Source organism: Belonocnema kinseyi, chromosome 2, assembly GCF_010883055.1.
Source record: "Belonocnema kinseyi isolate 2016_QV_RU_SX_M_011 chromosome 2, B_treatae_v1, whole genome shotgun sequence".
Taxonomy (NCBI): Eukaryota; Metazoa; Arthropoda; class Insecta; order Hymenoptera; family Cynipidae; genus Belonocnema; species Belonocnema kinseyi.
In genome coordinates, this window is record NC_046658.1 from 161,376,894 (window position 1) to 161,428,916 (window position 52,023).

General features: G+C 29.7%; 1 protein-coding gene across 5 annotated transcripts; it reads left to right on the plus strand.

Annotated features, from left to right (window-relative positions):
- Nucleotides 1-7,969: 7,969 nt before the first annotated feature.
- On the plus strand, nt 7,970-50,493 carry LOC117167791. 5 transcript variants are annotated; one of them, XM_033352979.1, is made up of 12 exons: nt 7,996-8,027; nt 17,449-17,774; nt 17,869-18,369; nt 21,708-23,857; nt 26,325-26,584; nt 26,666-26,843; nt 30,991-31,106; nt 31,197-31,405; nt 36,550-36,661; nt 36,732-36,914; nt 46,426-46,668; nt 50,292-50,410. In XM_033352979.1, the coding sequence occupies exons 3-12, from the start codon at nt 17,909-17,911 to the stop codon at nt 50,370-50,372; spliced, it is 3,993 nt and encodes a 1,330-aa protein (XP_033208870.1). In that variant the 5' UTR covers nt 7,996-8,027; nt 17,449-17,774; nt 17,869-17,908; the 3' UTR covers nt 50,373-50,410. The 5 variants fall into 5 exon arrangements, with proteins under 5 accessions (XP_033208868.1, XP_033208872.1, XP_033208870.1 ...); XM_033352978.1 differs by having other exon boundaries at nt 17,449-17,770; XM_033352977.1 differs by having other exon boundaries at nt 7,970-8,027; nt 17,542-18,369.
- Nucleotides 50,494-52,023: the final 1,530 nt, after the last annotated feature.

Sequence of the window (52,023 nt, forward strand, 5' to 3'; positions counted from 1 at the left end):
TCACTTTCAATAAGGTCACGAACTGCACCAATGTTATCACCAGAGACACTTGATCTTGGACGTCGATTATGACTCACATTTTCCACACTTTCTCGTCCACTCCTAAACTTTTTGGCCCAATCAGACACTTGAGTTTTAGACAGAGTATCATCCCCATACTGATCCTTCAATCGATTCCAAATTTCGCACGGTTTAACGCCTTCTTTAGTTAAAAACTTTATTATAACCCGTTGTGCAACGGACGCTGGAACCTGTTGCTCACTCATAGCTGTACTGACGAATTGACTGAGTCAAACAGCTCACCAAGCGTTTTACCCACTCCTAATACACTACATTACAAGAACCTATACTGTGAGAGTGCTTGCGATTGGCTAAGAAAAGTATTTGTAAAATTCCGGTTTATATTTGATCCACCCTCGTATTTTCGGAGAAGATATTGGAAAAATACGCGGTATTTAGGCAAAATACCATTAAACGAGAGTCTTAGGCCAGTTTTCTTTAAAGCTCGAAAAGTAGCTTAGGCTTAGACACCTAAAATTGATCAATAATTGGAATTGTTAGTTAAAGATGGTGCTATCAGGAAAGTTGATAATTCAGATTGGGTTACGCCCACTGGCCCTGTTGTGAAACTGAATTGTAGAATAAGAACTTGCGACGATTTTAAATTGACGCTAAATCCTCAGTTACTTGTGGACGAGCATCCGCTGCTCACAATTGATGAATTATTTGCACTGATGCAGGATAAACGTTTTACAAAACTAGATTTAAGTCAGGCATTTTTGCAATTAGAGGTACGTCTGGAAGACCGGCATTTACTAACGTTAAATACAAACCGATGCTTCTATAAATGTCAGCGCCTTTTGTATCGTCTTGCCATCGCGCCAGCGCGTCGTGTGTTATTGAAAATCTCCCTAATCAGAAAAAGATTCAAGTCTTCTAGAAACAAGTATATAGAGGTACTTATCAACTAAATGAAGACGCTTCATATATCTCACTTTTTCTTAACTTTTGGCAGAGGCAGTGGTTGCAACGTCCAGAGAAGGATTTTTTACTAATTACTGCTGAAGCAGTAAAGAATTTTGCAGCTAGAACTAAGAACTTTACATCGACAGTGGTTAGTGAAAGGACGCTTGGTACTGATCCCTAAGACCGGAGTTTTATCAAGTCCAAAGAACTAACGCCCCATAGCTTGTTGAAATGCCATGCACAAGCTATTCACATGCATTATCAAAGAGAAGATATTAACATCTATGGAGTAAGTATGGAGTGCAATAGTGGAACAACGTGAATACAAGAGAGGGCTAACAGGTTTCAGAGAGAACCTGTTAATAGACAGGCGTATTACGCAGGATTAGATCAGGCATCGACGCAATCTGCCGAAGGCTACAAAATCCATTTTGTAGTTCTCATAACCTACTACCTTCAAGGTATGAAAGCCTAATTTCTAAGCCAACTCAACAAAATCCTGGCTTGCCTGCGTCGGACTCGCTCCATGGCGAGCCCGATGCAAATGGCTGTTCTTCAGGAATCACTGCGTATAGTCCTTTAACACTGTTCATCATAACATTCTACAAAGATGTGTAGCTCTAAAAAACTATCCAGAAGTAAAACCTTTATCTCTGTGCCGACTGTCGCGTAAGGTCATCTGTGATTAGAAGATAGATAGAGCAGAATCATAAGACGTACACGATCCAGTTGTGTCGGGATTGGATAGGATGTCGCTAAGTTGTCGTAAAGATGTAGTAACGATGTCCTAAGGACGCCGCCAAATTTTGTGCCCATTGGGAGTATTTATCAGGATTTACTTCTACCATAATAGAGCCCAGGCCTGAGGGATTCTTTATGCACAATCAAAACTAAACTCGGCAAGTCCTAATAAACATAAAAATCTTTCCATTTTCTTCTTTGCTTTGTAAAAATGCATCGTTTCTTCTTCACAAAATAACCTATGTACACTTTAAACAATAATCGTAATTTTCCCATACGAAAGTATCGCGTTTTTCCCATACTTTTGAATATCCCATATGAGCACGAAAATGTTACGTTGCTTACTTATAAACCTGGTAGTACAGTCGTAGTAAAACTAAAGTTCTCAAATTTCATTGCCTGCTGAATATTTGTTTCGTTAACATCGTTTTAGAGACTAGTTGAAAAAATGCATTGAGGCTTTAAATCGTAAACCACATACAGTAACAGACCAATAACTTTCCAACTTCGGGGCTGTAGGGGCGGAAAATCCAGGAATTGCGGACTTACCCGACGCCCCCTCTAGTAGCACGATATTAGGTGCGCGCATGCGTAAATCATGGGTGCAAATCATAGGCAGAATAGCGCACGTAGTGGGAGAACCGCAATTAGTGTGCGTGCCGTACGTGTGATGACGTTTTAAGGGGAGTGTACACTTGTCGGACGGCAAGTTATCGGACTTGTACTGTACAAATATATGTGTTATTAGGAATAAGTGATTTAAGTTCTTTGGCTCAACTATAATTGTTAATAATAATTATTATAATTATTACTATTCAATTCTATTTATAATTTTTATTAATATATTTAGATAAATATTAATTTTTTTTTAATAGCTTAACATCCCTGAATTTGTACTTCCGCTCTAACAATTATTTTTTATACACTGTAGATTGATTTCAGTCCAGAAAAAATGTATGTAAAATTGCATGATTATCAAAATAGAAGTGTGATCATTTAACTAGGAAATCTTTGTGAAACAGTTATTGAAGTCTTCGTGAAACCTTTTTAATCTATCCTTAATATCTGAAATCTTTGGAAAATCATCGAAATGTTTGTGCAACCTTTAAAATCTATTTGAAATATTTGCGAAATAATTAAAGTTTTATGAAATCCTTTAACTCTATACGAAATCTTTGTGAAATTCTTTAAATCTATTTGAAATCATTGCCAGACATTCGTAAAATAATATAAATCTTTTGAATTTTTGTGAAATAGTCATCGAAGTCTAATTTGTAAGGGCTTTTGAATCGTTGGGAAATTATTCAAATCTATCTGGAGTCATTGTGAAATAATTAAAGCCTTTATGAAATCTTTTAAAACTATCGTTTGATATCTAATCTTTCTGATATCTTTGGGAGTCTTTACGAAACATTTTCAAAACTTGGTATCATTTGTTAAAGTATCAAAATCTTTGTGAAATCTTTGGAAAAAAATTGTACTCTTAATGAAAACCTTGATATCTATCTAAAATCTTTGCGAAATCTTTGAAAAATCATTAAAAAATTTTATATCTTTGCGAAATAATTAAGGTCTTTTTGAAACCATTTAATTATATTTGAAATCTTTTAAATATTGGTGAAATCAATACAATGTTTGTGCTCTCTTTAAAATCTACACTGAATTCTACGTGAAATAATTAAGTTCTTTGTGAAATCTTTTAATTCTATGGAGAACCTTTGCGAAATATTGGAAATCGTTGTCAAAATTTTTAAATCATTGGGAAACCATTTGGAATCTTTCTGAAATCCTTCAGACTCTTGCCAAAATATTTGCTAATATTTGTGAAATTATTAAAATCTTTGTGAAATATTTGGAATATCATTTGAGTATTTGTGAAATCTTTCAAGTCTATCCGAAATCTTTGCAAGTCATCGTGAAATATTTCGAATATTAAGTTCTTTAGGAAATCACTAAAATCTTCGTGAAATCTTTGTGCCATCATTGCAATATTTGTAAAATCTTTTCAATTTTTAACAACATGAATTGTATACCTGTATTTATCCCCACCCCCTCTACAAAAAAGTGCCGCATTTGCTTTGGACCACGGGTTAAATTTGGTCTTGTAATGTATAAAAAATTTAACAATTATTTTGACACCAAATAAAAGAGCATGGAGGGGTAAGAGAACGACGCAACAAATATTATATTATTTTGGGTCATTTTATATTCAGAATATATTTAAGTCTCTCTAAATTGTACTTAATAATGACATAAATTTCAAGTGTTTTTACGAATTCAGTGTGAGACAAGGAGACAAATGAAATACAAATAATTTTAAGTAAACCATAAGACAGCAAATATTATAATACATATTAATATTTATTATTATATTACATATATAATACATATAATTTTTTTTTAATTAGTTGAGTTTTGATTCAAATTCTTTAAATTGGGTTTCCTTTATTTAAGAAGAATGAGCACTGTGATTGGTATTCTGTGCTTCATCTTCTTGATTTTTCCTGATTCTATTGGTGAATATAATAAACTATAATGTATATTTTTAACTGCAGAACTTTTTCCATTCCAAATTCTTCAATTTGAAAAAACTATTTTTCTCCTAACATTGAGTGCTTTTTAAGTCTATAAATTCCTTTAATTTCACTACTTACAATTGAAATTCTACTACTTTCATTACAGAAAAGTAAGCCATGAATTTAATTCGTAGCTAATTAGAAATTTTATGAATCGAAATATTTACTCATTCATTAGAGGAAAATTACAAATTTCTTAGTGAAAATAAATTTTCAGTAAAAACTTTCTCAAACTGTTTTTAAAGGTTAAACCAATTAATTGATCAAACAAATTTATGAAGCAATTGCATAGTTTAACTTCTTTAAATACATATAAGCTTCAATTTTTAAATATTTTCAAATAATTAAAACTGTGACAAATCTTCTTATCAGGATATTTTTCCTGTAGATAAAATAATATTTAATATTTAATATTTAACAAATCTAATAATACATTTTTTCCAAATATTTTTTTAATAATAAAATTATATAATTTAGATGAATTATTTTCTACACATTATTAAAAAGAAAATAATTCTTATTAATATTATCATAATTGAAAGATATCGGTTAGATTTTTTTTTAAATTCAGACAGGTATTTATTTACCAAAGGGAAAAGGCTGGAATTTTGTTGTAGGCTCCATCAATTTTAGCAATTTTAACCTCTTTTAATATCAATCAAAGAAAATGTCCTACATGTTAAAATTCAAAAAGAAATAATTCATTTTTCAACTTAATTTACGAAAGTCTAATATTTATTTTTTTTCAGAGAATGATTATGATGATAAAAATAAACGCACGAGGCTAATCTCGAATTTTTAACTGCGCAAAAATTTCATTCCGCGGGTAAAGATTTATTATGATTACCCAGCAACCACGTAATATTCATTCTCTCACTTGGTTCAGATTTAAAGAGTATAATGTGCTCTTCATTTTATAAATAGAAAAAAATTTAGGAACTTATATCGCAGTTTTAAACAAAAAAAATTGTTCTCTTCTCCAGAGTCATTTTTTTAATCTTAATAATAAATATCCTAACATCATGAATTGCCATTCAACTACCTATAATTAGCATTGTTGTAAAAAAATTCTTATTGTCAAATTTACATTTTAAACTCCTTTTATTTCTAAGGTTCTTTTCCTTTGCAAATTCACTCATTCTTATCTTAAGAATTATATTTTGTTGAGAAATAGACCCTTATGGTCTAATTAAATTTTCATATTGTAATTTGTAAAAAAAAACCGTCTTGAAAAAAAGTACCTAAAAAAGGAGACAAAATTTTTTGATAAAAACAAAATAGCGGGAAACTATTAGAAGGCAACCAACCAAATCCCCTACTTTCTTTTTTTTATTTCTTATTTTTATAACAAAGGAACAGCAAAGAAACAAAGATGCGCTCCCATTGATACCTAAATTAAGAAACGGTAAAATTGCAAATTCGCTATAAACACACTAAAAATATACATCATAAACACATCAGAAATGGAGAAATAAAAGAAAATCAAGATTAATAAAATCTCACTATTAAATATAATTAATCATATTAGTATAACTTTTCTTTAATTTATCCAAATAAATTTTTAAATTAATAGATAACTCTTTTTCTTTTTAATATAAAGCATTTTCATAAATTCTCTTTTTCTCTCATTACTTTCTCTATGCAAAATTACAACATTATCATTATATTATTTTTATATTATTATTACAACATTTCATTAATTATATGTAACAGTGAGATTTAATGAATATTCATTTTCTTTTACTTTCTCTATTTCAGATGTGTTTATGATGGATATTTTTGCTGGGTTTATAGCGGATTTGCAAGCTAACCCTTACTTGAATAATTAAAAAAGACGAAAGAAATAAAAAAAAATAGGAGGAATCGGATTTTGTTGGATGACTTCTGACTTTTCCTTCCTCTTTTTTATTTTTGTCCAGAAAGTTTTTTTTTTCTTTTTTGGGAAAACTTTTTTCTTTTCTTTTTTTATTAAATGACAGTAGGGGCATTTTATGGTGGTTGTCCAAATTTAGTCGTTGGATTCTGCGTTTTATTTTCAGGAATTCGATACATTAGCATGATTAATGGGCGTTAAATAGAATTTTAAATTTCATTTTAATCTAATTTTAATTTTTTCATTTTCAGTATTACGGATTTTTCTCAAATAAATCGAATACATCAATTTTTTCGTTAATCGGCATTGGTGGGTAAAAAACGGATCGATGCGTCTCTAAGACGCGAAAAAATACACTAAATAATGCATTTTTGTATTTTAAACCTCAAAAAATTTTTTCTTGTATGAAAAGAATAAACCCTTTCATCAGCATCAAATGAAAATAGCCATTTTTCTTCCAGCGTAGAGTGCTTTTCAAACTTATTCCTAAGTGGAAAACTACTAAGTTTTTAGTGAGAACACCTTTCTAACTCTTTTAATTAACAATGAAAAAAGTTTGTTTTATACATTCATTTGCAACGCAATTAAAGGAATAAATCATTTACTTTCTTTAGTGAAACTAAATTTAAAAACCCACTTTGATTGTCCTTTTCCTTTAAAAAGTAGGTTAAAAACAAACAAAAAATTAATGAAATGATTTCCTGTATCTGTCAACAATTCAGTACTCTATACCATAGTTCTAGAAAAAACCTTTAGCCGTCAACCTTCACCACTGTTGTGCGCGGCACAAACAAATTTCAAAGTCTTAATATTTAAAAATAGGTTATCATGTATTTTTACCTTGCTTATGTTTTTGATATTAGGAAATAAAAATACTTCTAGTTTATTTAATAATCAGTTATACAATAATAAACTTCCTCTTTATATTTTCTTTTTGCAGAATGGTCTAGGCGAAGTAAACCTTCTAGAGTTCATCCTCTTCCCTTACAAGTCCACGTTCATTTTTACGAAAGTTTCCTAAATCTAGGTGTACCAGAGCCCTTACCAACAGACCTGTTCTTTGTAGCAACATATAAAGAAATAAATCATGAGTATGCCATTGGACTATTACGACTTGGACATTTGTATCCATTTATGGCTCCTAAAGCGGATCAGCCGAATACCTTTGAAAAAGTTAAAATACAGATAGATAGTAACACTGCCAACGTGACTGTGCCAATATCGAATGATGATCCTCTGAACAGACGGTTCCACAAGCCATTCAGGTCAAAACACATTTTGCGGGCTGAGCTAGCCTGGTAATTTGATTGAAGAGGACTACTGGCAGTAGGTTGGCCTATCTTTTAAATTCAAACGATGAAAAACAAACATATTTGTCAAATCTTATAGTATAGAACCTTTTTGGGTACATTCCTTTTCAAAAAAATGCTAATGAAAGAAATAGCTGATCTAGCCGCACAATTTTCTCAACTTTGGTGCAGCATTGGTCTAGTCCTGGCCCATTCTGTTCATCACTCTCAGCGAAAAATGTTAAAAATAATAATAATCTACATGTATTCTAAGCTAATATCACGAAGGAACAATAAGGAGTAGTATTACTGGAAATGGGCAATGGAACCACGAGCGTCCAGGAATTCGTTAATGTTTGCCACAAAAGGATACCCACGGGAGGTTCCGTGCGCATGCGCATTAGCGGTTGCTATGTCAACGATGTCAACACGCTTTGGAAGTTTTTAACTTATGTTTTGAACATAATAACCTACAATATATGGAGTAGCGGTAGAGTAAGCTTGCAGTTTATGCGATATTTCAAATTGTGAAGAGTGAACATGTAGTAATCACATCTTCGTGGGGTTCGGAAACCGTTTAAGGTATGAGATTCAAAGCATAGAGAGAAAGCTGTGCATTTTTAAGATAGTGAAAAAAGGAAGAAAGAAGAAAGCAAATATATAAGAGATAGATATAGATTATTCTAGACACACAAGTCACAGTTTTTAAGAAACTGTATAATTAACTGAGTAGGATGGCTATTTGGGTTATACAAAAAAGTCTCCACGCAGAAAGGAGGATACTTTTTTGATTTAATGAGAGATTTCTCGAGCATTTTCCGTTGGTCTATAAAACGAGGGCAAGCCCAGGCAACATGGTTAATGTCCTCTGTTTCGTCTCCACATGGACATGGGAAGGAGTGTGTAAAGTTCACTCTGGCAAGGCTATCTGCCAGGGCTTAATGATTACTTCTAAAGCGTGATATGTTAACTATATCTCGTCTACTTAAATTGGTGTTAAAAAACCAAGGTTTAGGGAATGCGGTGAAGTTAAATTCAAAATAGCTTGACAAGATTGTCTGCAATCGGATTATTAAAGACTCCCTCATGACCAGGAATCCAGTTAAAGTAAATTGAAATGTTTTTAGATTTAGCTAGATGGAAGAGGTTCCTAATTTGATAGGTGTAGAAGGAGTTACATTTCAGGTTGTTAGAGTTAAGATAGGAAGAAAGAACACTTCGGGAGTCAGAACAGATAACTGATGGGGAAAGTTTCTCACTTAGTATGGTATCAAGGGCAATCATCTTTATGGTTGTTTTTTATGAAGATTCTAAATTCTAAATTTGGATAAGGACTTTTTTGTAGTTTTTCACCCAACTTAAAGTCAATGTTGGGATCTTCAAATTGAATGGAGTAATTAAGGAGATAATTTATGGGGGTTCTTTCAGTTCCGCAAACATTACTCGTATAGGGTTGGAAATACGGAAACCAAGGATCAGTTTTAAAACTCTATTTTGTAGTTTGTAAATTTTATCGAACATTTTGGTGTGATAAATAGACAAGGCTTGACAGTCATACTCTAAAACACTTAATTAGAGAGTGATATAACATTCGTAAGGCTTTTGGTCCTGAGCCCCACCAAGTCGCTCTCAAAAACTTTATAATGTTGATAACTGATTCTAGTCGTAGAATGAGAGATTGGAAGTGGGGTTCCCAAGTGTGGTGCCAGTCGAAGATAATGCCTAGGAATTTAGATTCGAGTACAGGGAGGATAATTTGGTTGTCTAGTGTGAGATATGAGTTAAATGGGAGGGATTCTTTTTTAGTGAAGGTCATGAGTTTGTACTTGTTAATAAAGATGTTTAAGCCTCTGGATTTTAGAAAATGTTGAAGGATGACCAAACTTTCTTGCAAGATGTAGATGCAGTCTTCTGGATCACCCTAAATTGGAACACCCAATTTAGTCATGTCATTGACTAGAATGTCAGGGATGACTCTACCGTTAGCTGCTTCAACATCTAGAAATAAGACTGCTGTGTATGAGTTATTGACAAATGCTGTGTGTACTTCGGTAAAGAAAATGAGAAGGCAGTCAGCACATGATCTATTCTTACGATTAGAAAAACTAAGAATTTGTTCCAGTGATCTGGGAAGAAACCACCATCCAAGATTAGGTTATGTATGTTTGACAGATATATCAGAATATTTTCTGGAAGGTTTTGAGCAACCTGAAAGTTGATCTTATCTAGTACCGAGAAGGACGTGCTTTTAGAGGCGGCAATGGCAAGATGTAACTCTTGAATATTGAAGGTTTCACTCAGGAATATATAGACGATAGAGTTTGGAATGCAATCGGAGTTGGCGTTAATTGTAGCTTGGACAGGCGGCGAGTCCCGAAGAGTGGGCGGGGGGTAGGTTTAAGGGGGGTGAGCTGTGGTCATAAAATTTGTCTATGAATTTTCCCATCATTTTGAATGTTTCTTGATTTACCAGGGAAGTGAATGGAGAAGGGTTAGTGAGAAGCCTGTGTCGAAAGCCGCGAATCTTATTCCAGATATCTGGGATTCGGGAACTTGAAGTAATAGATTCGGAAAAGGATCTCCAGCCGGAGATTTTTCCTTTTTAAAAGTTTCCGTGGCCTCAGCCTGCAAAAAATTCTCACCTACCCTATAATTTGTATTATAAAATAAGAAGATTTTTTATGTTTTAAATTTTTTAAATATCGACCATCAAACTTGTGATTTTTAATATTTAGATCTGCATACCATAAGGGTAGTTTTTAGGGGTCCTGCCAAAAATGATGACCTACCCTATCATTCGTGGGATAGAAAAAGATTGTTTACGTTTTTAAAAATCCAAATATAGACAATCAAACTTGTGTTTGGCATGCCTGAATAATGGGCGGTGTGTAAGGGTAGTTGATCCCCTAAAAATTAAAAAATTCACAAATTTTTTCCGACTAAATGTCATTTTCTGTTTTGCTAAATGATTTAGGCAACAAAAAATTCAGAAAAAAAATTATTTAATCCCATTCATATTAACGTCCGTCATTTCAAGTATACATCGAATTCCTGTAGATTCTTGCAGTTGTACTTTTTCGTACATTCTTGTAGAAAAATAAAACTACAATAAAATATAACAATATATAATAAAGTACAAAGTACCAACTTTGTTTGAATAATATAAAAAATTGTACTTTCCTGTAGTTTTGGTTGTAATTGATTGTATTTATTTGTAGATTTCTTTAGAAATGATGTTAGTTTTTTGTAAATATTTTTCCACCAGGGTTTTTAAAGTTTTTTCTTTAAAATATTTCTTGTGGTTACCAGGTTAAACATTTTTTCCCATCCATTATATATTTTTTATTTTTTTTTTTTTACGAGGAATGTCCAACAATGTTTTCAATCTTTACAAAAAATGTTTACAGGTACAATTATGCTCTTATATCTATCTTAAAATTAATCGCCTTATCCAAAATAGGAGAGTATTTTCTTACCCAGAGAAACAAACTATCGCGATATGCCAGTCAAAAAATAAAAAATCTGCTCGCTCCGAGGGCACATTCTCATCGCGGGCTACGCGCGGGGCTCGCTGCGCTCGCAAGATTGAGCGCGCCTAGGGCGCGCGACTATTGGTTCTCGCGCTTCGCGATCGATTTTACATCTAAAATGAAGACACAAAACATCCACCACTGTAATTTTGTGATTGTGAATTTTCTTTTATTAAAAGAGCTTATCTTCTGATTTTGAGCGCACCTACGGCGCGCGACTGATGGCCCTCACATTCCACGCTTTGTCTTTGCATTTCTCCAGCATTCGTGCGCAGGTCTTTTAAAATCGAATGTCAACGGATCGACAACTGTAATTTTGTGATTGTGAACTCTCTTTTGTTAAAGCTCTTTTGGCTTTAACAAACAAATTCTCATCACGAATCTCGTGCTACGCACTCGATTTTATCCGAAATATCAACTTTTCTACATTATGCTAAACACTTTTATATCAAATATAATACATTTTTTATGCAACTCTGGCTTGGAGTGCTTATTCAGATATTGCAAAATAAAGCGCAAATTGTATTGATTTTGATTATTTCAATATTTGTTTCTTATTTTGCTTTAAATTGCATTCGAAGCTGCGCTGAAACATGTATCATTTAAATAAATTTATATCATCACAATTCATAATATGCATCAAAATTGAATCATACTAATTCTTATTTCCTTGTTTTCATTTTTTTTATTTTTAATCTTGTTTTTACGATTAAAGGGAAACTACTGCGCATCTACATAGGGTATAATGCAGGAACCTATATATGGTCCTATAAGGAACCTATATAAGGTCCTATACAGGAACCTGTATAGCATCCTATATAGGATCCTATGTCCTCTTAGACTTTTCTGTCCTTTTTTCCAAAATTTAATTTTTTAATTTTTAATCTTATTTTTTACGATTGAAAGAAAATCGACTCGTCCTATCTAAAAATTATTAATGCTACATTTATAGATCCTTTCAGGCAAACAACTTTTGTCTGTTAAATTTAGTTCGTACCTTGTGTCGTTTTTTCAAACAAATTAAATTTTTTTATTTTGAATGTTATTTTTTACGACCAAAGAAAAAACTACGTGCCCTATCAAAAATTATTCATAAACAATTTTAATGAGTTTTCGGTATTTTTGAAAGCGTAAATTTTGTCTATTTATTTATTTCCTAGCCTGTGTCTATTTATTTTTTCATAGCTTGTGTCGTTTGTCAAAAAATTAACTTTTTTATTTTTAATGGTTTTTACGTATAAAACAAAAATTGCACATCCTATAAAAAATAATTATGGAAAATTTGTAGCTCTTTTTCGGATGAAAAAGTTTTGTCTTATTTTTTTCGTAGCTTGTGTCGTTGGTCGACAAATTTTTTATTATTTTATTTTTAATGTTGTTTTTTTTTTTGACTAAAAACAAAAACTACGCGTCCTATCGAAAAGTGATTAATAAAAATTGGTAAATATTTCCAGGGCGCGCAATTTAAGCTTTCTCATTTTTTTCGTATTTTGCATAGTTTGACCAAAAATGAAATTTTTGGACTTTTCATTATTTTTGGTATGACCAAATTTTGAATTTTCAACTTTTCGACCAAATTAAAAAGGTTGTTATGATAATATGGTATTGTAGGGCTCTCAAAAATGAAGGATTTTCTTCTCATGACTTTTTTTCATATCATGCGTTGTTTGGCTTAAAATATTAATTTAATTTGTTTGTTTTTTTTTTTTTTATTTTAAAAATGCTCTTACTCTGATCATTTTCATTTTATAAAAAAAAATCATTGGGATAAATTGTTTGAGTTTCAAAGTGCTATGAACAATCGTACATAGAATTTTGAAATCTTGAAAAAATATGGTTTTAAGCATTTTTGGTACGATCAAATTTGGAATTTTCAGCTTTTCGACCAAATTAAAAAAGTTGTTATCATAATCTTGTACTGCTCTCAAAAATAAACGTTTTTCTTTTTTTGACTTTTTTTCATACCATGCGTTGTTTGGCTTAAAATATTCATTCTAGTTTGTTTTTTTGGATTTTGAAAATGCTCTCACTCTGATCATTGTTATTTTATAGAAAAAAATCATATTGATAAATTGTTTGACTTTCTGAGTGCTATGGACAAATGTACATTAGATGTCCCAGCGCCTACTTATCCTGGCATGATCCAACAAACCATGGTCCTGCCAATTCGATGCTCAAATACGTTCGACTTCGAGTGACTTGGAGTGAACTGACGCCCCCCACCATACTCACTGCACTGGCGCGAATGGAAGGGGAAGCCAACTGCCGCACTCGATTCAAGATGTCAGAAAGGTCGAGTGCCCTAGGGTGCTGAATCTGATTGGTTGACTTTTTTTTACTTGCGCCTGGCAGGACCATGCTTTGTTGGATCATGTTATCCTGGTGACTATATATCCTTGCGACTAGATGTCCCGGCGACTAGATGTCCCGGCGACTAGGTGTCCCAGCGACTAGATATCCCGGGGGCTAGATTTCCCAGCGACTACTCGTCCTGGCGACTAGATGTCCTTACGACTAGATATCCCAGCGACTAGATGTCCCAGCGACTACTTGTCCTTGCGACTAGATGTCCTGCTCCGCACATATCGGGAGCATAATACGGTCTAGGAGACAGCTCCTCTATACGTCCCTACTAATTTGTCACTTTCTGCTTAAATAAAGGATAATCGGGACGTAAAAGTTATCTGGGACGGCCGCGTTTCCGTACTCTGGGGTATCTGCACCAAGTTTAAGTTTTTTTATGTGTGATATCCTGCATTTTGAATACCTTGAAGGAAACTGAAACATAAATATAAAATTGTGACGCTGCTATGGACGTGCGGTTTCACGGACCACCACGAGCTTTCAGTTGATATGACTCACTAATGATACGCATGACCAGAAGTTATCCAACTACCTCTGTAAAAGCACAACTAAAACTAACGCCACTAATAATGGTGGCTTCGAGGTAGACCAGGGGGAGAGGAACCCAGTGACTTACATACTCGTATCAGGACCGTGCGGTCTATGAAACCGCACGTCCATAGTTAAAAATTAAATTTCATTATTTTGTTGATTCGAGTTTAAAAACACATAACGACTGCTCCATGGAACATGGAATCAAGTTCAGCTGACTCTGTATAAAGAAATAAGTTACGGTTGTTCTGTATGAAATGTCAGGTTAGTGTTGCCTTCTATATCAACACAAATTTACTGTTTGGCAGTTTGAATTCTTGCAACAAAATAATGAATAATTTACAATTTTTTAAATTGTACAACAAAATTTAATTAATAATTGGACGGAATAACCACAACTTGTTTCTCTATATGGCCTTTCCTGAATTTGATTCCATATTGTATGGAGCAGTCGATAAATGTAAAAGGAAATAATGTTTAATTTATAATCTATAACATTCTTCGGGATCAGTTTAAAATTTTTGAAATTGTTCAAAAAATGAAATTAATAAGTAGAAACTAATGTTTTTAAAATAAAGAAATTTGAAGTTTTACTTAATGTGCTTCTTTAATTTTCTTTTTCAGGTAATATGTTTTTCATTTTTTCATTATTTGTAATATATGGAATAAAGAAGAAACTTATTCTTTTTAACTTCTGATATGAGTTTTCTCAAAAACCATTAAATTGCTCGAATTTATTACAATGTTTTTTAAACTTTTTTTCAACTTAAAATGAAGCAATTTTACAACTTAAAAATGGACCATGATCTAATTTAGAGAGTTTAAAATTTCAAATTTTAAAACCTTTTAAAACAGTAAATTAAACATGGTAATTTCTTTTTTGTTATTAAATGTTTTATATTTATAGCCAAGCCAAATATTAATTGTCAATAATTTTATGTCGGTTAGGAAGTTTGAGAAGCTACTTTTATACTCCAAAGATTTTTTTTTAAGTTTGAAAATATTAAGTGATTTCAAAATTTGTTTATATTATGCAGGTTAACAAATTTCTCAAAAATGCACTTTTTTGGAAATTTGTTTTTTTTTTTAAATACGATTAAAAATGAAAAAAATTGATAATATCCTAGTTTGAAAATTAAATTCAAGATTTACATTCTGCAATTCATTCAAAAAGTCATCTTTTAAGTTAAAAATTCAGCTGTTTTATTGAAAATATGTCTTTTTATGTTGAAAGATGACTATTTTTGTAACAATCTGAATTAGTTTATAGAAAATTGGTCTTTTTGGGCAAATTGTTTTAAATTTGAAATTTATATCTTTTTTTTTTAAATATCAACTATTACATTTTTCATTGAAATTTCATATTTTTAGTGAACAATCCTATTATTTGCTTGAAAACTCAGTTATTTTGTTGCAAAATTTAACGCTATTATTAAAAACTACAACAACTTCGTTAAAAATTTATTACCTGATTAAATATTTCACCTGTTTCGTAAAAAATACTTCTTTTTAGAAAGGGAATTCAACCATTTAGTTAAAAATATTATGTCTGTTTTTGTTGAAAAATCTTTCTTGGTCGAAAATTTGTCTTTTTGGTTGAAGAATTCTTCTTTTTTGTTAGAAATTTAATATTTTTTGGTAAAAAATTAATCTGTTTCGTTTAAGAATATAAACTATTTTCTCATAAATTGGTATTTTTTGGTTGAATTCAACTATTCGTTAGTGAAAATTAAAAACTTTTTTGTCTAGAATATCATTTTTTATTTGGCTGATTGCAAAATTTTTCTTCTATGAAAATTCAACTCTTTTGTCCAAATTTAACTTTTTTCATTCAGAATTAAAGTAATTTTCATTTTGAATGTCAACTATTACATTTTTCATTGAGAATTTATCTTTTTTCAATTTAATTATTTTATTGAAAAGTCAACAATTTTATTTAAAAACTTATCTTTTTTGGTTCAAAATTCAACAGTTTTGTTGAAAACTTTGATTTTTAGGTTGAACGTTTAACTTTTTTGGCACAAAATTAAACTATTTGATTGAAAATTAACATTTTTAATACACATTTTTGGGTTGAAAATTGAACTTAACTTTTTGAACTTAATTTTTGGGTTCAAAATTAACTTGTTTTAATTTTTATTTTGGGATACAAAATTCATCTGTTTTGTATAAAATTTAACAATTTGGTTCAAATTTCTTTTATTCTTGGGTGAAAACTCTTTCTTTGTTGAAAATTCAACTGTTTTGTATTAAATCCGTCTTTTTGGTCGCACTTAATTGTTTTTAATTAAAATTTAAAAGGTTAAAAGGGGAACTACTTTGTTGAAAATTCATATTTTAAGCTCAAAATTTGAACATTTTTGTAGAAAATTCGTCTTGTTGACTTAAAAATTGAACAATTTGGTATAAAAATTAATCTTTTCCTTTCGAAATTCAATAACTTCGACCAAAGGTAAATTTGACAAAAAATTAATTTCTTGGTTAAAGATTCAAAAATTTTAGTCAAAAAATTCATCTATTTCGTTGAAAATTCGTATTTTTGGCATGGAAATTAATTTTTTTGTTGAAAAATTATTCATTTTTTTAAACATTTAGATATTTTGTTGAATATTCGTCTTTTTCGGTATAAAAATTATTCTTTTTGATTCAAAGTTTAACTGATTGGTTGAAAGTTCAAATACTTTGTAAGAAATTCATTTTATTATTTGAAGATCAATCTATTCCGTTTTTTCGACTGACAATGTAACTATTCCATTATTGGTTGAAAATTGATCGATTTTAATTCAATATTTAACAGTGTGGTAAAAAAATTTACGTATTTTGTTGTAAATTTATATTTTTTCGTAGAAAATAATTCTTCTTGGTAGAAAATTCAACTGTTTGGTTGAAAGTTTAACTACTTTGTTAAAGTCATTTTTTTAGTTTAAAATCCATCTCTTCGGTTGAAAATTTAAGGAATTTTCTTAAAATATGCGTCTTTTTTATTGAAAATAATTGTTTTCAATTGGTTTAAATATTTCATTTTTGTTTAAAAAATAATTCATCTTTTTGGTTAAAAATTCAACTATTTGATTAAAAATTTATCTCTTTCTATGAAACTGCAGTACTTTTATTTCAAATTTGAGGAATTTAGAGCTCATAAAATTTAATTTATGTATAGTCCAAAATTTTAAACTTTTTAGGCCTTCCAGAACTCTTTTACAATTCAACGTTGAATATTACCGAATCTAAAATTTTGAAAATTCAAGTATCAGATTCATAAATAATAAGACCTAAATAACAATGTGTGTATCTAAAAATGCGATGGATGTGTTTATAAAAGTTCCAATGGTCGCGATTCAAATGATTTTATTTTTATCAATGGATACTTAATACACACACATAATCTTTCATGACATCCAGGAATTTGAAAAAAATGTTTCATTATAATTAGCAGTGTTTAAAAAAAAGTTTTCAATGCCATATCCAAAAATAAATGCGTCTCAACAAAGTCTGACCTTTGGTTAGTTAAAAGACATTTTTTCAAAAGTATCATTTTTCATTCCACGTATTTCACTGCTTTGATTTCGGACACGAAGTGCGACTTGAAAATAACCCACCGAGAAAAGCATCCTATTAATAGTGGACTCGCGAGTTCAGCAACATCACAGTCTTTCTCTACAAAATTACAGTTTTTTTGCAACCACGTACGTGCTACTGCTAGTGAAAATCGATCTGTTCCAAAAGACCTCCGCATCGTGAAGTGCAACAATGGATAGGGTTTAAAATTTTTACTAAAGTAACAATGGTGCCAAAGGAAAAGTTAATAAAGACTACAGAAAGGCAGACTGGAGATGTAACCAAAAAAGACGAAGATGGTCACTTTTGCGGACTGACTGGCAAGTAATATTCACATTCATGGTAGGTATATACAAATATATATTATATCGTTGTTCCCACTGGAAGGAAGTTGAATCTGCATTTGAGTGAATCTAAATAAAGAACTATGTACTGTTGAGGTGCATTTGCGGCGCAGAGAGGGAGAATGCGTGAGTAAGAATGGTACAAAACACTGTTTGCGCCGAGGCCGGGAAGCGTCAGGAATTCTCCTCTGTCGTGGAAGCAGAAATAGGCTCCGGAGTATTGGCCCTCCAGAGACCTTTTGCCCGAGGAAATAATCGGTTTTCGTTGTTCAAGTGGTTTAAACGCCGGAATCGTGATTCAGAAATTGGAAAACGCAGTGGCTCCAGGAAAACTAACATCCATGATGAAAGTTCCTCCTCTTCGAGCAATGAAAGCATCAACACATTCAGCAGTACTACAACTGTACGCAGCTTCGCTTTTCAAAATGGTTTCCAGAGGTGCAATGGTCAAGTCAAGTTCGATTTTCCGAGAGGGCCAGATGTAGGACCTTTTGGAAAAGGTGCAGTAAAGCTTGTTGAGAAGGGCAATCATAAATTCACGAATGTCACCTCAACACTGCCCAATAACTTTTTACGAAAGAGGGACATCACGGAAAGGTACTCTTCTTCTTTATTCATAATGTGTCTCCCCATCCCTTTCGTGAATAGTTTGGTACTAATTCCTTTTTTGTCATCTTGTATCATTTATTGTAACTTTTCAATCTCTTCCCTTCCCTTCTATCTACATCTCTCCTTCTTTAATTGCTCTCTCTATCTTATTTCTTACTCTCTGCATTTTGAACTTGTTTTCTTTATCGTCCTGGATCCGTTTTCCCTTACTTATACCCATGCCTTTTCACCTAGCCACTTTGCCATCATTACTACCACCGTCCATTGTTTCAAGTTTTTCATAAATTCCTCAATCTTTCTCTCCAAGAACACTCAATTCCAGTAGCATATCCTCGATTCACCCCTTCTCTTATTTCTCGTCTCCTTTTGTTTTCAGCTATTTCTTATTTTCCTCAGTGTCTACTGACTCATCCCATCCGTCCCCAATACCACCGTATATCTTCATTCTACCATACTTAAGCCACGTTATTTTTGCCTTCTTTATTTCCTATTTTACTATTCCCTATCTTCTTCTTTCTTCTTCACTTACCTCGTATGTCTTCTTTTCTTTAATTTCAACAGTGCCATCTACACTTTCGCATCTATGCTTTTTAGTACTTCCACTTTAGTTCCTTCCTCCCTAATCTTAAACTCTAATATTTCGTCTTCTTAAATCTCTCTTTTTTTATCATATTCTTCTCTATTTTTCTTAATCTTTTTTTATCCTTATTTCACTCTCCCCGTCTTTAAACTCTCGAAGTGAGCTTTCTATATTCTCTCATCTGACTTTCCAACACTGCAAACCTTCTTATTAGGCTTTTCTTGTTTTTATATTCTTTGTTCTAAAATACTATAAACTCAGCAATCTATCTTTTTAGGAAAAAATTTTGGCGTAGTATTAAACTTCAAAGTCTAGAACCTGACACTTTTCCCTTTTGTAAATTTCTTTCTTACTTCCTTCCTCTATTTACATTTCTCATCCTATCCACTTTTTATATCTTTTCTTACATTTCTCTCTTCCATGTTCACATGCTTTACCTCGTGCTAAAACTATTGCTTTACTTCTATTGATCAATTAACTCTTTCTCTTCTTTTTACCTTTACTTTATTTTTTATCCTTATTGCTATTACTTTTTTCTCGCCCTAATGTGAATATTAAGAGAATGTAATCCAAACCTATACAATCCACTTATAAGTTCTTGATCTTTCTTAACATCCTTTCTCCTTCAGATCTTAATAATTTCTTTTTACTCTCCATTCAGTATCTTTTTTGTGGATTCTCTTCTTCGATCCCCTCCCCATTCCCTTCACCATCTATTTCCTGATCCTCTGATTTCTATTGCATATCTCTGTTTCCATACATCTCTGCTATCTTGCACCTCTCTCCTCCTATTTTATCTCTTCAACTACTCATCCTTCTTTTTCTTTTTACAACTGTTTCCTATCCTTTTCTGTTCTTAAGGAAAGGTTAGGAATTCACTCATTACCATTTCTCTCATTAATATGTCTTAGTATTCTTCCTCTTTTCATTTTCAACCTGTCATCTCTCACCTCTTGGTAACCTTCCCTTTACTCTTTTCTATTTCTATGCATCTGGCTAAACCTTCATCATTAGTATCACCACCCATTTTTCCAAATTTCTCACTAATTACTTATCTTTTCTTTTTAAGTCTGACACATCCCAATAGCATATGCTCCATTATTACTTTCTTTAATTTCTTGCCCCTCTTTGTATTCTATTATTTCCTATTTGCTTCCCTTGCGTGAATTGACAGGGGCGTCATCTTTTTACTAACTTTTTTCTTCATTCCAATCCCACAATTTACCCCCTGTATGTATTCTCACATACTTAAATCACGTTCTATCCCGATTTATTTATTTTTCTCCCTCCATATTACCAAACTTCAGAATCTCATCTATACAATTTTCCTTGCCATCTTTTATTATTTATAACAATTTCGGTATTTCTTCTCTCGTTTTTTTCTTCCGCGTGCCCTTCTCTTCCCTCTTTTCATCCATTAGAAAAGGTATAGACCTCCAGAAGCAAATAAACAAAACAAAACTTCAATTTTACCATCTCAATATCCTGGCCTCGGCCCTTTCCGCATTCTTCCCATGTTAAACCATTTGCTCTCCTCATCCAGTTTAATTTCCTATACTTCTCACTTCCTCTATATCCACCTTCGTATCTATTATTTTTAGCACTATCACTTTTTTATTCAATTCCTTTCCCTCAAATTTTAGATTCTTTATCACTATATTTCTTGTTTCCTCTCTTTCTCTCTCTCTCTCTCTCTCTTGCTGTCATTCTTTTTTATTATTTTCTTCATTTTACATTCCTCAATGCGTATTCATGAATTAAAATCTCTTCCTATTACAAAATTAATCCCTTCTTTACTTTCTCCTATCTCATATCTTCTGTTTTCTCCTGCATATCTCTATTAAGAAACATATCCACTATCTTGCAACTATCTCTGTCCATCTTTACCTTTTCTGCTATTAATTCTTTTTTAATATCTTTTCTATCTTTTTCTGTTATACATTCCTTCCTCCCATTACCATTCCTCCTATTCATCTTCCTTTTTTTATTCTTCCTCTTTGAATTTTGAACCTACCATCAGTGGCCTTTTGTTAACCTTCCTGTAATTCTTGCGCAACCCTTTTCGTCTAGTCACATTTCCAGTAGAATATCATCCATTGTTCTATTCTGAAAGTTTTTCGTTTTGTTTTGATAGCTCAGGTTTTATTCCCTACTTTCTTTCCGCTGCTGCTATTTCTTAACTTATGCTTATTTCTTCCTTAACATGGCAAAGAATTTTCTCTCCTTTTCGCCCTTCGTACCCTACACTTCTCATAACCTCTATAGTACCAATAAAAAATTCCGGAACGTTCAATTTCATCCCATTTATGTTTTATGTCGACATATTCTGCTAGAAAAAAATTTGGATATCTCAAAGCGCTCCACGACTTATTCTTTTACCTTAATATTTTATCTTTTTATATATCTCACTTGGAAAATTTAAATATCACAAAAACGTGCCAGACATCAAATGGGATCAAATGGGATACTCCAGCATATCAATTTCAGCCCTTTCACTCCTTCTTTTGGTTCCGTCCTCCCTAATCTTCGGCCCTTTACCACTATATTTTTTCTTTCCCTCTCTTTCCTTTGAATTCTCTTCTCTATTTTCATCAACCTTCCCTTAACTACTGTCTTCAGATTATAATCTTCTCTAATTACAAACTTAATCCCTTCTTTATTTTCTGCTATCAGTTCTCTCATCTCCTGCTTTTTCATTTTTAACCTCTTCTACAAATAATCGTTCTTTTTCTTTTTTCATCGAAAGGTACTCTCTACAACCATCCAACTCTTTCAAGTCCTGTGGGAACATTCCCGTCCCGGTTAAGTCGAGTTCTGTAAAAGGAAAGAAGGTTCATGTGAAGGGTAAGCGCCGAGCACCGAATCCTCCTGACTTCAAACCAAACACTACCAATGTCGAACAGACAATCAAAACTGGAAGACGCAAAAGAAGGCCCGCACCTCGACCTCCGGAAAAGCCAAATTTAAAAGTTGATGAGTGCACTGGTATGCATGGTAGAATCGATGATCTTGGAACTTGTCCGATAACCGATACGTTGATGTTACGAGGTGGAGTTTTGTTACCTAGAAGAGAAAATAAAAGTGCTAGTGAGTGTAGCAAAAAAGTTTCTGGCGAGGCATCCTCAGATATTGAGGTTTCACAAATTGTGTCTTTATCGACAAGCACTCTCGGCAGGATGCCGCGACCTTGGTACAAACGTAGTGTTTTCGAAAATTCCCGCGAAGGTACTGCGAAAAAAGGAGACATAAGAAATTCGACATTAACCGAGAATAGAGAAGAATCTGGCCCATCGACTGCGATGGCCTCCTGTGAGAGCTCTTCAAAGCTGAGCTTCTTTCATCGTAAGGAACGAAGTTCAGAAGATCGGAGGAGAGAAGCCAAGCGGAAATCAGGTATTTCAATTCTGACCAACATCAGCCAACTCGACAAAGAAGCTGCTGCTATTTTCCAGGAAGAACAAGCCAGAGCGAAATCGACATTGTTACAAAATAGATTCATAGACTTGGAAGATAAAATCGCCGTAAATGAAGAACTTGTTCAGAATATGGTAACATCTACAATGGAAAGTTCACCTAAACGGTCGACTCGTGCTTTGATCTCGAAATTTAATGCAATAAGTAATTTAACGAAAGTTAGTGTCAACTCAAACTTTTTTACGAAAAGTTCTCCAACCGAAAAGAGAAGGGAATTTGATTACAATCAGATTCGAGGAGAGACTAAAACTGACTGGATTGACAATAGAGGACAGAAAGATCTTTCCAGATACTTTTTACCACATCAAAACTCTGCAAAGCAAAAATCGGATTTTAAAGTAGAAAAGAAATTCACTGGAAGTGATAATCAGATAGGAAAGATGCAGAGACCTTATGAAGATGCAAGTGCTGCCACAGATAATATTCCAGAAGAAAAAGAAGATGAAAATGAAAAACCTACGACCTCATCTAAATCTGATAGAACATCAAATGAAAACATATGGAAATATTCATTCCCCCTAAAAGTTCCATATAGCGACAATAAAGTTTTAACTCGAGAAAATGACTCTATGAGTAGAAAGCTAGACACGATATTCGATGAAATCGATAAAGAGTTGCAAAGTAACAACATGAAATACAAAGAAAATTCAAAAACTAATAAAGATAGTACGAATCAAGTAACGAAGATTATAGATTTTACGATAGAATCTGAAAAAGCGGCGAAAGAAAATAAATTTCTTGATGAATCAACAAAAGCTTTCAGCAACAAGGAAGCATCATTAATTAAATTTGATGCTAAACAAGTGTCACCAAAAGGAAAAATGTTCGTATTGAATACTGAAGAGGATCCTCTAACAACGGATTTGAAGGAACTGCTCAAAGAAATGAAACATTCTTTACCTAAACGTTCCAAGCTAAAGAAGGTTCTAAATGAGACGGAAATTCCAAAAGTAAATAATGAACCTTCCACAAGCACTTTTCGTGAAAGTTCATTTTCTGCTTATTTAAAAAAAGATGATTTGCTCAAATCTGAAATAGTCCCGAGAAAACAAAAAGTATCCTCCGGAGTACAAACGAGTGGAAACGTGCGTAAAATTAATTTGCCAATGCAACGGGAAATTTTTTTTAATAGCGTGGAAACTAAAGAACAGAATAGTGCAACGAAATTGATCAAAAATCAGTTTCATTTGATAAGACCCAAAGATTTTGCCGAAATTGAAGCTACTAAAATTGTGAAAAAATCTTCTCAGGAAAATACTTATGCTAATGTTATTGAACAGTCTCTTTATGCTAATGCTGTGGTACCTCCACCGAAATCTGCATCAACTCAGTCTTGCGGATCTATTAAGGAGGAGCAAGCACAAAAAAATAATTACTTGGTTTCCCCTCGATCGGGTCAAAAAGAAAGATTAATTCTGTCAGGTGAGTAAATAAAAATATTGCCCAGCTGAAAATTCTTTTACAGGAACCTTGGAGGTTACTGGACATGTTTCTCGACACGAACCTGCGCAGGTTATCTTTGCGTTTCCTATGACAGAGAATTTGGCCATAGAAACTGTACATGATCTTACAATGGAAAGAGGAACCTTTGCATGATCGAGTATCAGATCCTGCATAGGTTCTTTTACGAAGTAAATTGAGGCACGGGTTCCTGTAGAGAAACACGTTCTTTTGTTCATTTGTAGTTAATTTAATCATCTGTAGGTTCCTGAACAAGTTCCTGTACATGAACCCTCGCCTCGAATCCCTGTATGAAGGTACCTGTACAGAATCATTCAGGGATTAGTTTGCATGCAGCTTTCTTTGCAGGATCATGTTCAGCTTACTTTCCCCAGATTCCTGTACAGGAACCTCGGAGGATCCTGGACACTAACCTGCACAGGTAATCTGGACGGTTCCTGTGCGGGAATTTGACCAAAGAAACCGTACATGACCCTGCAATGGAACTTAAACCGACAACGAGAACTTGGTCGAGTATAGGTCCTTGTCAAGTTTCCTTTGAGAATTAAATTAAGGCATGGGTCCCTGTACAGAAACACGTCAATTTGTTCTTTTGTAGTTCATTTGTTCATTTGTAGGATTCTGAAGAAGTTCCTGTTATTTTTGGTTTAAGAAATTTTTTCTAAGTGTTCTCTGACTTCTCAAACTTTCTTTATGATTCTTAGAAAATAATAGAAATTAAAGAAATAGAAGTATATAATTGCATTAAAACCCTGATAATTTTTCTGATGGCTATGGACAATAGGGTGATCCTTATTTACATTTTTGACCAGTAAACTTTTCAAAATTGAATTAATTTGATACTTTTTAACAAAAGTTTTGTAATATTTCATTAAAAACTCCAAAAATAATTATAAAAATTCCTCACTTAACCATTTTTTCCACTTTTAAGTAACAAATTTTCTTTATTCGTTTTATTTTTCATGTTTCAGATAAAAAATGGTGCAATTTCTTATATTCCTATTTCAAGACCAAAAATTGTACACTTTTTAAGTTTCTTCCTTTAAAACTGGAAAATTCTCCACTTTCAAGGGAAAAAATACGTTATTTTTAAAATATTTTTGTTTCAAATGAAACATTGTCTATTTTTTCCATCTCCCCTTTTTAAATGCAGAAGTTTAGCACACTTCTTGTAAAAAATTCGCTATTTTAACAAATTTTCATTTTTCAATTAAAAATTGTGTTCTTTTTTTTAACTTTCCCCTTTTAAAGTCGAAAATTGTAAAAATTCATTATTTTAAACATTTTTTTGTCTTTCAAATAAAAAAGTAGAAAAGTGGTCTATTATTTCATTTGTTTTTCTTTTAAGGTGGAAAATTAATTAGGAATAAATTTTCTCATTTTTAATAAAAAATGAAATATTTCTAAAAATTGCCCTCTTACAACAGTAAAAATTGCGGGTTTTTTTTTCAATTTGTTTTGTATTTTAAGGTCCAAACATTTTTTTCTCTAAGAATTTTCTCAATTTTTAGTAAAAAACATTCTATTATTTTTAAAATTATTTATCTGTCAAAAAATAAAAAAGTTTTTTAGTTTTTATATCTTCCGTCTTTTCGGTATAAAGCCTCGTTATTTTAATTTTTTTTCTTTTTTATATTAAAAACAATTTTAGTTCTTAAATTTTCACCTTTTCAAATAAAACAATTTTTTACCTAAAGTTTTTCCTATTCTTATGTAAGTCAATTCTATTTTTTAATAGTTTTTTTATCTCTCAAATCGAAAAAGTCATCGGATGTTTTCCAAGGGCACAATTATTTTTAGAGCAGAATGTTAACGAATGTGAAAATTAATGCATTTTTTTAAGGATATTTACCATTATTTACACGCTTTTCATTTGTTTAAACTATCTTTTAATTCTGTAAATCTTAAGAAGTTACTATTTTCTAAAATTAATGGAGTGCATAATGAATGCCATAGCTCACACTCCCCCCAAGATCACCTTCATTCCTTATCATTTCCCCTACTTTCTACAACTTACACTCACTTCTCCTACGTCTCCTCCCTAATTTTCTCTATTTACCCTTCCCTCTCTATCCCTCATTTTCCCTAGTATCCACTTTTTACACTCTTTCTCGCCTATTTACCCCTTAATCACACTCCTCTCGTTACCCCTCACTTTCCCTAGTCACCATTCTGCACTCTTCCTCTTCCATTTTCCCCTCAATTATCCTCTCCCCATTACCCTTTACTTCCCCACCTTGGAAAAAGTACAACGAACGGACGGCTGAACTTTCTTTTATTACTGGTCTATTAAAAATGAGAATTCGAACAAATATTTTTATCATTTTTTTTATTTTTTAAGCATTTTTCTGCAATAAACCCATTTTCCGAAAATTGTTGGTCATCGAATTCTGTACTGTTGACCTAATTCATAATCCTTGTATTACAGGGAAAATTCAACAAGATCCGGTTGATGAATTTCGAAAACAAAATATGAATACGTTGGCTGTTAATAAATTGTTAAAAAAATTAGAAACTGCAATTGCCTCTGGAAATCATCAGCAAGCTGCTATGTTGGCTAAAGAACTTGCACAATTAAAAATTCATTGCTCGATGATTAGACAGCGAGCGGCTACTGCAAGAGGAATTATTAATGTTAATATGTACATCGAAGATAAGGAAGGTCACCAAGGGCCAATACCACTCCTGGTAATATTCAATTTATTATTTACATTATAATAGTAACCATAACTTCATACTGCGATTTCAAAAGTTTTGAAATTTGTACAGGTTCCAAACAATATGACAGTTGCACAGCTGAAAGCAAAAATTTTTATTGAATTCGAAATACCGACTAATATTCAACGATGGATTATTGGAAAAAATTTGTCCGATAATGACGACTCGACTTTGGAAGAACTTCAGACAACTGAAGGATCTCCGGTGTTCTTATATCTCGTTGCTCCTGGTAAATAATTTTTTATTCATGTTCATTGGTTTTTGATATGTACGCAAAAACTAAATAACAACTGTTTTTTGTAAGAAGAAAAAGTAAGAATTAGAGAAAGAAAACTTTATTTTCCTGACACTGATCCAAAATCAATTAAAAAAATATTCATTTTCTAAATTTTAGAGCTAAGAAATTAGTAATTCAAACCTTCCTCTTCCAGAATTTCTTTCCCCTACACACCGCACTTCTGCCACGTATCCTAACTCTACTGTCCCCCACTTCCCCTACTATCTCCTTCTGTTCCCTTCCTTACTTCTTCCTTCTGACCTACTAACAAACACTACCTTATTACCTCTCCCCTCTCTTTTTATCCTACCCCAATTTCCCCTCAATACCCTCTTCTCACTTCCCCCGTGTCTCTCCCCTCCTCTAATTTATCCCAATTTCCCTAATATTCATCTACCCTCCCCTCCCTAGTCATTAAAACTATACTACTCCCCTCCCCTCCCATTATTACTTCTTATATTCCGCCCCTCATTTTCCCTACTTTCCAATCCCTAATTTTTACTCAGTTCTCCCTCATTTTCAATATGGTCATTGCCATTTACTTTCCCAATCTCACTTTCCCTTACTTCCCTTTTACCCGCCCCTCATTTCCTCTAATTCATTTCCTTCAACTTATTGAATAATTCATTCTTTATAGAAAATTAGATGGAGCATCTTCTTTCCTTTAGCGAAAAGGTTGTATTTATTAAAGTTTTCGAGATAACCATGCTGATGATATTTTTTTCTGAAGTCGATTTGTAATTAATTTTTGATCTTGTTTTAGTGACATTTACAGTTTTTTGAATTATTTAATGAAATTTGCAGGCAATACTCTCCAAAGTATCTTCAGGATAATGACATGAGCGAAGAGTTTATATCGTTATTTATAACAAATTAACATTTTTTTCTAGACCACTGCGAATCCAACTCCTTATAATCTTCGATCGTATCGTTTATCGAGCGAATTTTAAGCAAAGGAAAACTTCCTACAGAGAATTTATTCAGTTAAGTATAAGAAAGTTTTATGTGAAAACCTTTTTCCAAAAAACTGAATAGGTGAAAAAATGTAAATGCAAAACTTGAAGGGCGCAAACTGAGCTTTTGTAGGCAGCAGGCATACAGGTGGACTCTAATGTAGGTAATGCGAGTGGTTCCGTCCGTCTCATATATATGGATTTTTACGAGTCGCGCGCTCCAAGTTTTGCGTTTGCAGTTTTTTACCTATTAAGTTTTTTGAAAAAAGGTTTTCACAGAAAACTTCCTTATAGTTTTCTGAACAACTCCTTCGCAGGAAGTTTATATTTTCTCAAACATCGCTCGATAAATGAAGCTATAGAAGATTATAAGTTATTGGATTCGCAATAGCCTAGAAAACAATTTTTTTATTTATTAGAAATAATAATATAAACTTTTCGCTCCTATCATTTTTATAAGGATACTTTAGAGAGTATTGACTTCAAATTTCATCAAAAAATTTCAAAAATTGTAGATGTGACGACGAGCGAAATTCCCAAAATTAATTACAAATCGACTTCAGAAAAAAACATCATTATCATGGTTATCTCGAAAACTATAATAGATATAACTTTTTCGTCAGAGGAGAAAAGATACGTAATCTAATTTTCGATAAGAACGCATTTTTCAAAAATCAAATTTTTAAAGTGCGATTTTTAGTTGCCAGCCCCCCCCCCCCCCTCAACTTTAGCGAGTTATGTCCCGTGCTGGAATCGAGGTGCTCAATTATAGTAAAATAGTTTCAATGGCTGAAATCTCTAGAAATCGTCAAGATTTCCTTGAAATTTAATTTAATGTATTCCTTAAAGTTATATAGAAATCCTATAGAATCCCTTGAAATATTTTATGTCATTGATATCCTGTATAACTTCTTTAAATCACTTTCCATTTTCTGAAATTATAAGAAATCCTTTGAAAACACTTAAAAATTTTGAAATCTATTTAAATTTGTTGAAAATTTGTAAAAGAAATCAAACCCCTTTAACTGGTGGAAAATCCTTTGAGATTTATGAAATCCCTTAAATATTGATAAATACCAAGGAATCCGAACATCCATAAAAATTTAGTAAAATCCCCATAAATATCTTCAAATATTTAATATCTTTGAAAAGCCCTGCAGAAATAATGAAATCTTTAAAATCCTCTAAAATACCGTAAAATCTGATAAAACCCCTCAAAATCTTTTAAAATATCCTGTAATTTGGGAAATCGAGTGATATCTCTGGAAAACTCTACGATTTTTTTTAGTCCCTTGAAATCTATTAAAATTCTTTATTCTAAAATTCCTAGAAATCCCTTGAAATTTATAAATGTCATAAGAATTCCTTGAAATATTTTTAATGTTTTGTTTTTTGATATTTTTATATTCATAAAAATTCTGGACGATCCACGGCTCCTCCTCATACCTGTTTCAGGACGAGGTGGTAGGCACAATCTCACCCTTTTGCATCTCGGGCGATGACAGCGGGCAGTTCCCCGCCACTAGCGCAATCTTACCCTTTTAGTCTTGTTCCTTAATCGGAAAACCTGTATCCATTAATTAATTCATGCCAATAATTAATAATAACCTTGCTTTGAATTAAAAAAACATCGTATTTTTTATCGATGAATAATATTTTAGAATTTTTCAACCTTACTATTTTTTAGGATAATTTACAGTTATATTTATCAAAATTCTGGGCGATCCACTATTCGTCCTCATACCTGTTTCAGAACGAGATCGTACGCACAGCCGTAACCTTGAGAATATATGGTGATGACGGCTTTGAAATAATATCTTATTTACGATCGATAAATATTATCTCAGAATTTTTCAATTTTATTATTCTTAAGGGTCATTTACAGTTCTTTTTACAAAAATTCTGGGCGGTCCACGACTCGTCCTCATACCTGTTTCAGGACGAGGTGGTTCGCACAATCTGACCCTTTTGCATCTCTGATGACGACAGTGGGCAATTCCCCGCCACCAGTGCAATCTTAATCTTTTAGCCTTGTTCCTTAATCGGAAAACCAGTATCCATTAAGTAATTCAATCCAAGAATTAATAATAACCTTGTTTTGAAAAAAACGTCGTATTTATTATCGATGAATAATATCTTGGAATTTTTCAACTTTACTATTTTTATGATAATTTACAGTTATATTTATAAAAATTCCGGGCGATCCACGATTCGTCCTCATACCTGTTTCAGGACGAGATCGTACGCACAGCCTGACCCTTGCGAAAAAATATCTTATTGAAAAAATATCTTACTTACGATCAATGAATAGTAGCTCAGAATTTTTCAATTTTATTATTCTTGAGGGTTATTTAAAGTTCTTTTCACAAAAATTCTGGGCGGTCCACGACTCGTCCTCATACCTATTTCAGAACGTCATCGTGCGCACAGTCTGACACTTTTGCATCTCGTGCGATGACGTCAAGCAGCCCCTCACCACCAGCGTACTCTAATTCTGCTAGTCCTTTCATTAATCGGAAAAACCTATATCCATGACGTGATTCATTCCATAAATTAATAAACTTCGGTGGAAAACCCCATCTCATTTACGACTCATGAATAATATCTTAATATATTAAAATTTCATTATTCTTAAAAGTTATTTACAGCTCATTTTATAAAAATTATAGGCGATCCACGATTAGACCTCATACCTGTTTCAGGGCGAGATCTTACATCTTTTCCTGAATTAGAAAAACCTCTATCCATGATATAATTCAGGTTATGAATTAATAATAAGAACCTTGTATTGAACAAATCATTTTCTTTACGATCGATAAATAGTATCTTAAAACATTTCAATTTTATTATTTTTGATGGTTATTTGCAGTATTTCGAATAAAAATTCTGGGCGACCCACGACTAGTCCTTGTACGCCGCTTGTTAACAACACGCTTGGTCCACAAGGACCAGACCGTGCGTATGATCTCGTCCTGAAGCAGCTGTGTGGACGAGTCGTGGAATGTCCAAAATTGCATAACTTTTGCAAGTTTCTTGAATCCCTCCTGTTCAAATAGGAAATAATAATAAGCAACGTTAAATTTCTATTCTGAACTCTTCCTCGACAATTTATCTGGATTATTTATATAATAATATATATTTAACAGATTTGAATCAAGATGATGTGGTTCAGGCCGAAAAGATCAACCCTGTTAAAGAAATCGAAAAAGCAAACATTCAAGAAATCAATTTGGTACCAGAAATTACTAAAGTGCCTCTTGAGGTATGGTGAAATTTAATAATAAATAATATATTCACAGTGAATTTTTATACGAATTTTTAATTAATTTAATAACTACAATTTTTTCTAAAGGATAAGGAAAATGTAAACCCCTTAAAACAGGTTGAAGAAAAAGGGCAAACTACTGAGGCAATTAAATTGGAACGCTATGAAGAATTAATTTCTTTGGAAAATTTTGATGTTGTGCCTAATTCAGAACCAATTGAATGTCCCATATGTTTCGTAACATACGGAGCAAAGGAAGGAATCACGTTAAGGGATTGTCTGCACGCATTTTGCAGGTTTTCTATAAACAAAACGTTGTAATATACGAGATTTTCTTTAATGGAAAATGAGTTTCTTTTAGTAACTGGACTAACTTGATTTTTCCAGAATAAGTTTAACTTATAACAATTGTAAGAAGTCGTCCACAAATTACGTAAAGAGTTTCTCTGAAATTTTCAAATCACCCTCCTCTAATTCATTTTCTAAGCAAAATTTCCTGCATTCTCAACCAAAATGTTTTGTAAGTAATAAAAAAGAAATACAATGTTTATTTAAATTATTGTTCTATAATCTATAAATTTTAAATTTATGATTTAATAGAACCTTAGAAGAAAATCTAAGTATATTTATTCGAAAGTCAATTATTTTTGGTTGAAAAGTCTACGATTCTATTTTTTTAGTTTAAAATTTTATTATTTTATTGAAAATTCAACAAATTTGTTTTAAAGATTCTTTCTTTTTGGTTAAAAATTGAACATTTCGGATGATTTCTTTTACTGGCTAAAAAAATTTTCTTTATTAAAAATTTATTTCTTTTGGTATTTCATTTTTTTTATTACGGGTAGGTTTTACACTTCAGCGGGAAAATCGGGCCTACTTTTCGGAAATGTATTGCAAAGGATCTACTAAAGATATCAACACAAACTTTTTTGTATTTAAAGATACATTCTTTCACTTTGAATCTGTATTTTTGAAAATTTTAAAACGTGCATTCCGCGACCTTGAAACGTCTTTGAACTTGTCGCTACCAAAAACAACATGGGTGTCATTGTGGTATCACATCGACCAGTTGGGTTAAATGAAATAAAAAAAATGAAATATATTTTTATTGAGGCCTGTATTGGCTATGCTCGGCCGAAGCGAATTTTTTTCTACATCAAATTTGTTTAAATAATGTAATATTTAATTAAAAGTTTGAAATTTCACCAAATTTTTTGACTTATTGGGGGCTGTAAAAATTTTTTAAATTTAAATTTTGAAAATCGTGCTCGGCCAATCAGAGAAGCATGTTTACTGAACAAATAAAAAAAAATTGAGTCCATTGGATCAAAATTTCTAGTAAAAGGCATACCATCCAGCTCGAAAAAGGTTACTTTGGGAAATCGCGTTTAAAGATTCAGATGTTTTCGGCTCGACAATCGATTCGACACTAAACTAGTCAATGACCCATTGGGCACAAAATTTGGCGACGTATTTACCACATCATTACGACATCTTTACGACAACTTTACGAAGTCCTATATCCATTTCGTTAAGGTATCTTTACGATATCGTAAATGAGTCGTATGATCTGGCGATGTCTTCACGATATCACAAAGCCACCGAAACGACATGGACATAGGATGTCGTAAAATTGTCGTAAAGATGTCGTAACGATGTCGTAAAGACGTCGCCAAATTTTTTTCCCACTGGGGAATTTCGTATGGTAAACAAAGGCACACATACACATTTACACACATTAAAAACATGCCAGAAATAGACTAAATAACACGCCTGCTAAAAAATCTGTTCCTGGAAATGCGACAGTTCGACCGCGTCGCACCAAGACGCATGAGAAGGACGAAGATGGGTATTTTGGAGGTCCCAAAAAGGCGGGAAAGAATACGTTTTCGGCAAAATCCTTTTAGTGGCATATTTTTAGATACATACAAATTCAAAAAATGCAAAAAAAAAGATTTTTTGAAACTTGAAGTGTAGAACCTCCCCTTAAAAACTAATCTTTTAATTAGAATTTAACTATTTTGTTAAAAATTCGTCTTTTTGGTAAAATTCAATTTTTTAACATCAATTTTAACTATTCCACTTCTGGATATGAATTTAAAATTTTCAGGTGAAAATTCATGATCATGCGTTATGGTGAAAATGAGTCTTCTTGGTTAAAAGTTAATTTTTTGTTTAGTGGAAATTTAAAAATTTATTTGAAAGTTCATGTTTTTTTCAATTTCTCTTTTTTTGGTAACAAATTAATCGTTTTGGTTGAAAAATTCGCCTGCTAGAGAAAAAAATTATACATCTGAGTCAAAAACTCATATTTTTAGTGAGAAATTGTATTATTTGGTAGAAAATTTTATGCTTTCGTAAAAAAAATTTTAACTCAACAATTTTGGCAAAAAATTCAACTATTTGATTGAAAATTAACGCATTTGTTGAAAATTCATATCTTCGGTTTGAACTTTTTTTCCCTTTCAGACCGAACAATCTCTACTGGTTTCAAAATCATCTCTTTGGTTGGAAATTAATCTTTTTTGTTGAAAATTAGTTTTTTCGGATCGGAAATAAATTTGTTTAACTGGAAATGTAACTATTCCATTTTTGGCTGAATATTTATTTGATTTAGTTAAAAATTCAACTATTTGGTAAAAAATTATGTATTGTATTTGATCTTTTTTGTTAAAAACGTAATTTAATTTTTTGTTAGAAAATTCGTCTTTTTAAGCTTTAAAAATAAATATTTTGGTTGAATTCAGCTATTTTTGTGTTTAAATTAACATCTTTTTCATTTAAGAAATTAACTATTAAGGTTTTCGTTGAAAATTTATTTTTCAATTTGAATGAATTTGTTGAAAATATAATACACAAAACTCTTTTTAAACAATTATTAGGAATAGATCAAATAATAATTCCCTAATGTTCACTGCAGCCGCTAGATAATATATATATCCTTTTTAAAATTTATTGACAATTTCAAACAAAATTTGAAACTCCATTTATCTTTCTATGTATTTGTATTTATTAAATTGTATTTATTCATGCGTTAAAAAATTAAGAATTAAGACCTGTGTGCGACAACTCGGCGTACAATATTTTGCATTCGGTTGCTGCACACCGTTTTTAATTCTTAATTTTTTAACACATGAATAAATACAAATAAATATAAATGTGTGAAAAGATAAAAGGAGTGTTGAACTCTATGTGAAATTGTGAAAAAAGGCTACAAATATGCCCCAGCGGACTGCGTAAAGGGAACGGTCCACTAGGGAAGTTTAAAACTCATTTATAAAAATAAAAAGCTCGTTTGTTAAATTAAGTAAAATTATTAAACATTACCGTAATTTTTTTAACGTTAAACCGTACCCCTAGACTTCTAAAATTATCATGGGTTTTTAAATGGGGAAATCGTGGTTTTCGATTAAAAGGGAAAAAAGTTCTTGTTATACACTTTTTGTGAACTCTTAAGGAATTTTCCAGGAATAATTTCCACACAATATTTTCTAATTTTGACCATTTCCTTTCAAGGAAATAACCCTTTCAAGGTCCCTGGAAAATTCCCAAAAAATGCAAAACAGCAGTTTTCTATCAAATTCATGCTAAAACCGGTATTTTTAGGAATTTTTTAACAATTAATATTTTTGTAATCGATAAGTGAAGGTTTCCAAGTATTTTTTAAATAATTTAAAAATGTTTAACAAATTATTACTTACTTAAATAATGTCTTGCTTTTTTAAGTCTTGAAAAGTTATTATTTTTTGGGATATAAACTGTATAAAATTGATGATTTTCAAGAGTCTTATTCAACAAATTTGATCATTATTTAAACAATTTTAATTTTTTTTTTAAATTTTTTCTTCGTAAAACCGTACAGTGCTATTATTTTCTGCAATTTATGAAACGAAACACGAATCTTGAAAGGAATAGATTTTTTAAGAATATTTGATAATTATGTAAACAATTTTTATTTGTTAACACCATTTTTTCCACTGTTAAGTTTGAAAAATTATTATTTTCTGAAATTGTTTGTTAGAATAATTACTAAATATCCTTGAAATTATATTACTCTCAACATTCGTTAATTGTGGCATTAATTCCAGGAAATAATAACTTCTTGCAATTTTAAGGGAAAAAATTGTTTAAACAAATAAAAATTGCTCAAATAATTATCAAATGTGTTAAACAAGAAGTACTACTCTTGACGATCATCAACTTGATATCATTTGTATCCCGAAAAATAACAACTTTTCACGACTTATAGGAGGGAAAAATTATTTTAATAATTAATAATTGTTTAAAGAATTTCAAATTATTCAAAACATAATAGTAAACTTGTCACTTATCGATTAAAAATAACTCATGCTGAAAAAAATCTGAAAAATACCTTCCTTAGCATGAATTTGATAAAAAAACTGCTATATTTAATTTTTTGATGAATTTTCCGGGTACACTAAAAGGGTATTGGAGGGGTCAAAATAAAACAATTATTGGATGGAAATTATTACTGGATTAAAATTAATAAAAAGTTTATAACACTTACTTTTTCCACTTTTTTTAAAAACCGGGGCATTGTTTAACTAAAAAAAAAAAAAAGAAAAAAAGAAATGATTTTCTTTTTCTGAAAAAAAAAACAAGTTGAAGGATGTGGGGATTGACCACCAAAAATCGGAAGTTGAACTTTTAAAGGTCTGTACAGGATTTTGGTGAAAGAAACGGTACATGATACTCCAATGGAACCTACACCGACAAAGAAACCTTTGAATGATCGAGTATAGGTCCCTGCACAGGTTCCTTTGCCAAGTAGAAACGTGTATAGGTACTTTAGGGAAAGCCATCACAAAAACTTGTGTCGCTTACACGTATCAAGTTCCTTACCTTTTATTCCTTCGAAGACTGAACTTATTATTCCTCGCGTATTAGTCTTAATGCAGGTTCACGTACAGGATCCTAAGCAAGTACCTGTACATCAACCCACATTCAATTCATTATGTGAATGAACCTTCTCAGCAATATTCAAAGGTTATCTTGGATACAGGTTTCTTTGCAGGATCATGCACATTTTCCTTGGCCAAATTCCTGTATAAAACCCGGCAAGATTGTCTGCACAGGCTCTTTAGCAAGTTCATGTCCAGAAACATGACCAGGTTCCTCTGAGGTTCATGTGCAGGAATTTGGCGAAGGAAACGGTACGTGTTCCTCCAATAGAACCTACACTGACAAAGGAACCTTTGGATGATCGAGTATAGGTTCCTGTACAGGTTTCTTGGCGAAGTTAATTGAAGCGCAGGTACCTATACATCCTATACATCCCCCGAGGTTCCTGTACAGTAATTTTAGCTGATTTACCCCTAAATCGTCCTACGTAATTTGTGGATGGCCATGGATGAACTCGAAAATAGTTTTGTCAGTTATTCAGAGTCCCAAATTAAAGAATAAAGGCACTTTTTTGTAGGCCCTGCATAGCAAATACCATCCTGTACTGTGAGGAAGCAGAAGTGAAGTGTCCATATACAGACTCGGAGTACACCTGCGAAGCGAAGCTGCAAGAACGCGAAATTAAGGCGGTAAGTCGGCCAGATCGAGATTCCTGAATACGATGCAAAAATTACTGAACTATACAACGCTCGCGTGCAGCTCGTGGCGCCAAAAGTTTATCAGCAGCACCTCGCAAAGTCCATCGCCCAGGCAGAAAACGCAGCTGGGAATGCGGCATTTCATTGCAAGACTCCAGACTGTTTTGGATGGTGCATTTATGATGATAACGTCAACAACTTTCTTTGTCCGGTGTGTCATCAGAACAACTGTCTAACATGTCAGGTAATTTCATATATTTGTATGCAAACTTCACAGTCCAAAACGCCAGGGTGACCACAAACTGATGCACTTGAAAAAATTAGTCAAAGTGGCGACGTCGACACCCTCCCTCACTTCCTTGCACCTTCATTTATCCTCTTCTCGTTACCCCTCATTTTCCCTTGCTCCCCAAACCCTAATTTCCCCTCTATTCCATACTTCCACTCCCCCATTACCCTGCTGCCTAACTTCTCTTTCCCCTCTCCTAATATGGCATGCTTCCTGCACCCCCATTTTCCCTACTTCCCTCCCCGCCTTTTCCTTATTTCCTCCCCTCCCACACTTTCCCTGCTTCCTAACTCCTAGCTTCCCCTCACTCCGCTTACTTCCTACCCCCTTATTACTTCTACTTTCCTTTCCCTCATTTCTTTAACTTCCTCCCCTTCCTCACTTTCTAACTCCTCATTTACCCTCAATTCCGCTCCATCCTCACCTCTTATTTCACCTTCTTCCCTTCCCTTATTTCCTCCCCTCCCTTACTTCACCTGTTTCCTTACTCCTCATTTACCTACTCATGTGACCTCAATTCCCCTACCTTATAACCCCTTATTTCTCCTTTTCTGATGTGCCGTCACTTTTTCCACTTCCTAACACCTCATTTTCCCTTTTTTTAACGTGCCCTCGCTTCGCCTACCTCCTAACCCCCCATTTTCCCTTTTCTGATGTGCCTTCACTTCTCCCACTTCCTAACGCCTCCTTTCCCTTTTCTGGTGCGCCCTCACTTCTCCGACTTAACACCTTTTTTCTCGTTTCTGATGCGTACTTACTTCCCCCACTTCCTAACACCTCATTTCCCCCTTTTTAATGTGCCCTCACTTCTCCTACACCGTAAACCCTGATTTCCCCTTTTCTGATGTGCCCTCACTTCGCCTACATCCTAATCCGCTCATTTCGCCTTGTATGGTGTGGTCTCACTTTCCTACTTTCTAACGCCCCATTTCCTCTTTTCTGATATGCCCTCACTTCTCCTACTTCCTGACCCCTGATTTCCCCTTTTATGACGTGGCCTCACTTCCCTACTTTACCTACTTTCTAACCCCTCATTTTCCTTTTTCTGATGTGCCCTCACTTTTCCTACTTCCTAAACCCTTATTTCGCCTTTTATTATGTGGCCTCACTTTTCCTACTTCCTAACCCCTCATTCCCCCTTTTCTGATGTGCTCTCGTTTCCCCTACTTCCTATCCCCTCATTCCCCTGTCTGGTGCACCCTGAATTCTCCGACTTCCTAACACCTGATTTTCCCTTTTCTGATGTTCTTTTACTTCTCCCACTTCCTTACACTTCACTTTCTCTTTTTTAATGTGCCCTCACTTCCCATGTTTTCGTAAACCATCATTTGCCCCTTTTTTATGTGTCCTCACTTCTCCTACTTCCTAACCCCTCATTTCCCCTTTTTTAGTATGTCCTCACTTCATTTTCTTCCTAACCCCTCATTTCCCCTTTTCTGATGTGCCCTCCCCTTTTTTTAATGTGCCCTCACTTTTCCCTACTTCCTAACCCCTCATTTCCTCTTCTTTGATGTGCCACCACATCCTGTACTTCCTAACCCCTCATTTTTTCTATTCCCCCTCTCCTCATTTCCCCTTACTTCCCAATACTTTTATCCCCTCATTTCCTTGTATACCTGTGAGTATAATAAATTGAAAAATAAGTAAACTAAACCTTTTTCTTGATATTTGACGATAAAGTAATGCGAATTCTTCTCCAGGGATGTATTTCTTTAATAAATTCAGAAATTTTGATTTCTTGGTTGAAAATTAATCACCTTGTTTCAAAATGTAAATATTTTTTTGAAAGTGAAAAATTAACTATTTCATTCTTGGTGCAAATCTGACCTTCTTTAGTTCAAAATTCAATTATTTGGTTCATAATTGATCTTTTTTAGTTGAACATTCAACTATTTCTTTGAGAATTCATGTACTTTGTTTGAAACAACGTCTTTTTTGGTAGAAAATTAATTGTTTCGGTTGAAAATTCAATTGTCTGGTTAAAAATAGTTCTTTTTTGGTTGAAAATTCAACTCCTTAGTTGAAAGTTTAACTAATTTTTTCAAAACTCATCATTTTTATTTGTTATTGAAATTTCATATTTTCGGGTTAAAAATTCTACTGTTAGGTAGAAAATTCGACTTTTTGGCTTGAAAATGTATCAATTTGATTGACATTTCTTTCTTTCTTGAATAAAAAAATGTATTTCGTACAAATTTTAATTATTTTGTAAAAAATTATTATTTTCGGTTTAAAAATTTCGCAATTTAGTAGAAAATCAAACTTTTAACATAAAATTAACATAAAGATTCCACAATTCAGTAGAAAATTTAACTTTTTTTTGTACAAAATTCTTCTTCCTTTGCAAAATAACTGCCCTAAATAAAAATTTTAATATTCCATTTTTGGTTTAAAATTTAGCATTTTCAGTTTAAAAATTAAACTATTTAATTAAAAATGGAACTGCTTGGTGAACAGATACACTATTTTGGTTGATGATTCAGCTATTTGGTAGAAATAATAACATATTTAATTTTAATATTGATTAATATAAAATTTGGTGGAAATAATAATCGTAAATTAATAATTTAGTTAAAAATTTATGTTTTTTGTTGAAAATTTGTCTTTTTGGTCAAACAAATAATCTTCTTAGTAGAACATTCAACTATTTAGTTAACAATTGATGTATTTTGTCGAAAGTTTTATTTTTCTGATAGAAATTTAATCATTTTGGTAAAGATAGAACTTCTGGGTTGACACTTAATCTCTTATTGTTGAGAATTTAATTGTTTTGTTCGAAATTCCTCCTTTTTATCAAATAAAACATTCGTTTATCTTTTGGGTTAAAAATTGATATTTTTTTTAATTTATCTTTTTGGTGAAAAAATAATATCATTGGTAGAAAATACAACTATCTGGTTAAAAATGTCTGTATTTTGTCGAAAATTCGTCATCTCTGGGAGAAAAATTCATTTTTTCGGTTAAAAATGAAACTGTTTGTTAGACAAATAATCTGTTTTGTTTGAGGATTTAACTGTTTTGTAGGAAATTATTATTTTTTTGGGAAAAAAATATATATATTCTTGCTCGAAAATTGAACTATTTAGTCTCAAATTTATGTATTTTGTTAAAAATTTGTCTTTTTAGTAAAAACAAAATCTTATTAGAAAATTAATTAAAGTTTTTTTTGAGAATTCAACTAGTTTGTTCGAAATTCCTCTTTTTGGGTAAAAAAAATCATCTTCTTGGTAGAAAATTCAAACTATTTGGGTAAAAATTTTGTTTTTTTAAAACAATTTATGTACTTTATTAAAAAAAAAATTTTCCTGCTACAAAAGTAATCTTTTTTGTTGAAAATTGAACCATTTAGTTACAAATTTATCTATTATGTTAAAAAAATGCTTTTTTGTTAAAAAAATAATAATCTTCATCTTAGAAAGTTAATTTTTTAATTAAGAATGGAACTGGTTAATGAAAAATTTATGTTACTGTTAAGATATCAACTTTTTTCAGTATTCCTCCTTTTTGCAAAAATTAACATTCCTGCTTGAAAATTTAACTGTTTTTTTCACAATTTATGTACTTTGTTGAAAATGTATTTTTTCTGCTACCAAATTAATCTTTTTTGTTAAAAATTAAACTGTTTTGTGGACAAATAATCTGTTATCATTAGAAATTTAAATGTTTTTTTTTAGAAATTCCTCTTTTTTTGTAAAAAATTAATATTCTTGCTTAAAAATTCAACTATTTGGTAAAAAATGCATGTATTAGGTTGAAAATTTATCTTTTTTGTAGAAAATTCATCTTCTTTTAATAAACATGTATGTATTTTGTTAAAAATTCTTTTTTTTTTTTTGTTTTTTTTTTGTAGAAAAATAATCTCAGTTAAATATATTTAAAATCGAAAAAAAAAACATAAACTAAAAATAATTCAAATAAAATTTGGACTAGCATCGCATCGCGTTCATTGTTCAAACTATTGAGTTCAAAATTTATGTAATTTGTTGAAAATTCGTCATTTTCATAGAAAATTAATATTTTGGTTAAAAATTGAACTATTTAGTTAAAACTTGATCTATATTTTTTTATTCGTCTTCTCTTCTAAAAAAAAATAATTTTTTCGGGTAAAAATGAATTTGTTTCTGGTGGAAAAATAATCTATTTTGGATGAGAATTCAACTATTTTGTCCGAAACTCCTCCTTTTTTGAAAAAAAAAATATATATTCTTGCTTAAAAATTAAACTATTTGGTTAAGAATTTATGTGTTACGTTAAAAATGTATCGTTTCTAGTATAAAATCAATCTTATCTTATTATAAATTTATTTTGTTACAAAAAATTTCGCTTTGGTTAGGAAAGAATCTATTTGTTTGAATGCATTTTGCTGAAAATTCGCTTGTTTGTTTTTGTATAAAATTAATCTTCTGTGTTGAAAATGTAATTGTTTAGTTAAATATGTTCAAAAACGAAAAAAAAATAATTCAAATAAAATTTGGATTAGCATCTTATCCACTAGTCAAACAACTGAGTTGAAAATTTATGTAATTTGTTGAAAATTCGTCCTTTTCAGAGAAAATTAATCTTCCTGGTTAAAAATTGAACTTATTTAGTTCAAAATTGATTTTTTTTCAGTTGTCTTTTTGGTAAAAAAATATATATTATTGGTAGAAAATTCAATTATTTCTTTTAATAAAAATGTATGTATTTTGTTAAACATTCATTTTTTTTTGTAGAAAATTAATCTTCTCTGTTAAAAATTTAACTATTCAGTTGAGAATGTCAAAAAAAGAAAAAAAAATATAAACTAAAAATAATTCAAATAAAATTTGAATTAGAATTTTATCCATTGTTCAAACTTTTGAGTTGAAAATTCATCTTTTTCGGAGAAACCTATTCTTCTTGCTTGAAAATTAAACTATTTAGTTGAAAATATATGTATTTTGTTAAAAATATGTCTTTCGGGTAAAAAAAAAAAATCTTCTTGTTAGAAAATTTATGTATCTTGTAGATAATTCGTCTTCTGGTGAAAAATAATTCTTTTTGGTTAAAAATGGAACTGATTCGTGAATAAACAATCTGTTTTTGGTGAGAACTAAACTATTTTGTTCGAAGTTTCTCCTTTTTTTTAAAAAAATTAATATTCTTGCTTAAAAATTTAACTATTTGATCAAACATTTATGTATTAGGTTGAAAATTTACCTTTTTTGGTAGAAAATTTATCTTCTTTTGATAAAGATGTTTGTATTTTGTTAAAAATTTGTTAAAAATTAGTTTTTTTTTGTTCCTCTTATTTTTTGTAGAAAATTAATTTCCTGTGTTGAAAATTTAATTATTCATTCGAATATGTTCAAAAACGAAAAAAAAAACATGAACTAAAAGCAATTCACATAAAATTTGAATTAGCATGTTCTGGTTGAGAATTTAACTATTTTGTTATAAGTTCGTCCTTTTTTTGGAAAAATTAATATCCTTGCTTAAAAATTCAACCATTTGGTAAAAAATTTATGTATCAGGTTGAAAATTTACCTCTTTTGTAGAAAATTCATCTTCTTTTAATAAAAATGTATGTATTTTGTTAAAAATTCGTTTTTTTTTAATTTTTTTGTAGAAAATTAATCTCTGTTAAATATGTTTAAAATCGAAAAAAAACACAAACTAAAAATAATTCAACTAAAATTTGGACTAGCATCGCATCCATTATTCAAACTATTTAGTTTAAAATTTATGTAATTTGTTAAAAATTCGTCATTTTCGTAGAAAATTAATATTTTTGATTAAAAATTGAACTATTTAGTTAACAATTGATATATATATATATATATATATATATATATATTTTTAATTCGTCATCTCTGGTAAAAAATTAATTTTTTCGGTTAAAAATGAAACTGTTTGTTAGGCAAATAATCTGTTTTGGTTAAAAATTCAACTATTTTATTAAAAGTTTCTCAAATTTTTTTTGAAAAAATTAAGATTCTTGATTAAAAATTCAACTATTTGATAAAAAAATCTATGTATTAGATTGAAAATTTACCTTTCTTGTAGAAAACTCATCTTCTTTTAATAAAAATGTGGGTATTTTGTTAAAAATTCGTTTCTTTTTTTTTGGTTTTTTTTTTGTTTTTTTGTAGAAAATTAATCTCAGTTAAATATATTTAAAATCGAAAAAATTATAAACTAAAAATAATTCACATAAAATTTGAATTAGCATGTTTTGGTTGCGAATTCAACTATTGTGTTGAAAATTCGTCCTTTCTTTGGAGAAAATTAATATCCTTGCTTAAAAATTCAAATACTTGGTAAAAAATGTATGTATTAGGTTGAAAATTTACCCTTTTTGCAGGAAATTCATCTTCTTTTAATAAAAATGTATTTGGTTAAAAAAATTTTTTTTCTAAAAAATTAATCTCAGTTAAATATATTTAAAATCGAAGAAAAACATAAACTAAAAATAATTCAACTAAAATTTGGACTAGCATCGCCTCCATTATTCAAGCTATTTAGTTTAAAATTTATGTAATTTGTTGAAAATTCGTCATTTTCGTAGAAAATTAATATTTTTGATTAAAAATTCAACTATTTGATTAACAATTTATGTATTACGTTGAAAATTTACCTTTTTGGTAGAAAATTCATCTTCTTTCAATAAAGATTTTTGTATTATGTTGAAAATTCGTTTCTTTTTTTGTTTTTTTTTTGTAGAAAATTAATCTCAGTTAAATATATTTAAAATAAAAAAAAAACATAAACTACAAATAATTCAAATAAAATTTCGACTAGCATCGCATCCATTATTCAAACTATTTAGTTTAAAATTTATGTAATTTGTTCAAAATTTGTCATTTTCGTAGAAAATTAATATTTTTAGTTAAAAATTGAACTATTTAGTTGACAATTGATATATATTTTTTTAATTCATCTCTGGTAAAAAATTACTTTTTTCGGTTAAAAATGAAACTGTTTGTTAGGCAAATAATGTTTTTTGGTTGAAAATTCAACTATTTTGTTAAAAGTTCGTCCTTTTTTTGGAAAAATATCCTTGCTTAAAAATTCAACTATTTGGTAAAAAAATTTATGTATTAGGTTGAAAATTTACCTTTTTTGTAGAAAATTCATCTTCTTTTAATAAAAATGTATGTATTTTGTTAAAAATTCGTTTTTTTTGTTGTTTTTTTTTGTACAAAATTAATCTCAGTTAAATATATTTAAAATCGAAAAAAAAATAAACTAAAAATAATTCACATAAAATTTGAATTAGCATGTTTTGGTTGCGAATTCAACTATTTTTTTGAAAATTCGTCTTTTTAAAAAAAAAAATAATATCCTTGCTTAAAAATTCAACTATTTGGTAAAAAATGTATGTATTAGGTCGAAAATTTATCTTTTTTGTAGAAAATCCATCTTCTTTGATAAAAACGTATGTATTTTGTTAAAAAATCGTTTGTTTTTTTTTGTAAAAAATTAACCTCAGTTAAATATATATAAAATCGAAATAGAACATAAACTACAAATAATTCAAATAAAATTTGGACTAGCATCGCATCCATTATTCAAACTACTTAGTTTGAAATTTATGTAATTTGTTAAAAATTCGTCATTTTCGTAGAAAATTAATATTTTTGATTAAAAATTGAACTATTTAGTTAACAATTGATATATATATATATATATTTTTAATTTGTCATCTCTGGTAAAAAATTAATTTTTTCGGTTAAAATTGAAACTGTTTGTAAGGCAAATAATCTGTTTTGGTTGAAAATTCAACTATTTCATTAAAAGTTTCTTTCAATTTTTTTTGTTTTTTTGAAAAATTAATATTCTTGATTAAAAATTCAACTATTTGATTAACAAATTATGTATTACTTTGAAAATTTACCTTTTTGGTAGAAAATTCATCTTCTTTCAATAAAGATTTTTGTATTTTGTTAAAAATTCGTTTCTTTGTTTTGGTTTTTTTTTGTAGAAAATTAATCTCAGTTAAATATATTTAAAATCGAAAAAAAAACATAAACTAAAAATAATCCACATAAAATTTGAATTAGCATATTTTGGTTGCGAATTCAACTATTTTGTTGAAAATTCGTCCTTTTTTTGGAGAAAATTAATATCCTTGCTTAAAAATTCAACTATTTGGTAAAAAAATTTATGTGTTAGGTTGAAAACTTACCTTTTTTGGTAGAAAATTCATCTTCTTTCAATAAATATGTTCGTATTTTGTTAAAAATTCGTTTTTTTTTTTTAGAAAATTAATTTCAGTTAAATATATTTAAAATCGAGAAAAAACATAAACTAAAAACAACTTAAATAAAATTTGTACTAGCATCGCATCCATTGTTCAAACTATTTAGTTTAAAATTGTTGAAAATTCGTCATTTTCGTAGAAAATTAATAGTTTTGATCAAAAATTGAACTATTTAGTTAACAATTGATATATATTTTTTTAATTCGTCATCTCTGGTAAAAAATTAATTTTTTCGGTTAAAAATGAAACTGTTTGTAAGGCAAATAATCTGTTTTGGTTAAAAACTCATCTATTTTGTTAAAAGTTCGTCCTTTTTTTTAAATTAATCTACATGATCAAAAATTCAACTATTTGATTAACAATTTATGTATTAGGTTGAAAATTTATTTTTTTTTGGTAGAAAATTCATCTTCTTTTCTTAAATACGTATGTATTTAGTTAAAAATTCTTTTTTTCTTTTTCTTTTTGGTAAAAAATTAATCTTCTATGTAGAAAATTTAACTATTCCGTTGTATATATTCGAAAACAAAAAAAAATATAAACTTAGAATAATTCAAATTTCGTAGAAAATTATTCTTCCTGGTTGAAAATTTACCTATTAAGTAAAAAATGTCTGCTTTTTGTTAAAAGTATGTCATTTGGGTAAAAAAAAGAAAATCTTCTTGTCCAAAAATTTATGTATCTTGTAGATAATTCGTCTTCTGGTGAAAAATAATTCTTTTTGGTTAAAAATGGAACTGCTCGGTGAATAAACAATCGGTTTTGGATGAGAACTAAACTATTTTGTTCGAAATTTCTCCTTTTTTTTGAAGAAATTAATATTCTTGCTTAAAAATTTAACTATTTGGTCAAACCTTTATGTATTAGGTTGAAAACTTACCTTTTTTGGTAGAAAATTAATCTTCTGTGTTAAAAATTTAACTATTCAGTTAAATATGTTCAAACAAGAAAAAAGAAATAAATAATTCAAATATAATTTGGATTAGCATCTTATCCACTGTTGAAACTTTTAATTTGAAAATTTATGTCATTTATTGAAAAGTCGTCTTTTTCGTTGAAAATTATTCTTCCTGGTTAAAACTGGATTTTTTTTTTTAATTTTTCTTTTTAGTAAAAAAAAAAATAATGTTATTGGTAGAAAATTCAACTATTTTGTTGAAAAATCGTCCTTTTTGGTTCAATTAATTGACCTAAGGTGCTGGAAAAATAAAATGAATTTGTAAATGGACTTTTTGATCGTCTCAGGTGATACACGTGGGCAAGAACTGTCGCCAGTATCAGGAAGAACTGAGGCTCTCGAAGGAAACGGCTCAAGAGTCGAAAAGAACAGCTGAGATGTTGGCAGAAATGGTGGACAGAGGCGAAGCTCTTCCTTGTCCGACATGTGCCGTCGTTCTAATGAAAAAATGGGGCTGTGATTGGCTCAGATGCACAATGTGCAAAACAGAAATCTGTTGGGTCACAAAAGGTCCTCGTTGGGGGCCCGCCGTAAGTCAACACAATTTTTCCAAACAAAATTCACCAATTATTATTATTACGCAGAATTAAACAAATTTAATTAAATTTAATTTAAATTATATTAAATTATATAATTAATAAAATTAATTCGCGAATAATAATATTGCCGAAAAATAATAATACCCATTTGGAAAATTTCCAAATAATAAAATACACGAATAATAAAATTACCGAAAAATAAAAATACCGAATTGGAAAATTCCCGAATAATACAATTCTGGAATAATAAAATTTCAGAATTGTAAAATTTCCGAATTGGAAAATTCCCGACAGAAAATTGGCGATTTATAAAATATCTGAATTGTAAAATTCCCGAGTTTTAACAATTAGAATATTTTATAAATATATTTAATTATTACAAATACAAAAATAAGATATTAGTTTCAAAAAGTATTTTAAAACATTTAAAATTTCGAAACTTATTTTTTGATTTAAAAATAGCAATAATTTTAAATAAAATATTTCTACTTAACGCCTGTTTTTTTAATGTTCACAGTATTTGAAAAAATACAAAAAGCGTTCGCAAATATAAAATTTAAAATTTTTATATTTCGAGTCTGTTTGAAAAACGTTACAAGGTACGTAGAAAATTTAACGAGAATTTTGTTCCAAGCGCATTTTTTCAAAAATAAGGAAGGCGATACAAAAATTATCGCTATTTTAAATTCAAGAAATAAGCTTCGAAATTTTTAATTATAAAAATAATTTTTGAAACTAATGTCTTATTGTTTAATTCGTAATCAATAAAATATATTTATAAAAAATTATAATTGTAAAAATTTGGATATTTTATAAATCGGCCATTTTCTGTCGAGAATTTTATTATTCGGGAATTTTCCAATTCGGTAATTTTATTATTCGTGTATTTAATTATTTGGAAATTTTCCATATCGGTTTTTTATTTTTCGGCAAATTTTATTATTCGCGAATTTTCTAATTCGGGAATTTTATTTTTCGGGATTTTTCAGACTTCCCAAATTTAATTAGATTAATTAAATTTAATTGAATTTAAATTATATTCAGAATTTTGCAATTTTATACCACCTTCAAATTAAAATTATTGCCCAATTTGGAAACTTTTAATATAAAATTACCCATTTTCGAAAATTTTCAGTTTGAAATTGTTCAAAATTTAAAGCTTCAAATTATTCCCTTCCGAACGCTTTTATTTCAAAACATTTTAATTACAAATTACTCCATTTTTAAAAGTAAATTTTCTTATTCACTTTCAAATTTAAAAAAAAGTGAAATTACCATAAAATTATTTTTAAAAACTTCAAAATACAAATTTGAACCATTTTTAATTTTCAAAAAATGAAATATCTGTCATATTCTAAAGATTTTTTTCAACTTTAAAACGACTTTAATTTAAAATTGGCTACTTTCAATTTTTCAAATTAAGGTTTTTTAATCACTTTCAAATTGTTAAAGCTTTCTATTCCAAATTATTCAAATTTGAAAGTTTTTATATGAAAACATTTCAATTAGAAATTATTCCATTTTTTAAGTTAAATTTTCTTCATAGCTTTCAAATTTTACCCTTTTTTATATAAAATTACCGAAGAATTACAAAATTACAAATCACAAATTTCAACCATTTTTAATTTTTTAAATTAAAATATTTGTAATATCAAAAAAATCAACTTTAGAACACTTTCAAATAAAAAATTTCCAACTTGGAAAGTTTTAATTTTTTAAAAGTTTTTTAATATTTTCAGTTTAAATTTAAATTTTCGAATTCCCATTCAAACTTTATTATTTTAAAGATATATTATCGAAAAATGCGAAAATAATTGAAACATTTATATGAGTTTCTTAACTTTAAAATGCCTTCCAATTAAAATTTTACAATTTGAAATGAATTTTTAAAATTAGATTTTCTTAATTATTTTAAAATTTGAATATATTAAGTTAAATTAGCAAAAAACTTTCTTTTCTAAATTATTCAATTTTGATCGCTTTTATTTCAAAAAATTTTAATACAAATTACTCAATTTTCAAAGGTAAATTTTCGTATTCACTTTCAAATTTTTTTAAAAGTTGAATTACCATCAAATTATTTTTTTAAACTTCAAAATACAAATTTGAACCATTTTTAATTTTCAAAACTAAAATATTTGTAATATTTTTTTCAATTTTAAAAAGCCTTTGATTAAAAATTTTCCACTTAAAATTTTTGCAAATTAAATTTTGTTAATCACTTTCAAATTTTAAAGCACAATTTTAAATCACAAATTTCAACAATTTTTAATTTTTTAAACTAAAATATTTGCAATATTGAAAAAACTCAACTTTAAAGAACACCTTCAAATAAAAATTGTCCAACCTGAAAAGTTTTAATTTTTTTTATCATTTAAATTCTTAATTTTTTAAAAGTTTTTAAAGGTTTTCTTTTTAAAATCATGAAAATATTAAATTCCTTCCAATTAAAATTTCTAATTTAAAAAGTTTTATTCCAAAATTACTCATTTTCAAAAATTTTTAGTTTATAATTGTTCAAATCTTAAATTTTCTTTAAATTATTCCCCTTTGAACGCTTTTATTTTAAAGTCAATTTATTATTATATTATTATTTTTATTTTTATTAGAATTATATTTTTATTATAATATATATTATAATTATTCAATTTTCGAGGATAAATTTTCTTAATCACCTTCAAATTTTACTTTAATTTTTATGCAAAATTACAAAAAAAAAAAAAATCCAACCATTTTTCATTTTTAAAACTGAAATATTTGCAATATTTTTAATATTTTTTTTCCAACTTTAAGTCGCCTTTAATTGAAAATTGTCCACTTTCAATTTTTTAAATTACATTTTTTTAATCACTTTCAAACTTTATTATTTTAAAGTTTTAATCGCATATTACGCATTTTTGAAGATTTTCATGTTAAAATCGTTAAAATTTTAAGCTTTTTTTTCTAAATTATTCAATTTTAATGCTTTTATTTCTAAACATTTTTATTATTTATTTTAATGAATTTTTCAACTTGTAATTAAAATTGTCCAATTTTGAAAATGTTAATCTGAAATTACTAAGTTTTAAAACTATTCAATTTTATAAGTTAAATTTTCGTAATTACTTAAATTTTATTATTTCAAAGTTACATAACCGATAAATAAAGAAAACTTTAAAAGGAAAATTTCAACGATTTTTAATTTTCCAAAATGGAATTATTTTGATGTTTAAATTGTTGTCTTTTTTAATTAAATAGAAATACTAAATTAATATTCAAAATGTAATAAAAGTCTTTAATTGCAAATATATGATTTAAAAACCGGTTCAAATCAAAGTTGGACAGATTTTTGTTCCTAAAAATTTATAAAATTCCCGATTTTCCAGCCCCAGCGGCCATCTTGAATTTAAATAGTTTTTTTTTCTAAACTTGAGCGACCAAAATTATTATAAAATAAAATTATGAATTTTTTTATACAAAAGATCTGATCAACTCTAATTTTAATTTAGTTGAAAACTTTATTTAAGAAACGGATTTTTTCTCTTGGACTTCTGGTCTACTTAAATACTTTTTTTATTTGATGAACTAAATTCTAGTACGACAGTGACTCGCCGAATTTTTATTTTTATTTTCAGGGAAAAGGAGACACATCCGGTGGTTGCAAGTGTGGTGAAAATGGAGTAAAGTGTCACCCTCGATGCAATTATTGCCACTAATCAAAATTTTTGCTAGAAAATGCAAATCTGCTCACTTAGTTGCAAGAAGAAGAAGATGAAGAATTAATCAAATTAATCTAGAAAATATTGAAAAATAGAAATAGAAATAAAATTTTCTACACGACCGTCATGTGATAGCGGCAATGTGAATAAAAAAAAAGCATCTAATCTCACTAATCGAGTCGATAAAATTATTTTAACACACCTTCAAATTAAAATTATCCAATTTAATCTTTTTAAATTAAATCACAAAAAAAAATGAAAAAATGAGTTACAAATTTCTAAAACTTTTATGATTCAAAACTAAAATATTTTTTAATATTTTAAGGAAGTTAGCCTCCAAATTAAAATTTTCCAATTTGGAATTTTAATGTGACATTACTCATTTTTGAAGATTTTCAGTTTAAAATAGTGCATATTTTAAAGCTTTCTTTTTTAAATTATTCAATTTTGAACGCTTTTGTTTAAAAACATTTTAATTAAAAATTATTCAATTTTTGAAGTTAAATTTTCTTAATCGCTTTCAAACTTTTTTTCTTTTATCATGTAAAACTATAAAAAATACACAAATTAAAAATCACAAAATTCAACCGTTTTAATTTTTAAAACTGAAATATTAATAATATTTCAAAACAAATTTCAAATATTAAAAAGTTCTTTTTCACATTATTAAATTTTTGAAGTTAAATTTTCTAAATCACTTTAAAATATTATTTTTTTAAAGTTAAATTACCAAAAAATGAAAAAATTACAAAATAAAAATTCTCAACCTTCTTTAATTTTTAAAACTAAAATATTTTTAAAAAATTCCAACAAATTTAATTTTCATATTCGCTTTCAAATTTTATTATTTTTTTTAAAGATAAATTATCGAAAAATGAGGAAAAATCTGTAAATTGCATATTTAAATTTTTTTAATTTTAAAAAAGGAAATATTTTTAATATTTTTATGAATTTTTCAACTTGAAAACACCTTGAAATTAAAATTGTCCAATTTGGAAAGTTTTAATATGAAATTACTCATTCTCTAAGATTTTCAAATTAAAATCGTTCAAATTTGAAAGCTTTCTTTTCTAAATTATTCAATTTTGAACACTTTTGTTTAAAAACATTTTAATTAAAAATTATTCATTTTTTGAAGTTAAATTTTCTTAATCGCTTTCAAGCTTTTTTTCTTTTATCATGTAAAACTGTAAAAAAATACAAAAATTACAAATCACAAATTTCAACCGTTTTAATTTTTAAAACTGAAATATTAATAATATTTCAAACAAATTTCAAATATTAAAAAGTTCTTTTTCACATTATTAAATTTTGGAAGTTAAATTTTCTTAATCACTTTCAAATTTTATTTTTTTAAAGTTAAATTACCAAAAATTGAAAAAATTACAAAATAAAAATGGTCAACTTTCTTTAATTTTTAAAACTAAAATATTTTTTAAAAAATCCAACAAATTTAATTTTCATATTCGCTTTCAAATTTTATTATTTTTGTTTAAAGATAAATTATCGAAAAATGAGGAAAAACCTGTAAATTGCGTATTTCAACTTTTTTAATTTTAAAAAAGGAAATATTTTTAATATTTTTATGAATTTTTCAACTTGAAAACACCTTGAAATTAAAATTGTCCAATTTGGAAAGTTTTAATAT

Excerpts from the sequence above, each read along its gene's own strand:
- LOC117167791 (XM_033352977.1), top strand. The coding sequence starts at position 17,909 with ATGGTACAAAACACTGTTTGCGCCGAGGCCGGGAAGCGTCAGGAATTC. Across the intron at positions 26,844-30,990 it reads CTTATATCTCGTTGCTCCTG|ATTTGAATCAAGATGATGTG; the intron begins GTAAATAATTTT and ends TATATTTAACAG. Across the intron at positions 31,107-31,196 it reads TTACTAAAGTGCCTCTTGAG|GATAAGGAAAATGTAAACCC; the intron begins GTATGGTGAAAT and ends TTTTTTCTAAAG.